Genomic DNA, 72,089 nt, shown 5'->3' on the forward strand with positions numbered 1-72,089 from the left:
TTGTCAAGAAAGTGGCTTTGGCCCCAGCTGGTTTGACTCAGTGGATAGAGCATTGGCTTGAGGACTGAAAGGTCTTGGGTTCAATTTCGGTCAAGGGCACATGCCCGGGTTGCGGGCTTGATCCCCAGTAGGGGGTGTGCAGGAGGCAGCCGATCAATGATTCTTTCTCATCATTGATGTTTCCATCTCTCTCTCCCTCTCCCTTCCTCTCTGGAATCAATAAAAATATATTTTAAAAAAGAAAGTGGCTTTGAAAAAGAAAAGGAGTAGAAGAGGGTTACAGAGAGAATAAGATGTGCAAAGACATTGAAATGGGAAAGTTTGTGTGTTTAGCAACTGAGGGGTTTAGTTATGAAGAACATAGATAATAAAAGCCTCTTAGTTTGCATTTTACCCTGTAGGAGATGGATAGCTCTTGAAATGTTTTCTGTCACTAAATCTAAATCTAACTTTAATGCAATTATTGCTGGATACCCTTACCATCTTCCATAAAATGTCTTTGGACCTCATGTTTGAGAAGGAAATACTGTAAAATCCACAATATTCTATGAAATGTCTTTCAATAGCAAATTGGCACTTTAAGAAGAAGCCCTCTTTTTATAAAATACAATTTAGATTTGTCTGCAAATGAAGTTTCCTCATTTGTAAAGTAGGGATAATAATAGCACCTACCTCAGAATTAAATTCAATATAAACCATGGATACCTAATACAGAGTAATCGTGTCAACTAATTTTAGTTATTATGATTGTGATCTTTATTGACTCCTCCTGGTGTATCATCTTTCTCATTGAGGAAACAACATTTCACTAAGTCAATTAAGTATTTTTTATTGAAAACTAAAGTTAAATCTTTAGTTTTAAGACTAGTGGCATCTTTGGGCTGTATCGGTGTAAATGTAAAAAATACTAGATGAATTGCCCAGATAAAACTTCCTTGTATATTATTGATTGCAAAAGCTTCAAGAACAATGTAAAGATTTTTGTGCAACATAGAAGGTGTAAGTTATTGTCTGCAGTTACTAATTCAACACTTAATAGTTTATTAGTGGTAATAAAGCTACTTAGGTGGTAGAGACGTTTTTCCAGTTCCCTCAGGCTCAAAGAGGAGGGAAAACACTCGGAAAATACCTTTTCACAGCTGACAGTAACATCTTAGATAGCTAGGGAGCTCAGACAATCACTTGGCGGGAAAATAATAAATACAGACTAAATTCGCACAATCTGTTTCTGTTTAGTTTACAAACTGCGATCGAGACTGTCAGCTTTCGTGCCTTGTGGGACTTGAAGTCCAGAGGGAAGAAGTGCTCAGGGCTATTGAAGCTTGGCAGGCAGCAGCCCCTGCAGGTCTGAGCTGTAAGGACTACAACTCCCAACAGAAGCTGCGGGGCCGCGCTGTAATTACGGGCAACCAACCGTACCTGAGCAGGACAAGCCCCGCCCCCCGGCTCTGAGGGCTGCCTCCACCAATGGCAGAGCTCCCAGCGCTGAGCCTCTGGGTTAGGTTGTGCGGCTCTGGCTGGAGGCGGGGCGGAGCCCAGAGGTTCAGAACTAGCTTGGCCGCTGGGTGGGTCGGGGCGTTCGGCGCGTCCTACATTGAAGAAGCAGTGGCCGGGCTGGGCGCCGGGAGTGGAAAGCGACGGCGCGGCTGGAAAATGCCAGTCCATTCCCGCGGGGATAAGAAGGAGACCAACCATCATGATGAGATGGAGGTGGACTATGCCGAAAACGAGGGGAGCAGCTCCGAGGACGAGGACACGGAGAGCTCGTCGGTCTCCGAGGATGGGGATAGCTCAGGTGTGCACGCCGGCGGGGCTGGGACCGAGTCCCCGCGCCGGGCTCGCGACAGGCCGCTCCCCGCACGCCGGGCAGCTGCGTCCTGCTGGGAGAGCGGGGCGGGGAGAGAGGGAAGGGGCGGAGACTGGCTCCCGGCCCTCCGCTGCACCCGGGCGGTCTCGGGGCGCTGTCTGGCTCCAGGCGGGTCCCGGTTGGCGGGGCGGGGCGGGGCAGGACGCGGGCCTGAGCTTGCCCAGCCGGACGCCGCGCCGTCTGCTCTTGGCCCTAGGACCCCGGGCAGTGCCCCCAGGCGATCCACTCTCCGAGGCCGGGAATGTCCCGCAGCACGTCTGGGAGGCTCTGGAAATCGCTCTTCTCCCCAAACCACAGACCTTTTTACTTATTTGTCATCCCTGCGAGCCTTCTCAACATGGGTGGATTGTCCGGGCCGAGCTTAGATTTGTACCGGATCTTGGATGGTTTAGAATAGAATGTAACCTCAGAGTTCACGTCAACCTGTCATTCCTCGCTTGACATCAATCAGTGCTCTTGCGGGGAGGGGAGGGGATCGTGTATGTGTGTGTGAGAGAGACTTGGGAATTGTTCTGTTTACAGCATCTCTGAAGTTTTCAAGACCGAGAAGAGCCCAACATCAAGGGGTGATTGGGAATCATGCGAATAAATTGGCTGATTTGTGGCAACTTTGAAATTCTCCAAATCTTTTCTTCCCTGCAACCTTTTCTAACTTTGGGCTGTTTTGAGTGTTTTTGTTTTGGGGGTTGTGTGTGGGGGGGCGGGGGGATGGGAGGGGGGAGAGCAGATTAACACTACAAATCAATTTTGCAAACTTTTACGAATTAAAAACATAAATGGAATTTGTGATACCTGAATTTTTCCCCTTCTATCCATATGATGGGGATGAGACTTTTTTTTTTCTTAGCCTGATTTTGGCCATGTAAAGCAAGGGTTGATGACAAGTTGATGACATTGTGTTACAACACTGACATTCTCTAGGTTTCCCTTTCAAAGCAAATCCCTATGGAAGTATGTAATTTCAATAAGTAAAACAGCCATCCAAAATAAGTATTTATGAGTGACTTAATTGTGGAGCACTTAGTGTGAGCTGTAAATAAATAGTTATGACCTGTTCTCTATTAAAGAGCAGCCATAAGTCACCAGTTGATTAAATTGCCAAATGAATGCTTATAAACAATGCTGTTGGAATTCAGAGGTGGAGGCAGTCTTTTCAAAATAGGATGAGCAGCAAAGGTTAGTTGAAGAAGGTGGGACCGCCTTCTTTATCATGAAGAATGGGTAGAATTTGGATTGGGGTGGTAATGGTCAGGTGTTTCTGTAGGAGGAGGAATTTAAGAAAAAGTATAAAGGCCAGAGCTTAAGGTTTATTCAAAAGAATGAGGAAACCAGTTCGATTGGGAGAAGGATTTGAGCTAGGAAAGGAAAAGGAAGGTATAGATGTCAAAGATAATTTTTATTTATTTATTTTATTTTATTTTTTACATGTTAAATACATTATTTATGAAAAACAACTACATATCCAAAATAATTTAGTGAGAAGAATGGCATGCTCTACATTTTTCAAATCTCTTTCATGTCTGGCTTAATAGAAGTCAGCTATATTCTATTTGCTTCTTCATTCAACATGCTTTTTAGGTTGAAGTATATGAAGAAAATTCAGTCTCACAAGTAGTTGGAAAGATAAAGGAGTATATAATAGCCTTTTCCAAAAATTGTGAATATTTTTTTAAACTATACATCACCAAGTGATAAATTTCCTTAAAGGTTAGTTTCAGTGTGGAACTCTGTTCCTATTAGTCCAATGGAAGTTATATTTTTTTTTCGGCTCTAGAATTCATACTCACCACCTCCTGGTCTCCTCTAATCACTTGCTCCTCATCTAACCTTGTTCCCAACCTTAGACCTAGGACTTCACTCAGCTTGTGCACCTCCAATAAGGGGATCCTTTTTTCCCCCTTTCTCTACCTGCTAAGCAGCTTCTCAAGTCTCTCAAAGATATTTTTAAAAGCACAAAACAGGATTGATGAGTGCAAAGAAACTGGTTGTAGGATGAATAGAAGAGTAAAGGTGATGGTGGTATATTTAAGTTAGAGTGCCCAACTGACAGGTGGGAATGTGGCTTTGGAACCTGCCTGGGATGGGAGGCATGCTTTAGATGTCATCTGGCAAGCTGTGAAAGTAGGAGAGATTGCAAAAGTGAGGAACACAGAGAAAGAACATCTAGGCTGTGAATACATTTCCTAGATCTGTAAAACATTTTATTTTCAAGTGTTCTTTTTTTTTTGAATGGGAGTTAGGATCTCACAAAGTGACATCTATTGCTTAAAATTCTCCCTCTCTAATTTTTATGTTAACTCTTCTGACTTTTTACTATTTTTTTATTCTATCCCAGAAAATAATGAAAACCTTTATTATTTGTGAGGAATGTAATAATAATTTGAGCTATAAGTCAAACTTTAAAGAAAAAATTTTTTTTTATTGATTTCAGAGAGGAAGGGAGAGGGAGAGAAAGATAGAAACATCAGTGATGAAAGAATCATCGATCAGCGGCCTCCTGCACGCCACCCAATGGAGATCAAGCCCACAACCCAGTCATATGCCTCTACTGCGAATTGAAGTGACCTCTTGGTTTCTGGGTCAATGCTCAACCACTGAGCCACACCCGACTGGGCATAAGTCAAACTTTTTTAAGTGCAAAGAAATTGTAAAAATAAATTTTGCAGTTTTACTACTTGTAAAAGCATATCTTTTCTACTATTGGCTTACATGTTCAACTTCCACAGTTTTATTCTTCTTAAACCTTGATACTGAGCAGGTCCTAAGGCTACAGGAGAAACTCTGCTCTGCAGAGATATTGGGGACTGAGTCATCCTGAGGGACCAAGGTTTGAAGATCTGAGTAGGAAGCTATTAGAAGCCAGACATAATTTAAATGGTTTAGGAAAGTTTTTAAAAAAAGAATCATATACTTCCTTGCTATGTGAAAATAACAGTACATAATTTAGCTCTTGCTCATAGTTTGACTTTCATTTGATGAATATCAATATGCAGATCATTTTATACAGACTGATGGTTACCAGAGGGAGTGTGGGGAATTGGGTAAAAAAGGTGAAGGGAGTAAGAAGTACAAATTGGTAGTTACTGAATAATCATGGGGATGTAAAGTAAGGCATAGGGAACATATTCAATAATATTGAATTAACTATGTATGGCGCCAGGTGGGTATTGGAAATATTAGGGGAACACTTTGTAAAGTATATGCTGTACACTATGCTGTTTACCTGAAACTGATAGAACATTGAAGGTTAAAAAAATGATGTAGATTAATTTTACACTTCAGTTATTTTGATGTGTTGATTATATATGATGTAAAAATAGAAAATATGGAATCTAGGACAGACCTGGTAATTAGTGTCTTTCTTAAAATGTTTGCTTGTTTTTCTCCTCATTTCCCTCTTTCTCACCGACTGACAGTACTTTGGGGAGAGGGAACAAGGCGGGTATAAGAACAGCAGATGAACCCTGATGGGGTAGCTCAGTTGGTTAGAGTGTCGTCCCGATATGCCAAGGTTTCTGGTTTGATCCCTGGTCAGGGTGCATACAAGGATCAACCAATGAATACACAATAAGTGGAGCAACAAATCGATGTTGCTCTGTCTTCCCCTTCTTCTCTCTCTCTCTTTTATTTTTCAATAAGAAAAATTAAAAAGGAGATAAAGATATCCTGTGGTTAACAAAATGAGATTAGTTTTCTTTTTCATATGATTGGCAAATCAGCCATATGAGCAGTTCTAGAAGAATTCCAAAAGTGTTTGTGAGCAATATTAACCTTTAAAGGATGTAATCATTTTGGTGCTTCAGTTCCGGCGGGTTGGTGGAAAACAAACCAAAAGTAGGTTATTTACTTTATAGTCATAGCTTAATGTCAGCTCTTTAAAATGATTTAAAAATGAATAAGAAAAGAAGGCCTAGAGGCTGCTATAGTTTTAACTCCCATCTGTATTGTAGGTTAAAACCTATAGTGGAAATTATTTTGGACAAATGTTGTTTTTGTTTTTCTCTTAAGGCTTAATAGAGGCCTTGTATATCTAACTTCATATTAAAGTTTTTTTTCTTTTTTAACCATTTGAATTAACATTTAGATATATTTGGAGCATAAAACTAATATTATTAAATTACATTAATTGATTTTTGAGAGTACATTTGTTAAAACTAGGGACAGTAAAACAAGGAAGGGCTTAGAATAGAAGAGGCAACAGGAGAGAGTCTGGGCAGGGCTTCTTAGGCTCAATGAGAAGTCAGAAAAGGAGGCCTTAGAGGAAGGTTCAGGGGGTTAGGAGCTGCTGCTGCCTATTGCTCTCCTGGTTGCAAGCGTCATGGGGACGCTTAGAGTTTAGGAGTTTCATGCCTGGGGGGGAACGTGATGGGGAAGGGAAAGGTGTGGGCTTGCTCCAGCGGGGAGAGCAGAATGTGCCTAATTTTATTTTTGTTATTAACAGAAATGGATGATGAAGATTGTGAAAGAAGAAGAATGGAATGTTTAGATGAAATGTCCAATCTTGAAAAACAGTTTACAGATCTCAAGGATCAGTAAGTAGCGGCTTTAGAAGGTCATTGTCACCGAATCTCAACCATGTCACATGTATAATAGCACAGGAGAAATTTTATTCACTCTAAACTGTTTTTTTCTTTGTGTGTTGTGGGACTGACTGATCTGAAAGAGGCTTCTGTTATTGTTTGCTTAAGACTTTATTAACTAAACCGAAGGTTTTGAGGCAGGTTTTTTGGGCGGAGTAATAAGATTTCTATGTGGATGTTGGGTCTAATCTGCTTTATTCATTCCTTTGTTAAATAATTGGGTAAAGGTAGCATTTTAAAAATTTGAGTATAAGAGAGAGTATTTCCAAAGATGGCAGAGTGATTTTTGTTTATATCTTAACGTTGGATAGTACATACATGATTTTACATGCATATTTAGTTTGCTTCTGGCAGTAACTCTGTAAGGTTGGAAGATAGTCTTATCTCCATTTTGCTTGTGAGAAAATTAATGGTCAGAGAGGTTAAGTGATTTGCCCATACTTCATCAGAGAGTGATAAATTAAGCCAGGCTTTCTGCCTCCTAGTGATATCATATTCCTTTCACTAAGACACATTACTTTGGAGGAAATGTAGTGGAGTAGAAAGAGCACAGGGTTCACATCCAGGCTTTCTCAACCAATTAGAACAGTATAATAATAGCTTCTTTGTTATTGAATGAGCAATGTATACAATTCTTAGCCATTTGCTTGGTGTGTAGTAGGTGCTTATTAGATACACCCCACTCCCCTTTATAATACCAAACTCTTATGTAAAATTGGTAACACGAGAATAGGCTACACTGATTTGAAAGAACAAAATAGATGAAGATACAGATTTTTAAAAAACTCTTAAAGGTGAGCTTTCACTTTAGATGTTGCTGGCAATGTCATGGGGCGGGCATAGCTATGTATTACGAATTGTAAATGAAAGAGAAATTTCTGAGAATATAGGTACCTTCCGTGTGTGAAGACACTTTGGTATATGAATTCTTTGTAATTTTGCTGCTTATTCTTTTTCCCCCAACCATTTCCCTAGAGAAGCCCAAAGAAGAGATGAAAACTCATTTAATATCTGGAATTGACCGGCTAAAATGGGACAGATTTGTTTACCATAGGAATCCGGCTATTTATGCAATTTCTGGTCTTAACTTTAATTGGTAGTAGAGATGAATATGTAGATAATATTCCATGCTAGTGTAACGCATTATTATGAGCAATTCAAAATCATCCAAAGTTTAAAATTTTGGCTTTAAAAAACATGGTATCATTTTCTTATTCTAAATATTTACATTATTGATATTAAATTAAAATGAGTTTAGATCACCAGAGAATCCATTATTTGGGAAACATGAAGAGTTCATCCATGATCATTCTGGTAAAAAGGAAACAAATTTGTGTTTTTCTTTTTTTTCTTCTTTTTTTTAATATATTTTATTGATTTTTTACAGAGAAGAAGGGAGAGGGATAGAAAGTCAGAAACATCGATGAGAGAGATCGATCAGCTGCCTCCTGCACACCCCCTACTGGGGATGTGCCCGCAACCAACGTACATGCCCTTGACTGGAATCGAACCTGGGACCCTTGAGTCCGCAGGCCGATGCTCTATCCACTGAGCCAAACCGGTTCGGCATGTATTTTTCTATTTTAGCACAAGTAATCAATGAATGAATAATTCTCATACAATTAATTAAGATATACCTGTTAGGTTTTTAAAGTTTATTTTATAGTTATCCAAGAAATGAAAATTATTGTAAAGCTCTAGTATAATATATTACACTAGTGGCCCGGTGCACAAATTTGTGTACATTGAAAGGAAATTAATTAAAAGAAATATTTTAATATCGCTATTTGCCCTTTCTCTGTAATAGAAGTGTCAACCAAATTCACGATTGACAATGACAGGTTGAAACACACATGTGAGATTGGCACCAGTGAGAGCTTTATATGTATCGTGCATGTGCGAGTCAACTTAGGCTTTTATATATATACTAGAGGCCCGGTGCACAAAAATTTGTGCACTCGGGGGGAGGGGGCCCCCTCAGCCCGGCCTGTGCCCTCTTGCAGTCTGGGACCCCTCGGGAGATAACGACCTGCTGGCTTAGGCCTGCTCCTGGGTGGCAGAGGGCAGGCCCAATCCCTAGGTGCAGCCCCTGGTCGGTCTTAGAGCAGGACCGATTGGGGAGTTGGGGCGCCGCCCCCTGTCATGCACAGAGCAGGGTGGATTGGGAGGTTGCGATGCCACCCTCAGTCACACTCAGGGTAGAACCGATTGGAGGGTTGGGGCACCGCCCCCTGTCACACTCAAGGCAGGGTTGATGGGGAGGTTGCGGTGCCACCCCGTCACGCACAGAGCAGGGCCAATCAGGGGGTTGGGGCGCTGCCCCCGTCACACACAGAGCAGGGCCCACCAGGGGGTTGGGGCACCACCCTCTATCACCCGCAGAGCAGGGCCGATCAGGGGGTTGGGGCGCCGCCACTCTAACACTCAGGGCAGGGCCGATGGGGAGGTTATGGCTCTACCCAATCACACACAGAGCAGGGCCCGTGGGGGGAGGGGGTTGGGGAGCTCCCCCCTATCAGGCACAGAGTAGGGCTGCTCAGGGGGTTGGGGCCCCGCCCCCTGTCACACACAGAGCCGCAGGGCGATCAGGGGGTTTGGGCGCTGCCCCCTGTCATGCTGATCCCGATGCCGGGAGGCATATTACCCTTTTACTATATAGGGTAGAGGCCTGGTGCATGGGTGGGGCCAGCTGGTTTGCCCTGAAGGGTGTCCTGGATCAGGGTGGGGGTCCCCACTGGGGTGCCTGGCCAGTCTGGGTGAGGGGCTGAGGACTGTTTTCAGGCTGGGGGTGACTGAAGTTCCCAACCGCTCCTTTTTTTCTTTTTTTTTTTATTCTGGGCCAGCTTTACCTTGAGGCTTGGCTCCAGCTCTTAGGCCTCCGTGGCTGAAAGTAGGTTTCTGGCCTTTGCTTACAATGTTGTGAATCTGCTGTCTGAAGTCCGGTGGTATTTGTTACAATGTTTCTTAAACTGCCCGCTCAGAGGCCTGCAGCCGCAGGCGGGGAACCTTGGTTTCCTCCAACGATCCTCCATCACTGAAGCAAGCAAGCCTCATGTTAGTTTCAAGCTGCCTGGCTGCCGGCCGCCATCTTGGCTGACAGTTAATTTGCATATCTCGCTGATTAGCCAATGAAAAGGGTTGCGGTCGTACGCCAATTACCATGTTTCTCTTTTATTAGTGTAGACTAGGTGCCCAGTGCATGAATTCTTGCACCTTGAAAGGAACTGTGGGCCACGAGGCCATGGTGGGCACAGGGGCGGGTCTTGGCCCATCCTCTGCGCCCCCACCCAGGCCCTCCCGCCGTGGCCCCTGGTCCCCTGTCTGCCAACAGCCCTGCTCCTGCTGCCGCCGCTCCCATGCACTGATGGCATCAGCCCCGCTTACACCCGCTGATGGCATCAGCCCCGCTTACACCCGCTGATGGCATGGAGCGATTGGGGCCGGCACCAGCAGCATGTGCCATCAGCAGGTGCGAGTGGTGGCTGCTGCCCTGATCACCCCTCAGGAGCAAGGGGAGGTGGAAAAGCCCTCGGGCAATCAGGGCAGGTGCTGGGCGCTGGCAGCGGGTGTGAGCGCTGGGTGGGACCGCGGCACACTGGAGCAAAGAATTTTCAGTAAACACCAGAGGCTCGCCCTGATGACAGTGACTGGTGCCCCGCCTTGGTCTGGTGCCCCCGCTCACCTGTTCCACCAACCTGCCGTGGCCAATGCCCGCCATGTTCCATGCGCTCCCCTTGGTGGTTAGCGAACGTCATAGCGACTGTTGTTCAATTGTCCTGCTGTTTGGTCTATTTGCATATTAGCCTTTTATTATATAGGATATACTAGAGGCCCGGTGCACGAAATTCATGCACTGGGCGGGGGGGGGGTGTTGTCCCTCAGCCCAGCCTGCACCCTCTTTAATCTGAGACACCTAGGGGGATGTCCAACTGCCGGTTTAGGCCTGATCCCACAGGGATCCCTCTCACAATCCAGGACTGCTGGCACTCAATCACTTGCCTGCCTAATTGCTCCTAACCACTTCTGCCTGCCAGCCTGATCATCCCCTAACTTCCCTCCCCTGCCAACCTGGTCACCCCGAACTCCCCTCCCCTGCAGGGCTGGTTCCCCCCCAACTACCCTCCCCTGCAGGCCTGGTTCCTCCCAACTGCCCTCCCCTGCCAGCCATCTTGTGTGTGGAGTGATGGTCAATTTGCATATTACCTCTTTATTAGATAGGATTAGAGGCCCGATGCATGAAAATTCATGCAAGAGTAGGCCTTCCTTCCCCCAGCTGCCGGCACTAGCTTCCCTCTGGCACCCAGGACCCAGCTGGCTTCCCTCCAGCCCCAGCTTTGTCAGGTAGGACGTCCAGAATGACGTCTGGTCTAATTAGCATATTACCCTTTTATTATTATAGATAGAATAAACTTGCTTAATTAGACTTGCTCTCTGATTTAGCTAAACTTTTTCCAGCCCAGTGAAGCACCCCAACTTCCTTTTCAGGTAATTGTCAGCAACACAGCAGTAAGTATCAACACAAAGCAGATTATTATTGTAGATCATGCAGGGAGAACAAAGGGTAAAATATTGAACTGCAGCAGTGTTTGACTATATTCTGCGCAGGGAGAAAACCTGAAGTCATTTTCAAGGTCCACCATTTCTTTCTTCTTTTCAGTTGAGTCAAGTTTCTAAGCTTTCTAAATCTCCATTTTCCAGCTAATGAAAAGAAAATAGGATTCTATCAAGTCTCCAATCTACCTACTCCAGGACTTCTGTGAGGATCAAATGAGATGAGGCACAGGGAAACACTTCACAGACATTTGGTTAAAGTGTAAATCTTTCCACCTGTCTATAAAGCAAGTGTATTCCTGGGCTGAAGAAACTGCAAGGAGGCTAGTTGCTAGGGAGAAGGACACCATTACCTGGATGGACACTTAGCATATTAGCCTTTTATACATATAGATAGGAAAACTTTGCAGCTAGTAAGTCATTAAACCTAATCTTGTTCACCTTGGGGCTGGCAGTTGCCTTGATTTTTGCTTTCTCATGTCTCACTATATCCAACAGCCAGTTACCCCTACCAGCTTCATTCAACTCTGAAAGTTTTAAAAATAGACCCATTATCACCATTTAATAGGATTCTTTCTCAAAGACTTGGTATCTAGAATATGTTATAGGAAAAAAATTAATCTTTGTGTCTGGTTTATACTTCCTCTTTTGTCTTGTCCCATTTGCCTTGTTTGTTATTTTTATCCTGTGTATCTCTGTAAGCTGTCTCAAATCCTCTTTAGAATGGTGGGAAATAAACTAATATGATAATAATAATATAATAATGATAGTAATAATAGTAATATAATTATCCTGCTTCTCCAGTTCTAGTACTACCGGGCAGAATAGCACTCCTTTCATAAGGCAGAAAGTTCACCATTTGTAGTTTGTGTAGTGGTGGAAGGTAAGTTCTTCCACCTCCTTAAAAAGGTAGAAGAACTTACACCACCCAAATTTCCATTCATTTCAATATTCATTGTCCAACAAACATGAATTAAACATCTACTCTGTGACTGGTATTGTTGCTGCTGAGGGACTCATGATCCTTGACTTCGATGAGTTTATACTTGAATTTTAAGATTGTAGAAATTGTACTGATTTTGAGGAATCTATTTTTTAGAAGGGTAGTTAATTGAATATTGCTAATTCACATACCTCTTCATTCAGGATGCTGTACATCTATTCAGGATACCTTATCAATGTTTTGTGTAAGTTTGGTGTTTTTAGGTGGAGTCATCCTTTGTATCACATTTTTATCATTTTGCCTAAAGTTGTACAGTGAATCCTCACTTAACATCATCAATAGGTTCTTTGACCTTAAGCAAAATAACATATAACAAAACCAATTTAAACATAGGCTAATTAATATAAACAAGAGTTATGTTTCTATAGTACCTCATTAGTGTTATAACAAAATGACATTGAACGAAATTGTTATTTGAAGATCTGCTGTATTTATAATTTCAAAAAGTATTATCATGTTGTACTTTTCTGACATTATACATTTATTTATCATTGTATTTTGAGTTTAGAAAAATTTAACCCAGACATGATAATGTATTATTTTGGCAGTTAACTCAGATTATTTTTTCCCTTTTTGTTTATTCTAAAGAATACTTATTTCATTAACACACAAACTTGCTTTCTCTCTTCAGATTCATTATATAAATCTCTATGCTAATTATAATGATCGTCAACCAAAGGACTTGTATGCATGCATATAAGCATAAACGATGGACGCAGACAACAGGGGGTGAGGGTTAGGGCAAGACTAGGGGGAATGAGGGGACAATGGGGGAATAAAGACACATTTGTAATACCTTAATCAATAAAAAATTTAAAAAAATTATAATGATCAATTATAGACAATATTAACTGTCTTAATTGTATTGCTTTATATTTTCAAGAGGAAAAGCAGAATTTTATATGAAAGCCAGGTGCCATGTTTTCAAAAGCCAATGCTAGTTATACCTACAAGCTTAATCAGTGGTTTCTTTTGGAAGTTACTACATGCCATCCTGGTGACATATTATGGCATATTCTTCACCTATGATAAAAGTAATAACTGGCAAAAAAGATAATTCACAAAATGATTTAAAATTTTTAGTCTGCTTTGGAATTTTTAGGGATATCTTGAAAGTGCCTCAAAATTAGGATTAGAAGTGCCTTTCATAGAGAATGACAATGTACACATTTTCCTGTTAAAAGAGTTCTATCATGCCGAATTTATTTCCAAAAATAAACATTGAGTTATCTCACATACTCATCGTTGATAAGCTAAAGGTATTGGTATGATAGCTGGCAAATTAGAATATCTGTATGTGGACTCGAATTCGACAATAGGAATCCCCTGTCCCCTTTTCATTCCCTATCCATGGGACAACTCACTTTATTAAGCATCTTGAGTTGCAGTCCGGATGAACTGGGTGTGCCTGATCACAAGTTCTATAGTTTTTCTATTTCCTATAGTACTATTGGCTTTACCTTCATCACTCTCCTTCCTCTTTGTTCTCTTTTAAAATCAAGCAGGCTAAATATTTTACTCCTGACTCTTTTTCAGGAAAGGTGGAGAGAAGCCAGGGAACTATTTCTTTTGACGACTAGTAATGTCTCAAGTTGTTCAGAATGATTTCTTTGTTTCTTTTAAACTCAGTGCTTAAATGACCTTTCTGTTAGACTTAACTTATTGTTATGCAATTAAATAAATCCAAAAATCTAGAGTGCCAAAAAGTAGTTATTTCAGTTATGTTTTTTTGTATTGTGAATTAACCATTAAAGAGTAATATATCTATAAAAAAGATAGAAAAAAATTATTTTATGACTAAGTACATAAAGTCAAATAGTGTAATTGAGTTTTTAACTTGAGATCAATTCAAAAATACAGTTGGTAGGTTATTAGAATATGAATATTAGGAAGAGGTAATATATAGAAATGGTAAATTGTTAGCCTTTGTTGGGCTCTTTAAATTAATATCTTAATTTTTGCTTTGTTAAGACTTTATAAAGAACGATTAAGTCAGGTGGATGCAAAACTACAAGAAGTCATAGCTGGAAAAGCACCAGAATATTTGGAACCACTGGCAACTTTACAAGAAAATATGCAAATTCGTACAAAGGTAGCAGGTAGGAAAGTGAAACATCTTTTTCATATAGTAGAATACGAACTCTTCAGATTTAAAAGGTGTTTGTCAAGTGAGCATTTGTTGTTAATGGAATCACAAATATATTTACACTGTGGACCACAGTGTTTCACGGTCAATCACTGTCAATCAGCCCACAGTTATTTATTAAATGACTCTTGCTTTTCTCTGTTGCTGTGGGATATCAAAAAAACAAAACAAAAAGAAGGCCCTCAGGTTGCTTACAATGTTACAGTGTTGTTAAGATATTTCTGCAAGTGAAACAATTAGTAGTTTCATTAAGAGATACTGTTACTATCACAGTTTCATTTTCAATTAAAGTCCAATTTTAATACTCCTAGTAGTTTTCATCGTAAGAGTGACAAGGTTTTTTTTTTATTTATAAAAACATTAAAAAGTGTTTGATCAAGATACAGAGAACAGGGAATCGGCCATCAACCAGATAATTTAATGGTAATTTTGATTGTTAACTCTTTTGTGGATATGAATAAATGAAAATGTACTATAGTATTTGTATGATTAAAATTTCACTCTTCTGTTTGTAAGTGGGATCCTACCTCAGAATTGTGTCCTAGCACTCATCACAAGGATATATCCATTTAAAGGTCACTTGGTTTGTCATAGTCAAACTAAAAACTGAATTTTAATGAATGAAGATGCTGATTGTTTTCTTTTTTTCAGACACTAATTGATCCTCATGTACTTGTGATACCAAATGCATTATTGATAATAGTTTCTTTTTGTTATTTACTAAACCTATCTTAATCCAAATTTTATTCTTGAGTGCTTAATATTAAATATGTAAATATGTAGATGATACTCAACTTGCTTGCTGTCTGCATAATGGTTTAGCACACCCTTAAAAATAAGCATGTCTGTAATTTTCTTTGACATTCTGAAAGAACTGAGATTTACTGGATATTTAGGAAATATTCCTTGAGTCAGTTACTCAATTTTCTAGTCTGTGGCCTTTCTTTAGTTTTTTATTGTATGGAGAGTAGTGTGTATGAATGTGTTGCTAATGGCATAGTTCTGAATATCTGTCCCTTGCTTTTACTATACAAGAAAGACATTTCTAGGGCCAACTATGGCATGGAGTTTAGTATGTACATCTAGAGCTCTTTGCCATTTTTGCGATGGCATATTTGCATGGCCATGTTGCCTTGGTACCTCTAAGTTAAACTCTCTTGAGCATCCATCCTGTAGGTAAAGCCTGGTCAGAGCATTCAAACATCACAAATTTTGTTATATCAGTTTATACATTTAATCCTCTTGGAAGCTTTGGACTCTAAAAATACATAGTACTTAAGGTTACGGTTTTGATGGCTAGAGTATCCAGTTGTTTGAGCATATATGATTAATGAAACCAGAGCTTATTTACTCTGTTTCCATTATGAGTCCTCAGAGATTGTTTTTCATAGGAGAAGAGTTTTATTTTCATTTTGATCATTCTCTATCAAACATTTAGGAGTATTCTCTAGATTCTAAGAATGAGGTAAGAACTAAAATTTGCAGTGTAGTTTTTTTCTAGCTCTTCTTAAATATATATATATATATATTAATATATACATATTAATATATATATATATATGTTAATTGATTCAGAGAGGAAAGGAGAGGAGAGACAGAAACATCACTGATGAGAATCATTGATCGGCTGCCTCCTGCGCGCCTCCTATTGGGGATCGAGCTCGCAACCCAGGCATGAGCTCTGACCGGGAATGGAACCATGACTTCCTGGTTCATAAGTCGACGCTCATCCCTGAGCCACACTGGCTGTGCTCTTCCTAGTTCTTAAACTCTTAGTTTTCTACTCTTCTTTAATATATACCTTAGCTGAGCCTTTTAGTTTTAGATTTTAAAAGAATAAGTTAGAATCACTGGTCAATTTCTTCTTAATTCATCTTGGAAAATTCAGTTAGGACTATTTCTGTAGGAAAGTGATATTGAAACTTTGTTGTGAACATAATCAGAATAATTGTGTTTGGTTGCAGGAATCTATAGAGAGCTCTGCTTAGAATCTGTAAAGAACAAATATGAATGTGAAATTCAAGCTTCTCGCCAGCATTGTGAGGTACTGTTATTTTGCTTAATCTTTAAGCTAATTTCATTTTTTAAAGCCTTTTCTGAGTGTAGAAGTCTAAAAAGTAAATAAAATAAGATAAAAAATTTAAATAATACTTTAGTTCATCACTTGTGTGAATTTTAAAAAAAAATACAGTTGTACTGGAAGCTGTGTTGGAAATAAGACACAAAGGAAGGACCAGAGAAAAAAACTACTAGTAAGTGAGATAATTTTAGAAGTTTTATAGCTGTTACCTTAAAAAGACTTGGTAATGATTATGTCATCTAGCATTACTGAAAATACTGTAGTGTTATTTACAATAGCCAAGATCTGGAAACAGCCCAAGTGCCCATCAGTAGGTGAGTGGATGAAAAAGCTGTGGTACATTTATACAATGGAATATTATGCAGCTGTGAAAAAGGAAAGAACTTTTACCTTTTGCAACAATATGGATGGACCTGGAGAATATTATGCTAAGTGAAGCCACTTAGAGAAAGACAAATACCATATGATCTCACTTATATGTGGGATCTAATGAATGAAATAAACTGACGAACCAGAGGCATACATACGTGGAACAGATAGACAGCTGTCAGAAGCGAGAGAGGTACGGGGACTGGATGAAAGAAGGTGAAGGGATTAGCCAAAGAACATAGATACATAGCCCATAGACACAATAGCGAGGTGATGGCCAAAGGGAAGTGGGGGTGGGGACTGGGTGGAGGTGGGCAAAGTGGGGTGGGGGGATGGATGGGGACATCTGTAATAGTGTCAACAATAACAGTAAAGTTAAAAAAAATTAGTGTAATGTTCAAGTTAAGACTCAAATATGCATATTCAGTAGTACAGTTAGAATGTTGGGCTATGATATCAATTTCTGACTCTCTAAATCTGTTTTCACATCTTTGGGCATAAATCTCTATTTATGGCAAAAAAATAGATGTACTTCTCTATAGGTTCTGATTATTTTGAATAGCATTTTTAAAAGAGTGCTAATTTTACAGATAACTTTTAATAAAACTTAGGTAAGATTTCAAGTGTACTATTGGAAATAAGACAAGTTCTATAATGATTCTTATCTTACTTTAAACATACCAAATCTTTATAAATCATTAAAATACTAAAAGTAGATAAGTATGAAAATGGTGGGTCTTCTTGTTTTATTTTTCTAATTACAACTGAAATGAAGCATCTTTTTTTAAAAATTTATTTTTATTGATTTCAGAGAAGAAGGGAGAGGGAGAGAGAGATAGAAACCTTAATGATTCTCTCTCATCAATTGGCTGCCTCCTACACACCTCACACTGGGGATCGATCCCATAACCCCGGCATGTGCCCTGACCGGAAATTGAACAGTGGCCTCCTGGTTCATAGGTTGATGCTCAACCACTGAGCCACGCCGGCCAGGCCTGAAACATCTTTTTGATGTTTGCTGGCTGTTTGGATTTTTTTCCCCTAAGAAGCGCCTGTGTATGTCTTTTAACTTAATGTTGGGCTGTTAGCCTTTCCCTCATTGATTTTAGAGGTTCTTCATATATTCTGGTTACAAATGCCTTGCTGGTTAAATGTTTTGCAAATATTTTTACCCAGGCAGTGAGATTTCTTTGAACTCTCTTTGATGACTTGATGAACAAAAGTTTTACATTTTAATGTAGCCAAAGTTATCATCTTTCCTTTATGATATGTGCTTTTTGTGTCTTCCCTACTTTGAGCTGAAAAGATGTATCTTCCTTTAAAATTTGGAAATTTGCTTTTTTAAAAAATATATTTTATTGATTTTTTACAGAGAGGAAGGGAGAGGAATAGAGAGTCAGAAACATCCATGAGAGAGAAACATGGATCAGCCGCCTCCTGCACAACCCTTACTGGGGATGTGCCCGCAACCAAGGCACATGCCCTTGACTGGAATCAAACCTGGGACCCTTCAGTCCTCAGGCCGACGCTCTATCCACTGAGCCAAACCGGTTAGGGCGAAAATTTGCTTTTTAACATTTAAATCGATAAACTACCTTTAATTACTTTTGTGTATGGTATAATGTATGGATCTAATGCATGGATTGGTAATTTCAACACTCCTCCATACTCCATTGTTTACCCACCAAATGTAATTATAACTCTTTTTTATTTCAAATGTCCATGTATGTGATGGCTGGTTTCTAGCTTTTTTCATTTGTTCTGTTGGTCTCTTTGGCTGTTTCTGCACCAGTATGACAATTCTGTTTTTACGGCTTTCAATCTAGTAAGCCTTGAAAACTCAATAATTTTTTTTTTGAAAACTCAATAATTTTACCTTGTTCTTTTTGTTCTCACAATTGTTATTGTTAAAACATTTTTTAAATTGAATTTATTGGGGTGACGCTGGTTAATAAGATTATACAGGTTTCAGGTGCACAATTTTACAACACATCATCTATACATTGTATTGTGTGTTCACCACCCCAAGCCAAGTCCCCATCCATCACCATTTATACCCGCTATACTCTCCTCCACCTCTTCCCACCCCACACCCACAATCAACACACTGTTGTCTGTGCCCATGAGTTTTTTCTCTTTCTTCCCCCCCCCCCCCCCCCCGGCCCAATCTATCAACTCCCTCACGCAGCCACCCAGCCCACACTGACAGCTGTCAGCCTGCTCTCTATGAATTGGTCTTTATTTTGCTTGTTAGTTCATTTTGTTCATTAGATTCCACATATGAGTGAAATCACATGGTACTTGTCTTCCTCTCTGTCTGGATTATTTCACTTAGCCTAATCTCTCTATGTCCATCCATGCTGTTGAAAAAGGTAAGATTTCTGTCTTTTTTTATGGGAAAAGTATCCATTGTACTAATGTACCACAGCTTTTTTATTTACTCACCTACTGATGGACACTTGGGCTGCTTCCATATCTTGGCTATTGTAAATGTCACTGCAGTGAACATAGGAGTGCATATATTATTTCAAAATTAGGGTTTCGGTTTTCTTCAGGTAAATTCCTAGAAGTGGAATCACTGGGTCATAAGGCAGATTCATTTTTAATTTTTTGAGGTAACTCCATACTGCTTTTCACAGTAGCTGCACCAGTATGCATTCCCATCAATAGTGCATGAGGGTTCCCTTTTTTCCACATCCTCGTCAGCACTTGTTTGTTGATTTATTGATGATAGTCATTCTGGCAGGTGTAAGATGATATCTCATTGTGGTTTTAGATTTAAAAAAAATTTTTTTTTTATTGATTTTAGAGAAAGAGGAAGGGAGAGGGACAGAAAGAGAGAGAAATGCCAATGAGAGAGAAACGTCAATCGGCTGCCTCCGGCACGCTCCTCCACTGAGGACTGAGCCTGGAATTTGGGCATGTGCCCTGACCTGGAATCGAACCTGTGACCTCTTGGTGTGTGGGTGGGTGCTCAACCACTGACCCACACCAGCTGGGCTCATTGTGGTTTTAATTTGCATCTCTCTGATGATTAGTGACATTAAGCATCTTTTTGTATGTCTATTGGCCATCTGTATGTCCACTTTGGAGAAGTGTCTATTCAGGTCCTTTGCCCATATTTCATTTGGATTGTGTGGTGTGTGTTTTTTGGTGTTGAGCTGTAAAAATTTTTTGTTGTTTAGTAACATCTTTTTAAAAGTTACTTTTTATTTTCTGCTGCTGTATAGAAAAGTAATTTTGTATATTGATATTATATCCAACCTTATTTATTTCTCATTTTAATTCTAATAATTTTATTACAGATTTTTAGGTTTTCCATGTAGATTATGTCATTTGTGAATAATGCCAGTTTGTTTCTGTCACTCTGATCTTCCTCTTAACTTATTTGTCTTATTGACAATGATAGGCCCTCCAGTACAACATGGAGTAGAACTGGTAAAAGCAGATCCTTGTTGTGTTCTTGATTTTAAGGGAATGCTTTTAACAGTTTTATAATAAATATATTTACTATTGGGTTTTGGTTAATACTATTTTTATTAAGTTAAGGAAATTTACTTTTATTTCTTGTTTTCTACGAATTTTTACCATGAATAATTGTTAATTTTTATTAAATGCTTTGTCTGCATCTATTGAATTAGTCATGTTTTTTTGCTCTTAATATATTAATGTGGTGGCTTACATTATTAATGGATTTTCTAATGTAAAACTATACTTGGATTCCTGGAATTACTATTTTTCTTGTGTATGGCCAGATTCATTTGCTAATGTTTTGTTTTAGAAGCTTTATTTCTGTGTTTATAAGTTAGATTTAATTTTTAATTCTCATACTGTTTTTAATTTGATTTTAAGATTTATAAAATGAGTTAAGAATATTCTATATTTTTCTCTTCTATATTTAAGATTGCAGTCATTAGTTTCATGAGTGCTTAGTACACCTTGCCTTTATGATATATTTTTTAACAATCTCATAAAAAAGATGCAAGAAAGTACAAAAGAATGAGTTTACAACATGATGCCCATCACCCCTGAATATGTAACATATACTTCAGACAAATGAGGGACATTTTCTTATACAACCACACTACAATCATTAAAATCAGAAAATGTACATTAATATGTTACTATCATCTAATCTTCAGCCTCCATTTAAGTATTAGTAGTTGTCCCGGTAGCACCTTCAGAGCAAAGAGATTCAGTTCAGAATCACATGTCTTTGTCATTGCATTTAGTTGTTACGTCTTTTTAGTTTCCTTCAATGTGGAATACCTCAGTCTGTCTTTGACTTTTGTAAATTTTCCATTTTTGAAATTTTTAGGCTAGTTATTTGCAGAATGTTAATTTTGAATTGTCCTGCTATTTCTTCATGATTAGAATCAAGTTTTGCATCTTCGGTAGGAATATCACAGCAGTGATACTGTGTTTTTCTTATTGAATTCTATTAAGCAGTGCACAGTTTTGATATATTCCATTATTGGTGATGTACACTTTGATCACTTGATTTATTTGGTGTCTTCTAGGTTTCTCTAAACTTACTTTTTTTCTCATTGTGATTAGTAAGTATACAGGGGAGAAGTTCTTTGCAGCTATACAAATATCTCATTCCTCATAATGCTTTCAATTTATTTACTTATGTAAGTCTGGACTCACTGTTCCTTACTCATTCTTTTTAGTCTGCTTCATCTTTCAATTACGGAGGAAAGTATACCAGAATTTCTCTCTGTGGTGGTAGATTTGTTAATACCTCTTTGTATTTCCTTTCTTTTTGTTCCAATTTTTTTCTGAATTTCCTAAGAAAACACAAATGCATACTATAAATTTTAAAAAAGTAAAGTCATTCACCATGTGAAATTTGAAGGCCCAAAATACTAATGATGAGATGTTCCACAGTGCACATCCACTATCTCAGCTTCCTTAGATCAAAACAATTTGAAACTGAATGCTCATGATTCCAGCTGAAACTTACCTCCCATGGAATTTTTTTCTTTTTTTTAATTGTCATAAGAACACTTAACATGAGATCTGCCCTCTTAACACATTTTAAGTGTGCAATACAGTGTTGTTAACTATAGGCATACTTTATCATTATGTATACCTGAAATTTTATACCCGTTGAATAGCAGTTTCCTATTTCCTCTTCCCCGTACCCCCTGGCAACCACCATTCTACTCTCTGCTTCTGTGTGTTTGACTTGTTTATATACCTCATGTATGTATCATGAAATATTTGTCCCTATGTAACTGGCTTATTTTACTTAGCATAGTACTCTAAAGTTTCATTCATGTTATAGCATATGACAGGATTTACTTAATTTTTTAGACTGAATAATGTTTCACTGTATGTATATATCACATTTTCTTTATCCATTCATCTTTCAATATACATTTAGGTTGTTTATCACATATTGGCTATTATGAATGGTGCTGTAATGAACACGGGAGTGCAATTATCTCTTTGAGACCCTGATATAAATTCTTTTGGGCATATACTCAGAAGGGATTGCTAGATCATGTGCTAGTTCTCTTTTTAAAAATTTTTAAATTGATTGATTGATTGCAGAGAAAGAGAGAGAGAGCGAGAGACACTCAATTTATTGTTCCACTCATGTATGCATTCATTGGTTGATTCTTGTATGTGCCCTGACCGGGGATCAAACATGCAAAAACTTTGCATATAAGGATGACACTCTAACCAACTGACTTACCCAGCCAGGGCAGTAGTTCTGTTTTTCATTTTTTGAGAAACCTCCATACCATTTTTCATAGTGACCACATCATTTTATATTGCCACGAACTGTGCACAGGGTTCCAATTTCTCTATATCCTCACCAATACTTATCTGTTTTTTGATAATAGCCATCATAATAGGTAAGAAGTGCTATCACATTGTGAATTGCATTTTTTTGATGATTAGTGACATTGAGTACTTCTTCACATACCTATTGGCCATTATATATCTTTAGAGAAATGTCTACTCAAGTTCTTTGCTCATTTTTTAATTGAGTTCCTTAAAGTTTGGGTATTAGCCCCTTATCAGATATGTTATTTGCAAATATTTTCTCCTATTCTGTAGGTTGCCTTTTCACTTTAATTGTTCCTTTGCTGTGCAGAAGCTTTTTAGTTTGACATACCCACACTTATCTATTTCTGCTTTTGTTGCCTGTGCTTTTGGTGTCATATCCAAAAAAAATCATTACCAAGGCCAATGTCATAAGCTTATTCCCTATAAGCTTTTTCTTCTGGTTTTACAGTTTCAGGCCTTACATTTAAACCTTTAATCCATTTTGAGTTGATTCTTGTGTATGGTGTAAGATAAGAGTCAAATTTTACTCTTTTGCATATTTCTGCCAAGTTTTCCCAACACTGTTGAAGAGACTATCCCAGCGGTTCTCAACCTGTGGGTCGCAACCCCTTTGGGGATCGAATGACCCTTCCACAGGTGTCACCTAAATACATCCTGCATATCAGATATTTACATTACGATTCATAACAGTAGCAAAATTACAGTTATGAAGTAGCAACGAAAATAATTTTATGGTTGGGGGTCACCACAGCGTGAGAAACTGTATTAAAGGGTTGCGGCATTAGGAAGGTTGAGAACCACTGGACTATCCTTTTCCTATTATGTATTTTTGGCACCCTTGTTGAAGATCAGTTGACCATATATACATACTAGAGGCCCAGTGCACGAAATTTGTGCATGGTGGTGGGGGTGGGTTCCTCAGCCTGGCCTGTGCCCTCTCCAATCTGGGACCACTGGCTCTTAACCACTCACCAGCCTGCCTGCCTGATCACCCCTAACCGCCTCTGCCTGCCTGCCTGATTGCCCCTAACCCCTCTGACTGCTGGTCTGATCGCCCCTAACTGCCCTGCCCTCCCCATCCGGACCAGTCGCCCCTAACTGCCCTCTCCTGCTGGCCTGATCGCCCCTAACTGCCTCTGCCTTGGCCCCCGCCACTGTGGCTTTGTCCGGAAGGAGGACCAGATGACCGGAAAATGTCCGGTCTATCTGGTCTAATTAGCATATTACCCTTTTATTAGTATAGATATGCATGGGTTTATCTCTGGGCTCTCTATTCCACTGGTCTATATGTCTATCTTCATGCCAGTATCATATCTTAATTGTTATAACTTTGTAATATATTTTGAAATTAGGAAATGTGAGGCCTTCAGTTTTTTTCCTTTTTTTTAAATAAATCTTTATTGTTCAGATTATTACAGACGTTCCTCCTTTTTCCCACCATAGCTCCCCTCCACCTGGTTCCCACCCCACACCCTTACCGCCACCCCTCCCATCCTCGTCCATAGGTATAAAATTTTTGTCCAATCTCTTCCTGTACTCCCCACACCCCCTTCCCCCTGAGAATTGTCAGTCCACTCCTTTTCTATGCCCCTGATTCTATTCTATTCACCAGTTTATTCTGTTCATCAGATTTTTTATTCACTTGATTTTTTAAAGTACATTTTCTTGATTTTTTTACAGAGAGGAAGGGAGAGGGATAGAGAGTTAGAAACATCGATGAGAGAGAAACATCGATCAGCTGCCTCCTGCACACTCCCTACTGGGGATGTGCCTGCAACCAAGGTATTTGCCCTTGACCAGAATCGAATCTGGGACCCTTGAGTCCGCAGGCTGAAGCTCTATCCACTGAGGCAAACTGGTTAGGGCTCACTTGATTTTTTATTTCACTTGTTGATAGATATGTATTTGTTGTCACTTTGTTGTTCATAATTTTTATCTTTACCTTTTTCTTCTTCCTCCTCTTCTTAAAGGATACCCTTCAGCATTTCATATAATACTGGTTTGGCGATGATGAACTCCTTTAGCTTTTTCTTATCTGTGAAGCTTTTTATCTGACCTTCAATTCTAAATGATAGCTTTGCTGGATAGAGGAATCTTGGTTGTAGGTTCTTGCTATTCATCACTTTGAATATTTCTTGCCACTCCCTTCTGGCCTGCATAGTTTCTGTTGAGAAATCAGCTGACAGTCGTATGGGTACTCCCTTGTAGGTAACCGACTTTTTCTCTTGCTGCTTTTAATATTCTCTCTTTGTCTTTTGCCCTTGGCATTTTAATTATGATGTGTCTTGGTGTGGTCCTCTTTGGATTCCTCTTGTTTGGGGTTCTCTGCGCTTCCTGGAGTTGTAAGTCTATTTCTTTCACCAGGTAGGGGAAGTTTTCTGTCATTATTTCTTCAAATAGGTTTTTAATATCTTGCTCTCTCTCTTCTTCTGGCACCCCCATAATTCAGATGTTGGTATGCTTGAAGTTGTCCCAGAGGCTCCTTACACTATCTTCGTATTTTTGGATTCTTTTTTTTTTTTTTTTGCTTTTCCATTTGAGTGTTTTTTTGCTTCTTCGTATTTCAAATCTTTGACTTGATTGTTGGGATCCTCTAGTCTGCTATTGGATCTCTGTATAGTATTCTTAATTTCAGTCAATGTATGCTTAATTTTTAGTTGGTCCTTTTTCATATCCTTGAGGATCTCATTATATTTCTTGGAGGTTTCTAGAAAATTCTTGAAAAACCTTATAAGTGTGGTTTGAACTCTATATCCAGTCGTTTGATTTCCTCCATTTCTGTCATTTGTGACTTGTTTCTTTGTCTCTGTATTTTGACTGCTTCCCTGTGTTGATAGAGTGGCCTTGTGTGGTAGGTGTCCTATAGGGCCCAGTGGCTCAGCCTCCCCAATTACCTGAGGTGGACACTCTTGGTGCACCCCTTTGTGGGCTGGGTTCACAGACCTATTGTAGTTAAGCCTTGATTGCTGTTGGTATTACTGGGAGGAATTGACCTCCAGGCCAGTTGGTTGTGAGGACCGGCTGTGCCTACAATGGAAGAGCTGCTGTGCTGGAGACACCCTTATGCGGCAGGATTTGCTTCAGTGGAGCTTTGGTGCTCATTGTCTGCACCTTGAGTATGTCACTTATGGATGTGAAGAGTTGTAATCTGGCATGGTCTCACACTGACCACTGGGTACACTGGCTCTTGGATCTCCAAGGAGGTGGTAAGTCAACCACTGCCTGAGGCTACCCAGCAGGAGCTACAGAGAGATCTTCAGATTCCTCCTCTTTGTTTGGGGTTTGAAAGTGCCCAGATGAGGCTCAACTGTGAAGCAAGGCAGGCTGCTGCTGCTGAGCCTTGGGCCTTCTTTTGAAAGCTTTGGAACTCTCTGACCCAGCTGCAGTTTGTTAGTTTTTATGCTGCGAAAGGATGGGCCATTCATATGCAAAAGCCGCTGTGCACAGCTTGGGTGGGATTGTAAATTGGGTGGGGTGGGGTCTCTGGGAATCACCAGGGCGGAGCAAACAGCAGTGGCTGCCAGTCAGCCCTGCATCAGAGAGGTCCCCACGTCTCTGCGTTCCGCACCCCCACACAGGAACAATGATTGCTGTGAGTACCTCTGAGAGAAAGCCACTCTCGTATTCTGGCCCGATGCCAGACAGTCTAGTTTCTCCCTATATGAGTCTGGGTCCCCAGAGTCTCACCTGGAACTGGAGTTCAGAGCAAGCGGGAGCTTGTATCTCCCTCCTGATTGAAAAAAAACAACAGCACACCCAGTTGCCAGTCCATTTGGTGCTTGCCTCCGCACCTCCTACCAGTCTCAGTGCACTTTTTTCTTTCCCCCTGGTTGTACAACTTCCACTTAGCCAGTGTAGAACTTCCACTCATCCAGTGGTTTGGATGATTGATGTTTTGTCTTTTAGTTGTAGTTTTGATGTAGTTGTGAGAGGCAGCAAGTACAGGTGTTTACCTATGCCGCCATCTTGGTTCTTCTCTTTTCCTTTTTCTTAAGATCGTTTTAGTATTCGGGGGTCCTTTGTGGTTCCATATGAATTTTAGGATTTTTTTCTTAAATGCCATTGGGATTTTTAAAAAATATATATGTTTTTTATTGATTTCAGAGAGGAAGGGAGAGGGATAGCGAGAGATATAGAAACATCAATGATGAGAGAGAATCATCAATTGGCTGCCTCCTGCACGCCTCACACTAGGGATCGAGTCTACAACCCACGTTTGTGCCCTGACCTGGAATTGAACCATGACCTTCTGATTCATAGGTCGACACTCAACCATTGAACCACACTGGCTGGGTGGGATTTTGATAGAGATTGCATTTAATTTATAAATCACTTTAGATAATATGAACATTGTAACAATATTAAGTCTTTCAATCTGTGTACAAGGGATATCTTTTCATTTATATGTTTTCTTTAATTTTTTTCATTATTGTTTTATAGTTTACAGTGTACAGTTCTTTCTTTAGTTAATTAAGTATTTTGTTCTTTTTGATGCTATTGTAATTTCTCCTTTTATTTCTATCAGTTTTTTATATATGTTATATATGTATATATACTAGTACATATTATATTATCAGAATCATACATTTTTAGAATTTTTTTATATCTGTTAGTAAACGTTACATTTTATTCTTCTGCTTTCTCTGTAACAATTATTTTTCTTTAAAGACTATTTTGTCTGATAATTAAAACAGCTACCCTATTTGTATTTGGCCTGGCATTTGCCTGAGGGAAGATTTGTCTATCCTTTTTTCACAACAACATTTCTCCAGCCTTCTATTTTAGGTGTATTATTTATAAATAGCATATAATTTGATTTATAATAAATCTATTTTAATCTGTCTTTTTAAAAATAAATTTTTATTTATTTCAGAGAGGAAGGGAGAGAGAGAGAGAGAGAGAGAGAGAGAGAGAGAGAAACATCAATGATGACAGAGAATCATTGATCAGCTGCCTCCTGCATATCCCCCACTGGGGATTGAGCCCGCAACCGGGCACATGCCCTGATCTGGAATTGAACCGTGACCTCCTGGTTCATAGGTTGATGCTCAACCACTGAGCCACATCAGCTGGGCATGTACAACTATTTTTTTAAACCTTGGAATTAATAATTGTTTAATTTATTGTTTGTTAGTTTTCTCTGTATTTATCAATTCTTCCCTGAGACTCCAGTAGATCTGTGAAGGTTTTTCTAATGCCATTTTCCATGTGATTGAATTCATTAGATAATCCATGAGTGCCATTTTCTTCTGGTGTCCTCCCTCCAGGGAGCCGTCCTTCTAGCCTTCAGTCCCCTGTGCTCCCACTCCATCCTGCTCCATCCTTCAGAGTTTACCAGCTGCTAGAAGTATTTGCTCCTTTTAAGAATGTTATTCAACTTTCAGTTATGAGCATAATGTGATAAGGAGGACCTCCTGCTTTCCAGGCTTGAATATATTTTCCCCTGGACTACCTATCCAGATTCTACTTCATTTCTTTTAAGATTTGAAGTAGAAAGTACTCAGACCTTTCCAAATATTGCTCCTTACTCACATTGTTTTCTTTACAAAGAGCACACTTGCGTATAGTGTATATAGTACATACCTGGGGTTCTATCTTAGTTTAGTTACCATATTCAGAGATCATGGCATGCGATTGTGCCCATCCCTTTGTTTGATAACTGCAGGTGTTTGTTGATTTATTTTGTACGTTTCATTAGGTCTTGGGGAAGAGACAGTTTGTGATATGTTCATTTGTAATGTTACCCTAGAAGTCTCTCCCTGCTTTTTGAATTCTGAATTTTTAGTGTCTGCAGAGCAATAATATGGATATCAATAATTCATGTAGCCAATACTCTCTTATTGGATTTTATTTTTTCCTAATTTTTGCATTGCAAGTATGCCATCATTTGCATCCTTTTACATACAACTTTGTTTGAGATTGTTATTTCCTTAGGATGGAATCTCAAAGTGTAATTATTAGGTCAAAGTATACAATCATTAAGCCCCTTAATACTTGTTTTTAAATTGCTATCCCAAGTAATTGGATCAGTTTGTATACTAGTATCAGTCAACATTGTGGGTTATAATTGAAAATAAAACTTTGCTACGAGACAAATAATATCACATAGTGCACATTTTAATTTCTATTTGTGTTTTTTCTCTCTCATTTTGGCCTCTTTTGGCAGTGGGGATAGGCAGTATTTATGTTGTCTTGCTGAGTTATCCATGCTTGTTTAATGCCATCTTATGGTTATTGAGCCTTAAACATGTTAGTTTTTTATTGCCTTTTTATTTTCATTTGCTTTTAAATTTGATTTTTATGTGATTAAATGTATTAGTCTTTTCCTGTATGGTCTCTCCTAACTTTTGTGTTTTGAAAGGCTTCCTTTATCCCAACATCAAATAAAGAGTCACTATCTTTCATTTAGTTCTTTTAGATTTCATTTTGTAAATTTAACTCTGTAGTCCATTTATTTTCATGTATAATGTGAGACATAGAATCCTGAGTTTTTTCTGTATGTAGTTAAACTCATTTCTGTTGTTACGTATTATCAGGTTTCCAGATGATTTGAAAAGTCACATTAATCATATACTAAAATTTCCCTGAATTAGGGTCTGTTCTGAGCTTCTGTTTTTGTTTTTTTGTTAATCCTCACTGGAGGATGTTTTCCCATTGATTTTTAGAGAGAGTAGAAGGGAGAGGCAGAAAGAGGAAGAGAGAAAGAGAGAGAGAAACATGGATGTGAGAGAGATATGTCAATTGTTTGCCTCCCATATGAGCTCCCACTTGGGGCCTTGATCGAACCTGCAACCCAGGTAGATGCCCTTGACCGGCGATCAAGCCCGAGACCTTTCGGTGCATGGGCCGACAGTCTGTCCACTGAGCTACACTGGCTAGGGCTGTTCTCTGAGCTTTTTTTTTTTTTTTTTTAAATATATTTTGTTGATTTTTTACAGAGAGGAAGGGAGAGGGATAGAGAGTTAGAAACATTGATGAGAGAGAAACATCGACCAGCTGCCTCCTGTACACTCCCTGTTGGGGATATGCCTGCGACCAAGGTACATGCCCTTGACTGGAATCAAACCTGGGACCTTTCAGTTCGCAGGCCGACGCTCTATCCATTGAGCCAAACCAGTTAGGGCTAAGTAGTGCCTTTATTATTTTTAAATTGCATCTTTATTGTTCAGATTATTACAGTTGTTCTTCTTTTTTCCTCCCATAGCTCCCCTCCACCCCGTTCCCACCCCCCCCTCTGCCCTTACCTCCCCGCCCCCCCCCCGCTGTCCTCATTCATAGGTGTACGATTTTTGTCCAGTCTCTTCCCGCACCCCCACACCCCTTTCCCCCACGAGAATAGTCAGTCCACTCCCTTCCTATGCCCCTGATTCTATTATATTCACCAGTTTATTCTGTTCATCAGAATATTTATTCACTTGATTTTTAGATTCACTTGTTGATAGATGTGTATTTGTTGTTCAAAATTTGTATCTTTACCTTTTTCTTCTTCCTCCTCTTCTTAAAGGATACCTTTCAGCATTTCATATAATACTGGTTTGGTGGTGATGAACTCCTTTAGCTTTTTCTTATCTGTGAAGCTTTTTATCTGACCTTCAATTCTAAATGATAGCTTTGCTGGATAGAGGAATCTTGGTTGTAGGTTCTTGCTATTCATCACTTTGAATATTTCTTGCCACTCCCTTCTGGCCTGCATAGTTTCTGTTGAGAAATCAGCTGACAGTCGTATGGGTACTCCCTTGTAGGTAACCGACTTTTTTCTCTTGCTGCTTTTAATATTCTCTCTTTGTCTTTTGCCCTTGGCATTTTAATTATGATGTCTCTTGGTGTGGTCCTCTTTGGATTCCTCTTGTTTGGGGTTCTCTGTGCTTCCTGGACTTGTAAGTCTATTTCTTTCACCAGGTAGGGGAAGTTTTCTGTCATTATTTCTTCAAATATGTTTTCAATATCTTGCTCCCTCTCTTCTGCTGGCACCCCCAGAATTTGGATATTGGTATGCTTGAAGTTGTCCCAGAGGCTCCTTACACTATCTTCATATTTTTGGATTCTTTTTTCTTTTTGTTTTTCCGGTTGGGTGTTTTTTTGCTTCTTCGTATTTCAAATCTTTGACTTGATTATTGGGATCCTCTAGTCTGCTGTTGGAACTCTGTATAATATTCTTTATTTCAGTCAGTGTATGCTTAATTTCTAGTTGGTACTTTTTCATAACCTCGAGGGTCTCACTAGATTTCTTGAGGGTCTCACTAAATTTCCCGCTGGTTTCTAGAAAATTCTTGAAAAACCTTATAAGGGTGGTTTGAACTCTATATCCAGTCGTTTGATTTCCTCCATTTCTGTCATTTGTGACCTGTTTCTTTGTCTCTGTATTTTGACTGCTTCCCTGTGTTGATAGAGTGGCCTTGTGTGGTAGGTGTCCTATAGGGCCCAGTGGCTCAGCCTCCCCAATTACCTGAGGTGGACACTCTTGGTGCACCCCTTTGTGGGCTTTGTGCACAGTCTTGTAGTTAAGCCTTGATTGTTGTCGGTATCACTGGGAGGAATTGACCTCCAGGCCAATTGGCTGTGAGAATCAGCTGTGTCTGCAGTGGGAGAACTTCTGTGCTGGAGACACCCTTCTGGGGCAAGACTTGCTTCAGTGGGGCTTTGGTGCTCACTGAGTCTGCCCCCTGAGTGTGTCCCTTATGAATCTGAGGAGTTGTAATCTGGATGGTCCCCCTCTGACCAGTGGGTACACTGGCTCTTGGATCTCTAAGGAGGTGCTAATTCAGCCTCTGCCTGAGGCTACCCAGCAGGAGCTATGGAGAGATCTGCAGATTCCTCTTCTTTGTTTGGGGTTTGGAGGTGCCCAGATGAGGCCAGCTGTGAAGCAGTGCAAGCTGCTGTGGGGCCTTGCGCCTTCTTTTGGAAGTTCTGGGTCTCCCTGACCCAGCTGCAGTTTGTTAGGTAATTTTCAGATTGCAAAGGGCCAGGCCTTTCATATGCAAAAGCCTCTGTGCACAGTTTGGGTGGGGCGGGGTCTCAGGGTATCAACAGGGTGGAGCAAGCAGCTATGGCTGCTCCTCAGTCCTACCCTAAGAGGCCCCGCGTCTCAGTGTCCAGGTCATCGCTGCAAGCACCTCTGAGAGAAAGCCGCCCTCAAGTTCCGACAGATGCCAGACAGTCCAATTTCTCCCCATATGAGTCTGGGTCCCCAGAGACTCGCCTGGTACCGGAGTTCAGAGCAGTCGGGAGCTTGGGACTCCCTCCCGATTGAAAAAGACAACCATGTCCTCAGTTGCCAGCCCTTTCCACGTGCGCCTCCATACATCTGCACTTTACTTCCGCACCTCCTGTGAGTCTCAGTGTGCTTTTCTCTTTCCTTCTAGTTGTAGAATTTCCACTCAGCCAACCTTCCTGTGTTTCTGGATGATGTCTGTTTTGTCTTTTAGTTGTATTTTTGAAGTGGTTGTGAAAGGCAGCAATTTCCGCTGTTTACCTATGCTGCAATCTTGGTTTCCTCTCCCCTAAGTAGTGCCTTTAAAACCTAAATTACCACCTTAATCAGTTTGGCTCAGTGGATAGAGCATCGGCCTGCGGAATCAAGGGTCCCAGGTTCGATTCCAGTCAAGGGCATGTACCTTGGTTGCAGGCAAATCCCCAGTGGGAAGTGTGCAGGGGCAGCTGATCGATGTTTCTCTCTCCTCGATGTTTCTAACTCTCTATCCCTCTCCCTTCCTCTCTGTAAAAAATCAATAAAATATATTTTTTAAAAAAAGCTAAATTATCTGTTGAACATAGAAGTCTCTATGGGCACCTAAGCAATTCGAGTTTGGATGCCTCTTCCTTTTCCAGATGTCCTCTAGCTGCTCTATTATGACTTTCTTTTATCCTCAAGGAAGCCCTTTGAGACTCTTACCAGGTTCGGGTTAAGGGAGGGAACAATAAAGAAATAAGAACGAGAATAGGATCATAAGTTTTAAAACACACATATAATATCTTTAGAGATGCTTCCAAAGCTTCAAATGTTCAGTCGCATTGTCCCTTTTTTTTTCATTGTCAAAAATGATTAGTGGATTTATTTTAGACTTCCTGCTTGGCCAAGGGCAAAGTTATCAGGAGAAAGAAGAGAACATACCTGTTAAACTCTCATAGTCTTAACAAAAGCCCTACCACTTCAGCTCTATAGTTAGAGTCATCTTTAGTTAGAGAATCTGGATCTATGTATAGCTGTCACATACACGGTGGTGGGGTCTGGTCTCCCTTTTTCTCTGACACATAGTATTTCCCAATTCTTGTAGCACAATTTAGATAAGGCTGGAATATTTCATAAGACTTTACCAACGGCCAGGGAACAAGTAAAAGGAAGTAAACAGAGTAGCCTGCCATGAAATAATTTTTCATATGAGATCTAGTTTTTGTCATCTTCAGCTTTGCTGTCCTACTAACTCCTGCTTTGCCTCAAATTCACAAAAGTCATCTTTTCCCTACCACTCAGGAGAATCTTCAAACGTGTGTAGACTCTAAATTTCAAACTTGAAAGCAAGGACTTTATGATTGACACTGGCAATGCTGTCTACCTGGGTGTGGCCTATGCCTTCCACAAGAAATCATAGCCAACTATATTCCAATCGCTTCTACAAAATAATCATCTAGTTATATCCCAACTAGAGGCCTGGTGCACACAAATTTGTGCATTCGTGGGGTCCCTCAGCCCTGCCTGTGCCCTCTCGCAGTCTGGGACCCCTCGGGGGATGTCCACCTGCTGGCTTAGGCCTGCTCCCCGGGGGATCAGGCCTAAGCTGGCAGTCAGACATCTCTCTGGCAGCCCAGGAGCCCTTGGGGGATGTCCACTTGCCAGCAGGGACCAGGCCTAAGCTGCAGTCGGACATCCTTAGCGCTGCTGAGGAGGCAGGAGAGGCTCCCGCCATCACTGCATTGCTGGCAGCCATCAGCCGGGCTTGTAGATGAGCAGAGCTCCCCCTGTGGGAGCGCACTGACCACCAGGGGGCAGCTCCTGCATTAAGCGTCTGCCCACTGGTGGTCAGTGTGTGTCATAGTGACCAGTCATTCCCAGTCATTCTGCTGTTAGGGTCAATTTGCATATTACCCTTTTATTATATGCCTGGTGCATGGGTGGGGGCTGGCTGGTTTGGCCTGAAGGGTGTCCCGGATCAGGGTGGGGGTCCTGCTGGGGTGCCTGGCCAGCCTGGGTGAGTGGCTGATGGCTATTTGCAGGCTGGCCACAGCCCCTTCAGGGTAGGGGTCCCCCCTGGGGTGCCTGACCAGCTTGGGTGAGGGGGTTTGTAGGCTGGTCAAGCCCCCCAGCAGGGACCTTCACCCCTTGAGGGTGTGGCCAGCCTGGGTGAGGGGCTGATGGCACTTTGCAGGATGGCCAAGACCCCCAGCTGGGACCCTCACCCCATGAGGGTGTGGCCAGACTGGGTGAGGGGGTGATGGCTGTTTGCAGGCTGGCCACAGACCCCAGCCACCCAAGCTCCCAGTGGAGGCTGGCTGGAAGCAGGTATCTGGGATTTATTTATCTCCTATAATTGAAACTTGGTTGCCTTTAGCGGAGGCCACAGCCGGCCAAGGCAGGTGGGAAGCTTGGCTTCCTCCATCGCTGGGGCAACCAAGCCTCCTACTTGCTCCAGCTCTGTGGCTCCCGCCGCCATCTTGGTTGGGTTAATTTGCATATAGCTGCTCTGATTGGCTGGTGGGCATGGCTTGGGCATTGCAAAGGTATAGTCAATTTGCATGTTTCTCTTTTATTATTAGATAGCCTAATATCCTTACTAGCAATAAGCACGTGGTGAGTGGCTTAGGAATCTGTCCTAAGTACTTTATATAATGAATGTAAAGGTATGCTCATTATGGCTTTTCAAATAAGGGGTACAGTGCTATATAAAACAACAATGGACTAGAACTAGTAGACCTGGGTTCTAGTCTGATTTGCCAGTAAACATCCTTGCCTCTTGTACCAAGTCACTCAATCCTTCCATAGATAGTTTTGTTGCGAGATTTGGATATAGTTAGTCTATAATTTTATGATTTTGACTATAATTGAATTATTATAAAATTTATACTTGAATCTTTCTCTTTGTGGTATATTAATCTATTTTAATATTATGCTGAGATATTAGTGAGGAATAAAGGCCCAATTATTGTTCCAATGAGGAAATATGATCCATTTTATAAAGTTATACTTTATTGGACAGGTTCTTCATTATGGTAACAGGTGGGACCTGCTTATGTTTAAGATGAGACATGGAGCTTATTATGAGTTTCTTATAAAGTAAATAACTTCTTTAATTATCAGATACAAATTTAGTTGTCCTTAAGCAATTTAATTGCATGTAGTTAAATCTGTATTTAGATTCTGCAATTTCTGGTTTTATTTCTTTCATATTTTGACTTTTCATCTTTAAAATACTTAAGTTGGAATAAAAAAGCAAACAAAAGCATCATTCCTAATGTGTAATCTTTTTTTTTTTTTTTAGAGTGAAAAGCTTTTGTTATATGATACAGTCCAGAGTGAGCTAGAGGAGAAGATCAGAAGGCTTGAAGAGGACAGGCACAGCATTGATATTACCTCAGGTAATGGGAATGATGTGACTGTGATGTTTAATTTAGGTGACACTGAACCTTTGACTTATTATAATGTCTCACTAGAGCAGCGGTTCTCAACCTGTGGATCGCGACCCCTTTGGCAGTCGAACGACCCTTTCACAGGGATCGCCTAAGATCATCCTGCATATCAGATATTTACATTACGATTCATAACAGTAACAACATTACAGTTATGAAGTAGCAATGAAAATAATTTTATGGTTGGGTCACAACATGAGGAACTGTATTTAAAGGGCCAGAAGGTTGAAAACAACTGCACTAGAGGCCTGATGCACAAAATTCGTGCAAGGAGCTCAGCCCTTGCAGCCGCAATAGCTTGCCTCTCCTAATATAAATGTTATGTAAAAGAAGTCTTCTAATGAGAGGGGAGAAGGGGAAACTTGTAAACAATTGGTAAGATTGTGATTGTTGCTTTGATTTGAACTCAGACTTCAGAAAGATGTAGAAAATGGAGCACATGAAAAGGGACAAAATAGAAGTCTGACAGGAACTATAAGAATAAGAATAATATACTATAAGAATGGTAAGAATATAATTTTTTTATAAATTTACTTACTGATTTTTTTTTAGAGAGAGAGAGAGGAAGGGAGAAAGGGAAACACAGATAGAGAAACATTGATTTTGTTGTTCTGCTTATTTATGCAATCATTGGTTGCTTCTGTATATGCCCTGACCAGGAATCGAACCCACAAGTTTGGTATATTGGGATGACACCCTAACCAACTAAGCTACCTGGCCAGGACAAGAATATTATTATTTTATGAGAATTGTATTGAAAGATAATGGGAGTAGGCTTTGAAGGCAGCTGTAATATATATATATATATATATATATATATATATATATATATATATATATATATATATATATATATATATTCCCTCTAAGTTTTGAAACATTGTCATGTGGAAGAAGGAATAAAAACCTCTCACCACACAAACTAGAACAAATGGTCTAGAAGTTACAAGGAGGCAGATTTGTGTCTCAGATGAAGGAAAAACTTGCTAATAATTATATCAGTCCAATGTGAAATTGGCTTTTTCAGGGGTATTGTGGAAAGGCTTTCTCCACTAAATGGATTACTTACTGGGTTGTCCTACAGTTCTTGCATATGCATTGTTTTATTTTTCTACAAATTCTGTTTCTTTGTATAGAGTAGACATAGTGGAGTCAGACAAGCTGAGCTTAATGCCACTGCTCCATTACCTCTAGTCAAAGGTGACCAGGGGTGACAGTCACTTTAGCTTTTCTAATTGGTCTTTTTGTCTGTAAAACTGAAGCAATGAGAATACCTCCCTCAGAGGTAGCTTTGAGGATTAGTTGAGACAATTCATGTATATTTAACAAAGTGCCTGATATATGTTGACCAGTTATTAGTTATTAAGTGTCAAGTTGATTTTTGCTTCAATAAAAGCAGAGAAAACTTCATAAATATATAGATGCTCATGAAATTCTCGTAGTCACATATCTACACACATATACATAACCGCCAATGAAATTTTGCTACCTTGAAATTATAGTCTCTTTTTCCTCCTTTGGTCTCCAGGAATCAGCTAATACTTAATTTTTATTTACTTGCCAGAGCTGTGGAATGACGAGCTTCAGTCAAGAAAAAAAAGGAAGGATCCTTTCAGTCCTGACAAAAAGAAGCCAGTTGTTGTTTCAGATATCCTTTTCCGAATTTCTTGGTTTTTTGTTTTTTTTCGTTTTTAATATATTTTATTGATTTTTTACAGAGAGGAAGGGAGAGAGATAGAGAGTTAGAAACATCGATGAGAGAGAAACATCGATCAGCTGCCTCCTGCACATCTCCTACTGGGGATGTGCCCGCAACCCAGGTACATGCCGTTGACCAGAATCGAACCTGGGACCTTTCAGTCCGCAGGCCGACGCTCTATCCACTGAGCCAAACCGGTTTCAGCGGGTTTTGTTGTTGTTATGGTTGTTGCCTTATGTATATTTTTGCACTGTACACACCTTTATAACTTTTATTAGTATACATTGCCTTTATTTGCAAGATCTGTAATAAGCAAAAGATAATTTATAAAACTGATTAAAGGCATAAGAATATACCAGTAATTTAGATTAAGAGGGACAGGGGAGGGATAGAAATTTAGTTATAATCTCAGCTTCAAAAGTTAATATGGCTTTTTGAAGTTCACAGGAGCTTTGATGTGAAATAGCTGTTTAGGATATAGCACAATTACATAATTCTTGTGTGCTTTTTAACATTTTTTAATGTTTCTCAACGTGGAGTGTCTTTAAATTAATTTGTGCATACAATCTTGGCATTCCTTAGGGTACCATATCCTTTTCCCCTGACTTTTCCCCCATTTCAAAACAGTGACTAGGTTGGTGCTATATCTGACAAGGATATATGTAGAATTGAGAGAATATGGTTAATAACATCTGAAGTATTATTATATATTTATCCTGGTACTAAGGTTTTTGAAGAATAATTGAAGTCAGAAATCAGCACGCCAAGGGATTATATCCAGAAATCATTATTCTATTCTTTGAAAAACAACAGTTTGAAAGTATAATTCACAATGTGAAATTCTTACAGTTAAAATGTCCTTGACTTTTCAACGTCCATATATAGTTTATATGCTACAAGACCTTGATATTCTTGAAGACTGGACAACAATTCGGAAGGTATGATTAACAAGCAATGGAATACAAGTATATTTTTATAGTTTACTTTTTAAGATTCTGTGGTTTTTCACTAGTACATTAAAATATGCTTATTATAAATATACTTTACCACAGTTTCTCTAAGGCAATTAACACTAATACAGATAACAGTGAATATTTCTCAAAATACTCCTTCAGTTTGTTTTTTTCTTGTAATCCTATCTAATAAAGAGGGAATATGCTAATTACGCTCATACCGTCACAAAGATGGTGGCGCCCACAGCCAATAAGGAGGGAATATGCTAATTGACTGTCATGCCCTCAAAAATGGTGACAACTACAGCCACAAGATGGCTGGCAGGGGAGGGCAGTTGTGGGCAATCAGGCCAGCAGGGGAGGACAGTTAGGGGCGACCAGGCCAGCAGGGGAGGGCAGTTGGGGGTGATGGGTCAGCAAAGAGGGCAGTTGGGGACGATCAGGCCAGCAGGGGAGCAGTTAGGCGTCAATCAGGCTGGCAGGGGAGTGGTTAGGGGACAGTCAGGCAGGCAGGCAGGCAAGCAGTTGGGAGCCAGCAGTCCCAGATTGTGAGAGGGATATCCCCCAAGGGGTCTCAGATTGGAGAGGGTGCAGGCTGGGCTGAGGGACCCCTCCCCACTAGTGCACGAATTTCATGCACCAGGCCTCTAGTAATGTCATTAATAATGTATGCAAAAGTACAGAAAAGCATTTATTTAGGTTGCCCCAAAGTAATAATAAATAACCATTTTGTGCCCAGTTCTTAGCCTGGTCCTGGCTCACAGAAGGCACTCAATAAATATTTATTGAATGAATGAAAATGAAAATTTTAACCTTTATTATATGTTTTGCATTTTGTCATCAGAGATTCAAGAATTCTAGGATTTTCTGTGCTTGTTTGAAAGTGGAGTTTTTGTTTTCTTTAATAATTTTTCTATTTTTACAAACTTTTTAGTTGAAAATGAGAGATTATTTCAGGTATTAATAATACTTCCCAGAGAAAAGATCATATATATATTTAAAAACTTAAAAAAAATTTTTTTTTAGAGCGAGAAAGAGAAAGAGAAACATTGATGTGAGAGAGAAACTTTGATTGGTTGCCTCCTGCATGCACCATGACGAGGGATTGAACCCTCAACCAGGGTTTGTGCCCTGGCCAGGAATCAAACCTGCCATGTGACCACACTCCAAACAACTGAGCCATACCAAGCAGGGCTAAAACTTTATTTACTGATTTTTAGAGAGAGACATCAATATGTTGTTCCACTTATTTTGCATTCATTGGTTGATTCTTGTATGTGCCCTGACCGGGATTCGAACCTGCAAACCTTGGCGTATTGGACCATGGTCTAACCAACTGAGCTACCTGGCCAGGGCTCATATATATTCTTTATGGTCTTAGACCAGCTGTGGGCAAACTACGGCCCGCGGGCCGGATCCGGCCTTGTCTTAGACATTAACAACTTATTAGAAGAGCTGAAGATTATATTTCACTGTGCTTGTTATTGAGCTTATCTATCAGTAGTCACTGTATATACCAAAATACACTTTGTGGACTCAGATAACGTCTTTCTTCCTTTTTTTTCTCAATTAGGCGATGGCTACACTGGGTCCACACAGAGTGAAGACAGAACGTAAGTCATTTAGCCTGAGCTCAGGAATCTTTATGGAGACTGTTGAATCAGGGTTAAGTCAGCTACATACAAAAGAGCTTCCCCTGTCAGTGGTTTCATTTCATCAGTGCACACTATACCTGAAATTATGAGAAATTCTCTGGAGTCTTTGCCTCATATAAAAGTTTCAAGATTTCTGAATGAAATGTATTTCTTCTTTCAGTGTTTCAGCTACATTACTATTGATAATAGTGGATTGTAATTTTAAAAGTATTTAGTCTTTTTTTTATGGGCCCAATAATTCTATAAGGGAGGTGTTTGGAGTCCACGGGAATCTTCTGGAATTGTGGGCAACAGTTCTTCTGTACCTGCATTTTCTGGGAGAGAAATTAGAGTGCTAGCAGTGTAATCCATCAGAAAAATTTACACACCACTAAGATTTACACATCTGCTATACCTTAGTAAAGTTTATATCCAATTATACTTTTTTGACTTCTTTAAAAGTCTGAAAATCACTGCCGAGTTGAGGTCTGAGTCCAGCAACCACAAGAAATGAGTTCCAACCACAACCATCTGCCAAGAAGAGGACCCAGGGCCTCCAGCCCTGACCAGCACCTCCAGTGCAGCCTTGTGAGGCCCTGAGCAGAGGACCAGCTCACCTGTCTGCACCCGGGGAAATGTTTAAATTGTCAGTTTTTATTATGATTCCTTAGGACTCAGGCAATGCCTAGTAGTTTCTCTTCATTTTCAACTTTCAAATCTAAGTCCAGTTGGCTCTCTGAATCAGGATGTTTTACCAAGCAAAGGAGAAAATAGAGGAATATGTGACACCCAGGAAGCAGGAGATTCAGCATACATGAGTCAGAGGACATTCTCATGGTTGTGAATCTTTGCAGGATCCCAGAGTGTCACTTTGCAACAAGCCCTGATCATAGCTAGCCTTTTGTAGATTCCTTCAGGAGAGATGTTTTCAAGAAAAAAACAACAACACACACACACAAATAAATACAGATTACCTCACATGTTTGAGTGTATAACAAAATGATTCACGTATTTCTTATGGAGAGTCTGGACATGAATTAGTGATAGATACATTATAAAAAATTCAGCAATCAGCATATCATACCAATACCCCAAGAAACAGTGTTTTAAACTCCAGGGGAAAAATAAATTGTTAAGGAAAAAAAAATGCTATTATGTTAATTGTACATTGTTTACCACATTTACATTTAAAGTCATATTAATAAAACACAAAATACTGAAAAGAAAAATCACTGCCCAAGTAGTGATGGACATTATTGTCTAGGATAACTTTTTTCGTGCCTTCTTTCACTATATATGAAATTTCTAATTCTTCTAAGAACAGTGAAGCTAGATTTTTAAAATACATGTTTTAAATACTAAAAATTACATTACAACAGATAAAACCTATAATAATAAAAGCATAATATGCTAATTAGACCGGATGTCCTTCTGGATGTCCTTCTGGACGAAGCCGGGGCTTTGAGGGAAGCCCGGGTCCCAGGTGCTGGCAGCGGGGGGAAGGAAGGCCTACTCTTGCACGAATTTCATGCATCAGGCCTCTAGTAATCTATTAGAGCTCAAATTCTATTTTATATTTAACCCAACGATTAATCTTTAAACTTTATTATTAGGTCACGAAATTGTGGCAATACTGTACTAAAATGCTTTCCTTAGAAATTAATTGGCAGGGTAACTATCTAAATCTCTAGGTTGTTTACATTTTGAGTCATGAATTCCTTTGAGGATCTTACTATACTATTGCTTAGGTCTCCTCCCCATTTCTGTTGTCTGTTGCATTGTGCCCTGTTTGTTTTCTTCATGGCACTTACCACAATTAGTAATTTTTTATTTATTGTTTACATGTTTATCTGTCTCCTGACAGGATTGTAAGCTCTACAAAGGTCAGAATCATATTTCTTTCAGTCACAGTGCTCAGAAAACATTTTGTTGAATGAATGAATGAACAAACGAATGAATGAGTGAGTGAATGAATACTTATTGAACACCTTCTGCATCTCAGGCACTACTTGAGGCTCTGGGAATACAACGATACAAGAGAAGGGCCCCCAGGAATTTGTTGGGGGAGGAAGAATAATATATATGAAAAGATATAATTAACAAGATAATGACAGATTGTAATAATTGCTATGAAGGAAATATAACGTTGTGATGAAGATTAATTGAGGAGTTAGGGTGGCTGGAGAAGACTTTTCTGAGGTGGTGACATTTGAATGATAAAGAGGTGTCTGCTTCATAGTGTACTCTTGACAATGTTCTTTTATAAAGAACATTTTTTCTCCGCATGAGTGTACCTGATTAATGCCAAATCATTTCTAGGACATAAAAAAAAAGGAAGTTCTACTTAGGACATTTCCCTTTTAGGATCAAAGGCCTGGGAACTCTTGGAATATCTATTAAACCCTGTTTCTTTGGAATTGTCAGCTGCTGGGGAGAAAATATGAAAAATATAATTTTCAATGGAAACATGGCAATTGATATTTTAACTCCTATTTAAAATTGGCCTTAGTAATTGATAGTGTCCTGCTTTTCCTTCTGGCACTTGCTTAGTTAATAGATGATTTAGTGTACATTATTTAGCTTTGTTTAGTACTTATATTGAAAATTTTGTGAATTACATTTAAAAAGTAAGAAATTAAATTTTCTTATTTCTATTAGATTTAGGTTTGTTATATAAGAAACATTTTTAATGTTTTTTTACATACCGTATATGCATGGATTGGTGTTAATTCTTAATGTCCTGCACTTTTGTTCTGACAGTGTCTTATTAATATAACAGTTTTTGAACTGATCCCTTTAGCACCTGTGAAACTTGAAAAACATCTGCATAGTGCTAGATCTGAAGAGGGAAGATTGTATTATGATGGTGAATGGTATATACGTGGACAAACAATATGTATTGACAAAAAAGATGAATGTCCTACAAGGTAAAACACCTTTATCATTTCAGTGTTTACAACATTGTTGTTAATAAATATTTGCTGCCTCCATAGTATATTCATAATTAGTTGCCTGTGGATCCTTTCTTTCTCTTAATATATCATTTGATTAACATGTGTGTATGCATGTTAATCTTTATATAACAGAGTTGCATAGTAAATTCATGAACACACGCATTAGCACAATGGAAATCTTGGAATTATTTAGCTAGGTAAGAGATCCTATTTGTTAATTCTTACAGTAGATGACCTTTAAATCAGAGAATTGTGAATTTGACAGTGTGCTTCCACAGTGTGTGGGTCTATCAATCCTCCCCTTTCTTTTTGGTGTGTGACAGTATTTTGGATAGGAAGAATTTGGATCAATTAAAGTAGGAAAGGAATGGAAAATGCATGAAAACTTTGAGTAACAGTAATTAAAGTATAACTTGAAAACTGAAAATAGTCTTTTAAAATACTTAATCTGTCTAGGCTTAAATAAAGTTTATATAATTACTTATATAGCCTTCTAAGTTTTATCTGGTTGTGACCTTTGAAAAATATTAATGCTAATTACTGCTTTAATTCTTTCAGTAGTTAAAGATATAATTCTCAGAGTAGTAACCATTAACATTAGAAAATATCTTTCTAGATTTCAGTGGTAAGTAAAGTATAGAATATTCAACTTGCATTTAGTATAGAATGTTCATTTTCCAAATACAGTGGTTTTAATTGGATTGTAATTTCATCTTTAAATTTTTAGGATACCAGGAGCATTATGTATAGAAACTTCTCTCAGAAGCTCATTAAGCTGATTACTAGGTTATAGATGATACCCCTGGATTCTTGCCTTTCTCTTATTACTTTGGAAACGTTTACTATTACTTAGTATAAATGTGGTTTAAAAAGATGAAATAGCAAAGGAGACAAACAAAAATCTATTTTTAAAAAGATTTCTATATTGAGATGAGTAGTGTCCAAAAAATCTGTACAATTACCATAGAGGCTCGACACTGGGAATTAGGGATTAGTATTTGAAAGATTTTCTACAGCTAAGACTGAGATGAGTTGGAGGTGTAATATCATATAAGTAGTGGTTTTTAGCTCCACTCTGTTTTTTGAGGGATGTGGAGGGGTAAGGTGGGGATTGAGTAGGGACAATGTATATTTATTTAATAATTCAATAATAAATCTTACCAAGTATTAGAAAAGGAAAGGAAATGATCTATTAGGTGTTGCTAGATGTGCTATTTTTGACAACATGACCAGATGATTGTCAGTATTCTGGTAAAAGGCAATTGTGTACCTGAATCTACTCTTGTCATCCAGTTATTTCGATTTTATAGCTAGTACTCGGAAACGAGTAGAGGAAGAATGTTGTGATTCATTCATTCATTCCTTTTTTCCCCCCAATCCTTTTTAGTGCCGTAATTACAACAATTAACCATGATGAAGTTTGGTTTAAGAGGCCTGATGGAAGCAAATCTAAGCTTTACATTTCACAGCTACAGAAAGGAAAATATTCAATTAAACATTCATAATCATGATTTAAGTGTTATATAAATCTACCTTATTAGTGTTACCAAATGTGATGTGCCATGGGAGTAAAAATGTATTCAATGACTTTAATAGTCTTGCTGAATCATGAGAGACTGTGTATTTGTAGGTGGTATTCTAAGTAGACCTTATACTGATATGTTACTAAAAGAGAAAAAATGTTTAATTGTGATCATTACATTTATTTGCCTTTTAGGTCCAATGACCAATAGGTGTATATGGTAGGGGTTTCTTATTAAATGTTTTTATGCAAATCTGTGTTTAGTGAACTGTGTTGCTAAATGGCTAATTTTATCTGCATTTTTTAAAATTTTCCATATCTTTGTCATTCATTATGTGTTTGTAAATAAGCCTCATAAAACGTTTCTTATAAATGGTTTGTACTAGTATATTAGTGTTTAATCAGGATTGAAATTAATCATATTTATGTATGTATATATGGCATTATCAGCTTGTTTAGAACTGATGGCCTTACTTTACAATCTTTTTTACCCAAAATTAAGCTATTGGGTTTGACAGCTAAAAGGAGCACTTTTGTAGACTAGTAGCTTTCTTTCTCCTCTTCTTTGATTGTATGGTGGTGACCTATTTTTACAAATGATACTTAATGTTAATTAGTAAAATTAGTGTCAAGTAATAACATGCTTCTATGTGTATTTCTTGTGAGCCTTTAGAGAGCAGGTGTTTATGCTGCAGCATAAGTGGTGGACAGTAACTGACAGTATTGTGGTGCTTGCTGTGCATTCTGATCTTCAAATCAGATTTTTAGTAAGCATTTTCCAGAGGTAAAATTAGTTCCTTATCCTAATTTTATTCCTAGGGCAAAATAGACAGCTATAATTTCCTCGAATTCTCAAATTAGAAGTTTTATCTATACTTCTACTAAATTCTATACTTTAAGGGCACTTGGTGCAATTTAGAAAGTATTGGTCTCTCTTCTCTTAGCCACATTCAAAATTAACTTCTGAAACCTCAGGAACAGTACAAATAATCGAAACCCTCAATGTGGCAGCACAGTGGCTGTAGTGTATATTAGGGTACAACCAAATCAAGTATTCCTGTGGTCTTGTGCACTTTAATGTCTGCTATAGTGAGACTTAAGAGGATGAGGAAGAGATCTACTTATCAACACTTAGGGCAGGAATAGCTGCATTATTCCGTTTGTTTTCTTACTATTTTACCTCTGCAAACAGCTTCCTGTGTGGATCACTACTTCATAGTTGCCAAATGTTAAAGTATTTGACATCTGAAATTCATTATCAGTAAAGTTATGTACTTTGTTCTGTTTCTAATTAACTGGCAAATGTACATAATGTCGTAATCTGATAGTATTTGACAGTACTTATGTATACAATGTTTCATAAGCATTTTTAATAAGATTTGTATTTTTAAATTTAGTATATAATAAAAAGATGTGTTTGAGTGTCATTTGTAGTGTCTTGAATTACTTGTGTATAAGTTCTTTTGTTATTTATAATCTACTTCTAAGAAGGATTTGAACCAATTTACATTAATAGATGCAGAGTGTTGAACAAATGTTTTTGCTTCCCTAAAGCACAATTCAACCTCTATTGGGGCATATTTAGACACATAAGATAGCTAATTTATACTTAATTTTAAAATATGTGTATGTTTTACTTTTTAAAAAAGCATACTGTATAAGTTGTGAAATTCTAAATAGAAAGTTTTAATACTAATTAATTAATTTATTAGTTAATTTATTTATTTTGAGAGTATGTTTATTAAAGCTAGGGACAGTGAAACAAAGGAAGGGCTTAGGGTAAAAGAAGCAACAGAGCCTAGGCCAGTGATGGCGAACCTTTTGAGCTCAGCGTGTCAGCATTTTGAAAAACCCTAACTCTGGTGCCGTGTCACATATAGAAATTTTTTGATATTTGCAACCATAGTAAAACAAAGACTTATATTTTTTATATTTATTTTATATATTTAAATGCCATTTAACAAAAATCAACCAAGAAAATGAGTTCGTGTGTCACCTCTGACACGCGTGTCATAGGTTCGCCATCACTGGCCTAGGCAGTGCTCTGCTTTGGCTCTCTGGAAACGTTAGAGGAAAGAACTAAGCCATGCTGGGGTTGCTTTTAGCTGACTGGGAATTGAAAGAAAAGGGGGCCTTGGAGACAGGTTCTGGGGGTTAACTCGGGACCTGCTGGTGCTGCTTGTTGCTCTGCTGGTTGCAGGTCTCATAGGGACCCTTAGATTTGTTAGGAGAGAAAAGTAAAGATGCATGCCCGAGAGGAAAAAAAGGGATGGGCATGCTCTTGAGAGAGCCCACGCTGGGCCTTTCTCTGGAGGGTTCTTTTCTATTTTCTAAAGGCAGGAATTGTAGAGGAGGTCTTAGACGAGGATCTCAATAAAATTCCATCAGCTTTATGCTGATGCACCAAAACGATATTCCCCTGACTTGGTCCATCCTTGGGTGTGGTTGGCCCAAAGGCACTAATTGGATTTCTGATAACTGTCTTCCGGAGTAGGATGATGCACACTTTTCCTCCCTCTGGCTGGGGAGGAGAAGTTTGAATCATTTACTCTTTGGTTAGGAAAGATAGGGTTTTGCGATTTACTAGATGGCTATAACCTGCTTGGCTATTTAACTATCTGTCTCAGTTTCCCTAATTCCACTTGTCCTAATTTACCTGTCTCATTACTTCCTCTAAAACTTCCCTGAAATATTTTAGAGATGATGAGGGAGGACAGTCTGGCTTCAGTAACTGCTGCTGATGAAGGTCATGGTCCCTGCCTGTGTAGAGTATGGAAGTCTCTCCCTGCCTGATCTAAGGGCAACAAGGGAATGGGATCCAAGACTGGAACAGAGAAATTGTTAGCTGATTCTTCTAAAGGAGAGCTGGGCCAGAAGCATCATCCTCTTGGTATGGAATTGTTGCATCCTGGGGACTGATTACGAGACCTCCAGTACCAGGATTTGGGGCATGCGATGAAGCGTCAATTCAGTGATTCCTTAGAGTGTTATGCATCTTCGTGCAGTTTAAAGGTATGATTTGAAAGTTGATTTTTAGAAATCTGTAATTTAGAATAAGAGTTCTTTCCATGGATTTTTATAAATACATAACACATCTGCAAATGCATCAGGGTAAGGCAATGGCTGTTTCAAAATGACGAAAACTTAAAATGACATGGTTATAGAAATACAGGAAAATCCTTGTCCTTCTAACAGAGTGGAAAAAAACAACACCAATTTCCAACTCTGTATTAACTTACTTTTGATGTTTAAATTCACTGACCTAATTAAATTCATTATTCAGCTTAACTGTATAACTCTCCCTCAAAATTTCTCTTCACAAACCTACAACTTTCACAAACCTTCTATAGTTTTTATTTTAAAAACTATGATTTAACACATTTACTTTCAAAACTTTAATACATATATACCTATTTCATAATATTGATATTATTCAGGTAAACTTATGCAAACCTATGACTATAGAATATATTTTGGCAGTTTGCTGTTAGACTTCTAGTGAAAAGGTCTAGGGCAGCCGTGGGCAATCTACGGCCCGCGGGCTGCATCCAGCCCGTTTGAAATGAATAAAACTAAAAAAAAAAAAAAAAAAAAAAAAGACCATACCCTTTTATGTAATGATGTTTACTTTAAATTTATATTAGTTCACACAAACACTCCATCCATGCTTTTGTTCTGGCCCTCAGGTCCAGTTTAAGAACCCATTGTGGCCCTCGAGTCAAAAAGTTTGCCCACCCCTGGTCTAGGGGAATTGTTAGAATCTGTGAAGTGTGATGTAGCTGCTATTGCTAGTATGTTTAGGTCAGCCTCTGTCTTAGGATCAATTTAAGGGCCTTTCCTGTCACAGCTCCCAGTATTTCATGTTCAGTTCACCCCTTCCTGCTATCTCCCATTTAAAAATCCAGTCACAACTAACCCAATTTATTGCTAATAATTATTAACACCGTATTGGTATACTCCTCATCCTGTCCCTTTTCTCACTGTTCATTTTTGTAGGCTGGGCACTAAGTACTTTTTATTGCAGCCTACCTCCTATAAAAGTTGTTCTGAGATACATATTGTTACTCAGAACTCAAATACCACGGACAGCCGTGTACATACATCTCATTGATAGTTACTTAAAAAGAAGAACAGGGATGTTGGCTGTTATTTCTAAAATTTTCTCTTTGGACCCAGTAAATCCTATACACGAAAATGGGACTAAGATGAAGTTATAAGATAAGGAAAATGGATGTAGGATAAATGAATGTAGTAGTTAGGGCTTATGTAGTTTCTTGCCAAATTGGAATGTAAACTATTTGCTGAAGATAAGGAAATCTAAAATATTTTTGAAGAATTCAAAAGCTCAGAATCGGGGGAGAGAAAAAAGGCATGTTCCTTATATTGTCTTTTTGAATGAACTACAAGGATTGTGGCCCCTGTGGAATTACTGAGGCAGTTTCCCCTGTTGTTCACTGTGGCCCAGAGTCTCGCCCTTTACTTCATCGGCCCAGGAACTTGAACTTTATATGTATGTCCTGTTGTGAGCTGACTTGTGTCTCCACATTCATATGTTGAAGCCATCACCCCTGGGACCTTACAATGTGACTGTATTTGGAGATAGTACCTTTAGAGATGTGATTAAGTTAAAGTGAAGCTCTTGGGTTGGGGCCTAATCCAATCTGACTGATGTCCTTATGAAGAAGAGGAAATTTGGACACCAGAGGAAAGACCAGGCAAGGACACAGCAGGAAGGCAACTCTCCGCAGCCAAGGGAGAGGCCTCAGAAGAAACAAAGCTTCGGATGCCCTGATTCTGGACTGGTCGCCCCCCAACTGTGAGAAAACAAGTTCTGTCGGTTGGGCCATCCAGTCTGTGGTATTCTGTTATGGCAGCCCAAGCAACTAATACATGCCCCGAGGTCACAGCTCTGGGGAAGTTAGACTGACCAGCTCACAGGATTGAAATGACAGCTGAGTGTCCACTTACATTGGGAAGCGTAACTGAGAAGGAGGGCGCTCTTCAAGTCGCTAGTTGGCACATTCCTTCCTTCTAGGAAAATCAGTGTGAAAGCAAACTTGTCACCAGAATGTATCTTTATTTTGGAGAAACCAGAAGTCACCTGTCCTCTGGTGAGGGTACCCCCTTCCTGGTATTGTGCTGGACACACTGCTATAATCTTAATGTTCACTCTGTTTTTTCCTGGTGGCCTATTGATTGAGCTCTCGCCTCTGCTAATGTGCTGTGCAGGCCTGGCCCACAGCCCTCTGTAACTTCTTTCTAAACCATTTGCTTTGCTATTCTGGCTAGTGTATTGGACCAGTGTGGCTCCTGACTCATGGGCAGCCAGTGATAATAATACTTATAATTTGAGCGTTTGCCATGTGCCAGGAACCATATCTATATATAAAAAAGCCTAAGCGACCAAACAACGAAACAACCAGTTGACCAGTGGCTGCAACGTGCACTGACCACCAGGGAACAGATGCTCAATTCACAGGATCGGGCTCCCTCCTGTCTGGATCGGGCCTACAGGAATTGGGATTGGGCCTGCGGGGATCGGGCCAAAACTGGCTATCAGGCATCCCCGAGGGGTCCCAGATTTCGAGAGGGCACAGGCCAGGCCGAGGGACCCCACCGGTACACAAATCTGTGCACCAGGCCTCTAGTTTAATATATAAATGTCACTTAATATTGTTCATGTTTAAAACAATGAATACAAATGTAAGAATTCTGATATGTATGCTCTTTATAAATTTACTAGAGGCCCGGTGCACAAAAATTTGTGCACTCGGGGGGGGGGGGGAGAGGGGGACCCTCAGCGTGGCCTGTGCCCTCTTGCAGTCTGGGACCCCTCGGGAGATAACGACCTGCTGGCTTAGGCCTGCTCCTGGGTGGCAGAGGGCAGGCCCAATCCCTAGGTGCAGCCCCTGGTGGGCTCAGAGCAGGGCTGATTGGGGAGTTGGGGCACCGCCCCTGTCATGCACAGAGCAGGGCGGATCGGGAGGTTGTGATGCCACCCTCAGTCACGCTCAGGGTAGGGCCGATTGGAGGGTTGGGGCACCGCCCCCTGTCACACTCAAGGCAGGGTCGATGGGGAGGTTGCGGCGCCACCCCCTGTCACACACAGAGCAGGGCCAATCAGGGGGTTGGGGCGCTGCCCCCTGTCACGCACAGAGCAGGGCCCATCAGGGGTTTGGGGCTCCGTACCCTGTCACGCACAGAGCAGGGTCGATCAGGGGGTTGGGGCGCTGCCCCCTGTCACGCACAAGGCAGGGCCGATCAGGGGGTTGAGGAGCTCCCCCCTGTCACTCACAGAGTAGGGCCGATAGGGGAGTTGGGGCACCGCCCCCTGTCACACACAAAGCAGGGCGGATCAGGGGGTTGGGGCACCACACCCTGTCACACTCAGGGCAGGGCCGATGGGGAGGTTATGGCTCTACCCCGTCACACACAGAGCAAGGCCCGTGGGGTGGGGCGGGGGGGGGGTTGGGGCGCCGCACCCTGTCACATACAGAGCTGCAGGGCGATCAGGGGGTTGGGGAGCGCCCCACTATCAGGCACAGAGAAGGGCTGATCAGGAGGTTGGGGTGCCTTCCCCTGTCATGAACAGAGCAGGGCGGATAGGGAGGTTGTGGCCCCGCCCCCTGTCACACACACAGCCGCAGGGCAATCAGGGGGTTTGGGCGCTGCCCCATGTCACACTGATCCCAGTGCCAGGAGGCCTCGCGGCTCCGCTGATCCTGGTGCTGGGAGGCATATTACCCTTTTACTATATAGAATAGAGGCCTGGTGCACGGGTGGGGGCCGGCTGGTTTGACCTGAAGGGTGTCCTGGATCAGGGTGGGGGTCCCCACTGCGGTGCCTGGCCAGTCTGGGTGAGGGACTGAGGGCTATTTTCAGGCTGGTGAGTGACTGAAGCTCCCAACCACTCCTTTTTTTCTTTCTTTTTCTTTTTTTATTCTGGGCCAGCTTTAGCTCTGAGGCTTGGCTTCAGCTCTTAGGCCTCTGCTGCTGAAAGCAGGTATCTGGTTTGTTTGGGTTCTATAATCGAAACACTGTTTCAACTCCAGCTCTGAGATCCCGGCTGGTTGAAAGCAGGTTTCTGGGGTTTTGTTTAGCTTCTATATTTGTAACAATGTTTCAAACTGCAAGCTCAGAGGCCGGCAGCGGCAGGCTGGGAACGTTGGAGTCCTTCGTCACTGAAGCAAGCAAGCCTCATGTTCGCTTGAAGCTGCCTGGCTGCCGGCCGCCATCTTGGCTGACAGTTAATTTGCATATCGCCCTGATTAGCCAATTGGAATGGTAGCGGATGTATGGCTAATTACCATGTTTCTCTTTTATTAGATAGGATCATATACTAGAGCCCTGGTGCATGAATTCGTGCATGGGAGGGGTGCCTTGGCCTGGTCAGCAATAGAGGCCTATCATGGGGATGGTTGGCCAGGGGGAGGAACCCCAGGAGTTTGGCCAGCTGGCTCCCTGATCGGGGCCTATCAGGGCTGGCCAGCAGGGCGAGGGGCCGGGGGAGGCCAGCCAGGCCTGAGAGGGGGAGGGGTCACAGGAGGTTGGCTGTAGGAGCGCACTGACCACCAGGGGGAAGCTCCTGTGTTGAGTGTCTGTCCCCTGGTGGTCAGTGCGTGTTATAGCAACTGGTCAACCAGTCATTCGGTCATAACAGTCGTGTAGCTTTTATTTATATAGATTTATATAGATTAGGACTTCTGGCCATGATGTTTTTCTGAAGCTTTAAAGATCCTGTGAAATTCTTTGTGTTAACATTAGTTGTTTTTCTGCCAGGTAAATAGAATAGGGCATAGCAGGATCTATTATTTATACTAAAGGATATTATATGCACTCTGCTTTTTCTTTTCTTTAAAAAAAAAACACGCATCTTGTGATCTTTCCCTATAAGTCCCCAGAGATCTAGCTCATTATATATATAATGTTTTTATTGATTTTTAGAGAGAGAGGAAGGGAAAGGGAGAGAGAAACATTGATTCGTTGCCTCCCATATGCGCCCTCACAAGGGATTGAGTCCACAACCGGAGCATGTGCCCTGACTGGGAATCAAACCAGCGACCTTGTGGTGCATGGGACGACACTTGACCAACTGAACCACACCGGCCAGGGCAACCTCATTCTTTTTAATGACTGTGTGGTATTCATTTTTATGGACTAGCCACATGTAATTCCATGGTATGCAATACCAGCCCAACATTGATGGGCTATTTAGGTTCCTTTCCTCTCTCATTTCTTCCCTCCTTCTCTTCTTATCACACAAGGCTGAAGTGAATACTCTTATATATACATCTTTGACCATTGGAAAGAACATATTTGTAGCATAAATTTCAAGAAGAATTGCTTGGTCAAATGGTAGGGGAATTTTATATTTTATTAGATATTGCCAAATTTTCCTGCAAATAAATTGTACCACTAACAGCATATGAGGATGCCTATTTTTTCCTTATCATCAGAAAAGCTGATTCTGATTATTAATTTTCAGGGTCATTCTTTTACCTTCTCTTTAATTGTTCATTTTGCTTCAGGCTGCATGCTAAGTCCTCACCCAAATCCTTTGAGAAGTTTTCACTCACTTCTTTGATGTCAGCTACCACCTGTGGCCTGACAGTTGCAAATCTAAAGCTCTACTCTCACCCCAGTTACATATTTCAGGTTGTCTGCTCGGCATTTCCATCTGTTCCTCATACTTTAAAAAATTAACACACAGAAAACCAAAGATTAGCTCCTCTCTATATCTCTCTCCCAACCCCACCGTTTGTTCCCACCCTTGATTCATGGTGACCATCCATCCAAACTCAGACCTTGGAGAGTCTGTGGTAGGAGGTTAAATTCCTGGACCTCATGGACTTTGGAGCAAGACTAACTGGATATGAACTCTGCCACTTATCTGCTGTGTGACCTTGGGAAATTTCTTAATCTTTGTGTGCATCACTATCCCCATTTGAGAATGGAAAGAATAATACTTAATACTTCATAGGGCTGTGGTGAGGAATTAATGAATTGGTATATGCCATGTGCTTAGCACAGTGCCTGTTATATGATAAATCCTATGTAAGGGCTATTTATGTATTTTAACTCCTCACATCTATGTAATTACCAAGTCCTATAGATTTTAACTCTGTAATCAAACTTTTTTCTCCAGTCCCACTGATGCTGCCCTAGGTCAAGCCTCTAGTACATTTTACCAGGATGATTATAATGGCCTAGTCTCCTTGCTTCTTATCGTTTCCCTCCATAGCAAATGTTGTATCTCTAAAACTCAGCACTGATTTTTTTTTTTAACTTCCTGCTGAACTTCAATTCTTTCACCTGCCCAGCACTCCAGTTCCACTTTTTCCAGGAAATACTTTTCCCAACCACGTGGTTCCAATGGGGTTCCATTTCTCTCCTGCTCTACCAGTCCTGGTTATAGTTGTTTAGACTAGGTAGGCATGAAACACAGCTGTCCCAGTGAGAACCCTTCCCTGGGATCTTTCCAGCTATAACTGTGGAAAGATAGCCAGTCTCCCTTTCATATTGAAACTGGGAAGGCAAGAAAGTTTGGGAATTATAGGCAATTAAGTTTCTTGCCCTGTGGAGAAAGATGACAGAGAGCTGAAGAGAAGAGAGATGGAGAGGTAGTTTCTTGGCATTGAACTCCTGCTTCCAGCTTACTCATAGTCCACCTGTACACCAATCTTCCTCATGTGACATGGTCTTCTAGTAAATTACCCCTTTTCTGATATTTTATTGAATTTATGGGGTGACATTGATTTATAATATCATACAGGTTTCAAGTTCCCCTTTTCTACTTTTTAAAATCTGGGTTTCTGACTCTTGCAACATTTACTAGGGACATAGGACTTCATTGATTTCCATCTTAAAAACCATAATAAACTTTTATAATCACATCACACATTCAAGGAATAAAAAATAAAGGTCTTGGTAGAATTGTAGATGTACATGTGAAAAGGAGAAAAGCAGTCCCTGACAGCTAGGAACTGCCTGGCACTCGCTGCTTGTCCTCCTGTTCTCCTGTTGAACATAAACAACCTCATAAAACAGCAACATCAACAAGGCCGCTCTGTGACTGTGCTGGGAGTGAGACATAATCTTGCCTAAGTATGGATAAAACAAGGTCAGTCTACAAAGCACAAGAATACTAAGCCTCCCCCTTTTTTGACTAATATGAATTACTGCTACTTTTTTTACCAATACATTCCTTTTGCCCTATCAATAAGATTTACTAAGATACCTAATCATGGAATTGCCCCCACTTCCTGACAGTTATCTATCCAGAGCAAAGCCCTACTTCCTTGCGCATAACCCAAACCGCCCACTACAAGCCCAAATCCTGTAAGTCCATGGTGTGTGTTCTCTCTGTCTGCAATGAGCAGGAACCCAAATTGTTCAACTATACTTGTGTTCCCGGTGGCCTTTGGCTGGAGGGCATTGATACATGGAGCATTTAAACAGTTTTGCTTGAAGAGTTTTCCATTAGATTTGGACTAAAGTTACTTAAGTATATTCTGGACAATTTTCTGGGAGCTCCCAGTATGTAATCTTCTTTAATAATAAAAGCATAATATGCAAATCGACTGAACTGCTGAACAGTGGAACGACCATCCGGATGACTTTCCAGATGAAGCCGGGGCAGTAAGGGCCGAGGCAGTGGGGGCTGCAAAGGCCTACTCTTGCATGAATTTCATTACAGTTATAACTAGAGGCCCAATGCATGAAATTCATGCAAGGGGCTCGCCCCCACCGCTACGTAGGCTGCCTCTGCCTTGGCTCCCGCTGCCATGGCTTTGTCCGGAAGGTCGTCTGGTTTAATTAGCATATTATGCTTTTATTATTATAGATGATGGATAAAACACACAGTAGGCTTTGATTTTCAATCACATGTTATAGAAAAATCATGAAAGACAAAGTGCAAGTATTTCATGAAAGACATTTGTACTGCAATCTCAGTACTTTGCTCCCCAAACCAGAAAATAATGTGTTTCTGATACATTGAGCACAGGCTGTCTTCTGGAAATGTAAAAGCTGTAGTACCAACGTATTTTGATTAAAACCTGAAGGTGGCAGTAAATTCCTACAAGACTTAGATGCTTAGTTTAGAATTTGTATTTTTCCTTCTGTTTATTCAAAATCATATAGTGAGACTGCAGTTACATTTAATTGTAATGTGTACTAATTAAGAGATGCTTAGGAAGAAGACAAAATTCTAAACAAGGATTATATTGTTATTACTATTTGCTGACTGCAATGTAAAAGGCTTAGGAACATTCAACATACATGCTTTAGCGTTAATATAGAAAGAAAGTATGTAATTAAATAAAAAGAAATTTTTAATACAAGTCAAAGTGCTCTAAAGCATTAAATGGACAGTTTATATTTGTCTATTAAATTTATAACCCTGTTGTAGGCTTTTGTCCCTCACTTCCCCAATTTTATCCTCAAAATTTTATTTTACTTTTATCCTCAACATTTTAAAAACATTCTTGTATAGTTATGTTTTTACCCAATTATCTGCTTATAATCAATAGAATCTCTACATTATTAATCAGGAATATCCTAAGTGATAAATATAATACAAATAGCAAATTAATAAATACTAATTCATATTGGAAAGTGAATTAGTCTGTTGATCTTTTATATGAAGATCTAGAAGTAGATTATTTCATAGTTCCTTCTATAAGGAGCTAAACATTGTTACTGGTACATTGAATTATACCAAAAAGTAAACTGAGGTATAGTGACCTCAGTATATAGGCACAAGATTATTAGAGCTTTGAAAATTAGAAAGTATATAATTTTTATAATCTTTCTAGATACAGTTAAGATAAACAGGTACTGCCTGGCCAGCGTGGCTCAGTGGTTGAGTGTCGACCTATGAACAAGGAGATCACGGTTCTATTCCTGGTCAGGGCACAAGCCCAGGTTGTGAGCTCAATCTCCAGTGTTGGGTGTGCAGGAGGCAGCCAATCAATCATTCTCTCTTATCATTGATGTATCTTTCCCTCTCTGAAATCAATAAAAATATATTTAAAAAAAATAAACAGGTACTGTATGTGTAAATACACTAAGTTAATTTTGTTGAGCTAAATAAATGATGCTGGTATTTTAAATATCTTCCTATGACGATGCTGAATAATTATCAGTTTAGAAATTAAGATAGCTGATATGAATTTTTAAGATGTTATTTATCCCTCCACTTAATTTCATTTAACTCAATTTTTAAGGTTGTATTATAGTAATAAACTATTAATCACAATAAATGCAAATTTAATGTTCATAATTCCATAAATTTAATTTTTATTCTTTTTTTATGGCCATTTTTCTTAGTTAGAAATTATACATAGAGACGGAAAGGAGATAGTCATGGGTTTGTTTGATTTTGACCAAGGAATAATGTAAAATTAGAAGCATAGACATATGACATGTTTATTCCAAAAATATTGATACCATTTCATAATAAAATATTTCTAAAAATGTTATTTTTAATATAAAAATATTCTCAATAATTTTAAATGATGAATCCATTTTGTTTTTAAATAGAGTTTAGATTTGTTTGTAATAGTTGAAAACTTTTTTTGTTTTGTTAATCCTCATCTGATTATATATATTTTTTTGGTTTTGCAAAAATGAGACTTTTAATAACACTCTCGAGAGCGGGTGCCATTGTACAGGATCACAGGTGGGGCAAGGAACATAGCCTATTTATTTAGACCCTCCTCCAGTTCCTCATTGGCTAAGGACTATTTGGTCACCTATTTCCTAATAGGTCACTTAGGTCTTGCTGTCTCTCATTGGGTGATTTAAAAAAATGGGCTAGGGCCTTCTCCAGTTGCCTCCCCTCCCTTTATAGGAGAACCTTCCTAGGACCTGTGCAATCAGCCATGTGTACAGCTCTCATCCTCTCTCCCCACCCCCACATCCTGTTTGCTGTAGGGAAATTCAGCAGCCCCCTGGCCACAGGCTGTTTCTTTTCTGTGAAGATAAATCAGACAAATTCCCCCCTCTTTGTCTTACACTGATTCTATCTTCATTAGCTGTTCTAAAGCCTGTTGGTTTTCATCCACCAGAAACTCGTAGCTAGTGAGATTTCTGTCTGTGTGTCTGTAATGTAATTTTGGCTTTCTATTTCTTGGGGACTTTAGTTTGCTCTTCCCTGGTTTATGAATATAGGGACAAAGATTATATGGGGAAGTGGGGATTACAGGCTTGGGGAAGTAAACTATACAGGCTGGATTGGGACTCCATTGTTTGGGCTACAAGGTTAATGTTTCCATGATAATGGGCAGTTCTTGAATGGGAAGGAGCCACATTCCAAGGTTGACTCCCAGGTCTGGGAGGGTCGGCTTACGACTCCCAGCCTGGTTGATATGTCCTTTCTTTTAACAGAAAGGGCAATCATGGTTAGCAGCATAATTAATATTTCCCATAACCATAACTAGTCCCCAATGTTCTATTTTTCTCCATAACCCTGGGAGGAACAGTGAAGTGGGGGCACTCCTATTTTTATAAAGGAAAATAAAATAGCATTTTCACATTAAAGCCACAGAAGGCTGGTGAGTTATCCCGAGGATAATTTTTCCATTGATTTTTAGAGAGAGTTGAAGGGAGGGGGACGGGAGGGAAAAGGAAGGAAAGAGAGACAGAATGATATCGATGTGAGACACATTGATTGGTTGTCTCTTGCTTGCACACTGATGGGGCTGGGAATGAACCTGCAACACAGGTACATGCCCTTGACTGGAATGGAACCTGTGACCGTTCAGTGCTTGGGCCAATGCTCAAACCGTTGAGCCACACTGCCAAGGCTAGTTGAAAACTTTTTTAAAAGTCTTGTAACTGCAGATTCTGTATAATTTAGTGCTATTTTAACTTATGATAGTTGAATTCCTTTTTTCAGTTGGAAAAAGTAATAGTAAATATAAATAGAATTCCCTTATGTGTCATCACCAGCTTAAAACTTGTCTATCAATGCAGTCTGCATTATTTTGTATTGACTAGTGGTGGTTAATAATGGCTGCCAGCAGAGGGCGCTTCGAGGTTTATATATTAAAATTCCAAACATTGGTGGCCAAGAGTCCAGACTGGATTGTCTTCAAACTGTTTTCCTGAGTAAAGGCATTTCTAACATTTCTTTATTTCCTATGATTTCTTGTCTCATTTTACAAACTTCCAAACTGTGGCAAGGGATAAGAAGACCATCTAAAAAAAACAACAGTTTCCAGCTGACAACACAAAACAGGTGTGTAAGAGTTGCTCCTCTATGACCAAATCTGAGGGAGGCGGGAAACGTCCTGGATTTTTCCTCCCAGCCCCTTTCAAATTCCAGCACCACTGTCAGCAGTTCTCCCCTAGAGATGTGTATAAAACCCAGAGAGAAAAGCATGGAGTTTATCAGGGATGTAAAGGACAGCATAGGAAACAAACGCAATAATATTGAAATAACTATGTATGTTATCAGAGGGGTATTAGACTTACCGCGGTGATCACTTCATAAGTTGTTACACCTGAAACTAGTATAATATTGTATGTCAACTGTAGTTGAAAATTTAAAAAATAAAAAGAACATGCAGTTTAAAAACACTCCAATTTTTTTTTTTGTTTCTGTTTTCTTTTTTTTTTTCTTTTTTTTTATTGCTTAAAGTATTACAAAGGGTATTACATATGTATCCATTTTATCCCCCCGCCCTAGACAGTCCCCTAGCCTCCCCTATCACCCAGTGTCTTATGTCCATTGGTTATGCTTATATGCATGCATACAAGTCCTTTAGTTGATCTCTTACCCCACTACCTCCTGCCCCCCAACCCTCCCCGGCCTTCCCGCTTCAGTTTGACAATCTGTTTGAGGCAGCTCTGCCTCTGTATCTATTATTGTTCAAAAGTTTATGATGGTCTCTATTGTCCATGAATGAGTGAGATCATGTGGTATTTTTCCTTTATTGACTGGCTTATTTCACTTAGCATAATGCTCTCCAGTTCCATCCATGCCGTTGCAAATGGTAAGAGTTCCTTCCTTTTTACAGCAGCATAGTATTCCATCGTGTAGATGTACCACAGTTTTCTAATCCATTCATCTACTGATGGGCACTTAGGCTGTTTCCAAATCTTAGCTATGGTGAATTGTGCTGCTATGAACATAGGGGTGCATATATCCTTTCTGATTGGTGAAAAACACTCCAATTTAGTCATAAGGAAGTAAACACCAAATGGGAAAGAGGAAGCCCAAGCAGGGACCGGTGCCAAGGTCGCCTCTAGATGACTGAGGACAGTGATTTTCATAGTTTTTGACAGGAACACGTCTTAATACATACGCGTGTATGCACAACACAAATACCACATGCATACACGTCTTCAACAAAATATCTTGAAACAGCATTTATCTTCATAATGTAAGAAAGAGGTATATATAATTTTTAAATACTTAAATATAGAAACTAAATTCTAACAGGGATTTTTAAGAAACATGACAAACTTGATTTGGAAATGTATATGGAAGAACAAAAGGCCAAAATTAGCCAAAACACTTCCAAAGACAAATAAGGTAAGGAGGTACCTCCTTACCAGATATTCAAATTTTAATAAAGATTTAGTAATTAAAATAGTGAGGTATTCCTATGATTTCACTCATATGTAGAATCTAAACAGCAAAATAAGTGAACAAACAAAACAGAAACAGACTCAGACAGAACAGCTGATGATTGCCAGAGGGGAGGGGTTTGAAGAGCTGGGTGAAAAAGTGAAGGGATTAAGAATCACAAATTGGTAGTTACAAAATAGTTATAGGGATGGAAACTACAAAATAGTCATAGGGAATATAGTCAACAATACTGTATTGGGGGGAACATTTTGTAAAATATGTAATTGTCTAATCACTATACTGTACACCTGAAACTAATACAAAATAATATTAAATGTAAACTATAATTGAGAAGTAAAATTCAAAAAAGTAAACAGTGAGATACTGGCATAGGAATAGATGAGCTTCATGGAACAGAATAGAGAACTCAGAAGCACACTCATCATACTTGTGTGATGCTTGATATATGACAGGGAGGACCGTAGGTCACTGAGGAAAGAGTGGACTTTTCAATAGTGATTTTGGAAAAATAGTTACCCATATGGGGAAATATGGAAATTGGACTTCTACCTTTATATAAATATGAGTTTCAGTTGGAGAATTTTGGAGAGATGATGATGACAAGAAAAAGTGGATGTATAATTAAAATGATGTATAATTCTAGCTGCTGTTGTTCCAGAACATGGGAGGTTTGCAGATCAGCTCTCCTGTTTGAGACTTGCCAGAGACGCAGTGTCCTTGTCTACCACAGCACCTCCAGCACCACAGGATTTGCTGGATGGTGGCCATATGGCAGGGCTGCTTGTAGCACAGCCTAAATCTGCTTTTGCTCCTCTGGATGACTTCCAAAACTGGCAGTGTTTGGAGTTATCTGACCTATGGCTTGGATTCCCAAACATGCACATTGTCTTAAAAATCTGAAAAGAGCTGCTATCCACTGTGCCTCTTTCTTAGTGGTGTGAGGTGCATAGTGTGATAAACCGTTCTTTACTTTGGATGGTACGTCTCAGCATGCCCAGGCCCCCAGTCTCACTCAGTTTGATGCTTCACTAATGGGGCAGGTCCTGGAATCATTGCAGGGTCTTTTACTTTTTGATGCACATGTCTCTTATTAGAGCATTTAGAGTACTTGCCCCTCTCCATCATCTTTCCAACACCCCAACTTTATTAACAAGATGCCATCAATATAATGGATCTGCACAATGTTCTGTGGAATGTCCAGATAGTAAAAGTCTTTTTGGCCTTGCTGGAGTCGCTCAGTTGAGTGTCATCCTGTGCACCAAAAGGTTGCAGGTTTGGTCCTCAGGCAGGGCATGTACGAAAGGTAACCAATCGATGTTTCTCTCTCTCTCTCTCTTTCTCTCTCTCTCTCTCTCTCTCTCTCTCTCTCTCCCTTCCTCCTTCCCTCCCTCTCTCTCTTCCTCTCTCTAAGCATGTCCTCAGGTGAGGAGTAAAAAAAAAATGTCTTTTTACAAAGAGCAGGAGAATTAATATAGCCCTGGGTCAAGACCATGAATGTGTATTGATGGTGCAAATAAATGTGAATTAATTCTGATTCTTTTTCCTGGTAAGGATTAAAAATTTTGCATTTTCTAGATTAATGACTGCATACCATATGCCAGAATTTGTCAATCTGTTACATAAACAGCACATTAAAATCATAGCACAGCAACCCTGGCTAGGTGGCTCAGTGGTTGGAACATCATCCCATACACCAAAAGGTTGTGGGTTCAGTTTCTGGTCAGGGAACATGCCTAGGTTGGGGGTTCAATCCCCAGTCGGGGTGTGTATTGGAGGCTGTCGATAGATGTTTCTCTCTCTCCCTTCATCTCTCTAGAATCAATAAACAAACATATCCTTGAGTGAGGATAAAAAATAAAGTCAAAATCAAAGCACAGAAGCTATGATTGAGACGATCACTTTATTAAGTTAGTAGCAGCCCACAGTTCTGCCATTTTATAGACTGGACCAGTATATCTTTTACCTTTACAAAAATGATTATTTTATTTATTTATTATTTTATATATATATTGCTTTTAGAGAGGAAGGGAGAGGGAGAGATAGAAACAACAATGATGAGATAATCATTGATCCGCTGCCTCCTGCACACCCCCTTGGGGATCGAGCCTGCAACCTGAGCATGTGCCCCTGACCAGAATCGAACCTGGTACCCTTCAGTCTGCAGGCCTACATTCTATCCACTGAGCCAAACCAGCTAGGGCAGAAGAGACTTTTATGAAGAATTGGCTCATGCGATTATGGAAGCTGTGAAGTCCCATGATCTACCATCTGCGAACTAAAGACCCAGGAAAGCCAGTCATGTAGTTCTAGTCCAAGTCTAAAGGCCTGAGAACCTGGGGAGCAGATTCTCAAGGGCAGGAGAAGACCCATGTCACAGCTCCCAGTTCCAACATGTAGGCAAGAAGTAAAAAGATGCAAATTTCTCCTTCCTTTGTCTCTTTGTCCTATTTAGGCTCTCAAAAGATTAGATGAGGACCACTCACCATTGGCCTACTTTTTTGAGTTCACTGAATCAAATGTTGATCTCACCTGGAAACATCCTCACAGACACCTCCAAATAATGTTTAATCTGGGCACCCCTTACTCCCAAAGAGGGACTTGGCACATACAATTAATCATCACAGGCAAATATCAATCTTTTCTTTCCTTCTTTGACAATATTTCAATTGTTTCTGAGTGACCTTTTATTTTTTTATGGATCTTTTTTTAAAACACTTTATTTTCTTGTTTAAAGTATTACACATAGTAGCACATATGACTCCTTTTCTTCCCCATTGAACTTCTCCCGGTCTGAGTGACTTTTTAAACCTTTACATTTTTAAGCTTTTATTTTTAGAAATATATTATTAGAAATTGATATCTGTTAGTTTATTTGGGTTTTGCACATTTGTCCAAACCATATTTTAAAAAAATATTACTAGGTCTTGCACATAATTTTTTAAAAAGTTAAGTAGTTCAAAAAAGTCTAAGATTGCTTATTTATTACTGTATATGCTGTACTTAATATGATTACTCTTTATATCTCCAGATCCAGCACTTGAACTTCAACACATCTTTACAATTTTTTACTTTATCCATTTTCTCTTCTAATAGTAAAACCATATAACCCTAGCTAGTTGGCTTGATTGGATTGAGTGTGGTTCTGTACACTGAAGGGTGATGGGTTTGATTTCCAGTCAAGGCACATGCCCAGGTTGTGATCCCTGGTCAGGTGTGTGCAGGAGGCAACCAATCGATGTTTCTTTCTCACATCAAAGTGTTTCTCTCTCTAAAAAAAATCAATAGGTTATGCCCAGATTTCAAGATTCCCAAGAGCCCACCAGGGAGCCAGCGAGTCCGATGAAAAAGCAAAGAGTCCTTCATTTCGAACTAGTTCAGCTCCCCGACCACACTCACCGATGCAATGGCAAGCCCAGTGGCAGAGAGAGCAAAGCCTGGTGGGACTGTGGGTTTTATAGGGGGTGGAGTGAGGGCAGGAAGAGGGGACTGTGGGTCCCGCAGATTGGCCAGGCGCGAGTTGGTGTCTCATTACACAGGATGTGGTCATAGTGATGGCGTGCACTTCCCTTGATTATCATTGGTTAGTCCAGAGAAATCCTGGGTGTGGCTAGCAGAGGCTTCTTCTGAGAAGAAGCCCCGCCGAGCACATGGCTCTGCCCAAAAATGGAGGGCCCAGGGTAAGATGGAGGGAATAGTCCTCGCCCTTTCAAATAAAATAAAAAAGTTAATAGTAAAACCATCTATTTTAAGAAAAATTTGTACCAGTTCTATTATAGTGTTTTAATTGTCCTACTAGAAAAATGTCACATTTTCTAACATCTTTTCTAAAAAGAACACTGAAAGTTTGTAACAAAACTAATTTGAAAGTCTTAAAAATCATAGCACTTTTGCTAATGGAGGCATGCTTTCATAGTACTCTTCATAACTATGAATTATCTACACTAATAAAAGAGAAAAATGGTAATTGGCATACGACGATACCCTTTTCATTGGCTAATCAGGGCTATATGCAAATTAACTGCCAACTATGATTGGCAGTTAACTGCCAACTAAGATTGGCGGTTAACTGCCAACTAAGATTGGCAGTTAACTGCCAACAAGATGGCGGTTAATTTGCATATGTAGGCACAATGCAGGGAGGCGAAAGGGAAAGCAGGAAGAAGCCCCCTGCCACTGACAGTGATCGGAAACCCAGGGGGGAGCTAAGAGCTGGGGGGCCGGGCAAAGGCGGCCCTGGGGCCGCCTTTGCCCTGCCCCCCAGCGATGATCAGAGAATCAGGCGCCTTTGCCGCCTTGGCCAGTGAAAGCACAAAGTAGGGGTGGAGCCAGCGATGGGAGCTGGGCACGGTCGGAGCTGGCAGTCCCGGGAGCTAGGAGTCCCTTGCCTGGGCCTAAAGCGGAGCCCACGATCACGGGGCCGCTGCAGCTGCGGGTCCCCGCTGCCCGAGCCGGATGCCGCAGCCAGAGACGTTAGGCCTGGCCAGGGGTGGAGCCTGCAACCGCGGGGAGCTGGGGGTCCCCTGCCCAGGCCTGACACCTCTGCTGGAGGCCTCAGGCCTGGTCAAGGGGCCGATCCGGTGATTGGTGATTGGAGGGTGATGAGGGTCAACTCCTCTGGCCGAGGCATCAGGCCTGGGCAGGGGGCTGAGCCGGGGATTGGGGGGATATGATGGTCCCCTTGCCCAGGCCTGAAGCCTGGGTCAGAGGCGTCAGGCTTGGGCGGGGGGTGGAGCAAGCGATCAGAGGGAGATGGGGGTCCCCTGCCCAGGCATGATTCCTGGGCCAGAGGCCTCAGGCCTGGGCGGGGGCCAGAGCCAGTGATCAGGGGGAGATAGGGGTCCCCTGTCCAAGCCTGACACCTCTGGCGGAGGCGTCAGGCCTGGGCAAGGGGCCGATCAGGTGATCGGAGGATGATGGGGGTCTTCGCCTCTGGCTGAGGCATCAGGCCTGGGCAAGGGGCAGAGCCAGCAATCGGAGGGGTCTGGGGGTCCCCTGCCCAGGCCTGATGCCTGGGCCAGAGGCATCAGGCCTGGGCTGGGGGCAGAACCAGTGATGGGGGGAAATGAGGGTCCCCTGCCTAGGCCTGACACCTCTGTCAGAGGCGTCAGGCCTGGGCAAGGGGCCGATCCTGCGATTGGAGGGTGATGGGGGTCAACGCCTGAGGGCTCCCAGTATGTGAGAGGGGGCAGGCTGGGCTGAGGTACACTCCCCCCCCCCCACACCCAGTGCACGAATTTCGTGCACCGGGCCCCTAGTGTTAGTATAAAATGAAACTATAAAATATTCAACATTAATTCTCCCATTAAAGTGAAAAGATTGATCATCACATTCTCTCTTCCTCCTTCCTTCTTTTTTTTCTTCTTCTTAATTGTTTTCCAACAGCTTTTCTTAATTTCATGTAAAGCCTTCAGTGCCATTCTGAGTGGTGTACAGATAGAAAAGATGTTTGAATTAGCACAGAGCCAAAATTGAACCAATACTCATGTTTCATATAGGGTGTTGGGAACCATTACCCTAACTGTGCAATGAATTATTGTAACATCAGAATTCCCTACTTTTAAAAAATATATATATTTTTATTGATTTTAGAGAGGAAGGGAGAGGGATAGAGAGATAGAAACATCAATGATGAGAGAGAATCATTGCTAGGCTGCCTCCTGCATGTCCCCTACTGGGGATCAAGCCCGCAACCCAGGCATGCGCCTTGCCAGAATTGAACCCGGGACCCTTCAGTCCCCAGGCCAACTCTCTATCTGCTGAGCCAAATCGGCTAGGGCATAATTGCCTACTTTTAATTTAAAAAGACATCCAGGCTAAACATAAGTTCTTAGACCTTCAATGTCAGTATTTTAATTTGACTTTCTCTTTGTACTCTCCAAAGGAAAACAGCATCAGTATCAAACTGCATTGTGGTCTTTTGTCCATAGTCTTTTGAATTTCAGTGTCTCCTCCCTGATTTATCTTTATTTTTTTCATAATATACATGATCTTTTGGTTGTAATTCTCTTTGATTTTCTCTGCTTTCTTTCTTTTTTTTTAATTAAATCTTTATTGTTCAGATTATTACATTTGTTCCTCTTTTTTTTTCCCCCCATAACTCCCCTCCTCCCAGTTCCCGCTCCACCCTCCGCCCTCACTCCCCACCCACTGTCCTCATCCATAGGTGCACGATGTCTCTTCCCACATCTCCCACACCCCTTTCCCCCCCAAGAATAGTCAGTCCATTCCCTTTCTATGTCCCTGATTCTATTATAATCAACAGTTCATTCTGTTCATCAGATTATTAATTCACTTGATTCTTAGATTCACTTGTTGATAGATGCATATTTGTTGTTCATAATGTGTATCTTTACCTTTTTCTTCCTCTTCCTCTTCTTAAAGGATACCTTTCAGCATTTCACATAATCCTGGTTTGGTGGTGATGAACTCCTTTAGCTTTTCCTTATCTGTGAAGCTCTTTATCTGACCTTCAATTCTGAATGATAGCTTTGCTGGGTAAAGTAATCTTGGTTGTAGGTTCTTGGTATTCATCACTTTGAATATTTCTTGCCACTCCCTTCTGGCCTGCAAAGTTTCTGTTGAGAAATCAGCTGACAGTCGTATGGGTATTCCCTTGTAGGTAACTGAGTTTCTTTCTCTTGCTGTTTTTAAGATTCTCTCTTTATCTTTTGCTCTTGGCATTTTAATTATGATGTGTCTTGGTGTGGTCCTCTTTGGATTCCTTTTGTTTGGGGTTCTCTGCGCTTCTTGGACCTGTAAGTCCATTTCTTTCACCAGGTGGGGGAAGTTTTCTGTCATTATTTCTTCAAATAGGTTTTCAATATCTTGCTCTCTCTCATCTTCTGGCACCCCTATAATTCTGATGTTGGTACGCTTGAAGCTGTCCCAGAGGCTCCTTACACTATCCTCACATTTTTGGATTCTTTTTTCATTTTGCTTTTCCGGTTGGATGTTTTTTGCTTCCTCGCATTTCAAATCATTGACTTGATTCTTGCACTCCTCTGGTCTGCTGTCGGGCATCTGTATAATATTCGTTATTTCAGTCCGTGTATGCTTAATTTCTCGTTGGTTCCCCAATATAAGATCGAGGGTCTTATTAGTTTTGGTGTAGATCTCATTAAGTTTATCGGCAGCTTCTAAACAGTTCTTGAGAGACCTTAAAAGTGTGGTTCTGAACTCTATTTCTTCCATTGACAATTTTGTCCTGTTTCTTTGTCTCCACATTTTGTTATGCTTCCTTGGTGTACCCCCTAGTGGTCTTTGTTCGAAGTCTTATAGTTAAATCTTGATTGTTGTAGCTAATTCCAGGGAGGGTTTGACCTCCAGGCCAAGTGGCTATGAGAATCAGCTGTGTCAGCAGTGAGAGAACTTCTGTCCTCTAGGGAGGTGCTAATCTAGCCTTTGCCTGAGGCTATCCGGCAAATGCCTCTGTGCAGGGCTTGGGCGGGGCGGGTCGCACAGGATCAACAGGGTGGGCCGGAGAGAGCAGTTATGGCGGCTCTCAGTCCTGTCCCCAGGGGCTCTGCCTCTCTGAGTCCCAGCACCCACTGCAAAGCTCGGAGAGAAAGCTGCACTCGCTCTGACCGAAGCCAGACAGTCCCGCTTCTCCCGTTTGAGTCTGGGTCCCTAAAGACTCGCCCGGATCTGGTGCTCAGAGACTCCCTCCCGATTGAGAACAACAACCGCGCCCTCCGCCGCCAGCCCGCTCCGCGCACTCCGCACCTCAGAATTTGACTTCACCACTGCGCCTCCTCTGAGTGTCCGTGTGCGTTTCTCTTTCCTCCTAGTTGTAGGACTTCCACTCAGCCAGCGTTCTTGTGGTTCTGGGTGATGTCCGTTCCGTGTTTTAGTTTCACTTTTTTTTTTTTTTTTTTTTTTATTTAGTTTCACTTTTGAAGTAGTTGTTCAAAGCAGCAAACTCCGGCGTTAACCTATGCCGCCATCTTGGTTCTTTTTCTCTGCTTTCTATTTAGTTCATCTTTTTCATAAGAACACCTCAATATATTAAGTTTTCCTACCCTTATCCTAGCCTTGAGATAGATTATATGACAGTCATCTAGTGACAACTACTTTTTATACAGCTCTTTGTGCCCAAAGCTACCTTTGCTTATCAGTATCTGCAAGAGAAATCAAAGAGAAAACTGTCCTTGTTCTTCTAAGGTAGTTTTAAGGCTTTCGTTGTTAGCATCAGTTTTGTTCCACCTAACTTACTTTTTCCCTTCCATTTTTCTATTTTATGTAGATGTTCACTTGCCTTGATTATCAAGACCTGGTTACCCCTACACTTATCCAGTATAACTTTGATCGCCTTATTTCTAGGTCCTTGACTTCTTGGCAGTTGATATCTCAGATTTCCTTAGCTAAATCGATCTGTTCCCCAACCTAAGGCTTACTCAAGTGAAGAGTCTGTGGGCTCCCTAATGCCTGATTCCCAGACTCTGGCTTATTTTTGATCATCCAACCAAATGACCAGCTTTTGGACCCTTGACTTATTTCTGATCTTCACCTTTCCTCACACAGTCACATGTGGCAATTTTGTGAAATGTAAACTCCTTCTTGCCACATGTGGATCTAGGATCCTATCAAATCCTCTCTAGGCCTACATCTACCTTTGGGTAATTCGACTTTCCCCATCCAATTGATAATGAAACCCTGTCAATTTTGTGTCCTAAAAATTTCTAAAGTGTATTTCCTCAGCATTACTACAGGACTACATCAGTTACAAAAATACGGAAACACAATTCAAGCTAGCTATGCAAAAAAGGGAGTTTATTCTTTCCGTTACTAGAAAAGTCGAGAGATTTTGAAGATTTGAAGTCTGAGTAGGCTTCAGAGTCAATGAGGTCCTTATATGCAAACAGTGTCATCAGGAACCTGCTGTGCAGCCTTCACTCTTGGGCAAGCAGAGTTTTTTATGGTGGGAAAGACCTCACTCCGTAGCTCCACGCTTACACAGTGCTGACAGCACGTAACGTTTAGGTAAGGAAACTGAGGCACAAGGGTGTGAAGGACACTTATTTGGCAGGATTTGAGATTTTTATCTTGTACTATTGATTAGATAAGTGAACCAATACATCATTAGAAGTTATATTACAAGAAAAAAAACACTCCTTTTATTTATTTTATTTTAGAATATATTTTATTGATTTTTTACAGAGAGGAAGGGAGAGGAATAGAGAGTTAGAAACACCGATGAGAGAGAAACATCGATCAGCTGTCTCCTGCACACTCCCTACTGGGGATGTGCCCGCAACCAAGGTACATGCCCTTGACCGGAATCGAACCTGGGACCTTTGAGTCCACAGGCCAACGTTCTATCCACTGAGCCAAACTGGTTTAGGGCAAAACACACTCCTTTTAATTAGACAGCAGGTGGGAAGAGTATGGTCAACAGTATCAAATACTGTCTAGGGGACAAGCAGGCAAAGAACTATAAAGTGTTGATTGAAGTGAACATGGAGGTCAGTGATGAATCTGACAAGGGGAATTTTGTTGAAACTCATAGCCAGAATGTGGTGGATTATGAAATGGAGAGATGAAACAATGAAGAAGAGCAGAAAGAGAGGGAGCTCATAGGAAGGGAGATGTTGGAAGACTAATGGGAAGGAGCCAGTAGAAAGATGCAGTTTGAAAATATAGGACAAAGTAAGGTACTTGTGAAGTCATAATATTGGCCACTTATTTCTCTGAAACATGAGGGAGAAAAAGAAGGTTGATATATAGGTAAGGTTTGTTTGTTGTTCTAGTGGCAGGAATTTGAGGAATCCTTCTGATGGCTTTTGTTTCTTCATGAAAATAGAAGTCTGATTCCCTCAGATTGCCTCCTGAGTGATTTGGCAGGGTTGGGAGAGGGTTTGCATGTGTGTTGTAGAATTCAGAAGTTAGAAGAATAGAGAAGATTTTATTTATGTTAGAGAAATGTGAAGAAAACGGAAGACACACGACTAGAAGAACATAATTCTGAGTTTCTTTTCAGTGCTATGAGCCCATTTGAGGTTGATAACCATTAACTATAGTAGATTCATCTCCTTGACTGTGATTTTTCTCCAGCCAACCTCAGAGGATAGTTGGAGAAAATACAGAGTGGGTTTTAGCCAGGGTTAGAAGGACAATGGAATTTAAGATGTAGTTCACTATGGATATAAGCTCGAGAAGATGGCGGCGATATAGGCAGACGCGTCCCAGGTTGTGTCCCGGAGCAAATGGAGTGAGCAGCTGAAACTAGTAACACCTACCCCGAATTGGCGAAATTGCTCAGCTGGTGAGACGGTTTGCAGCTGGGAAGGGCAGAACTCCCCTGGAAAGGTAAAAAAAAAACCCAGGGATTTGGGCAGGAAAGTTTGCCAGACCTCTGAGCCCAGAGGGTCAGAGGGAGACCACATGGCAGACAGCCACGTCCCCTGGGACAGGCACAGCCCCTGACGGGGGAAAGGAGATCTGCGGGATTCCTGGCGCTGCCAGGGGATTTGAGAACTGGGTTCTGTGACCACGGAGGACTGAGCCTAAAGGGGGCAGCCTGAAGAGCTGACCTGACCATGCAGTGCCAGTAAGAGAGGAGCTTACAGAACCTAAGCCTTCCCCGTTTCCGCGGCCGGCGTTTGTTTGTTTGTTCTCACCGAATCCTGTTCATGGGACATTTCGGATACAGACACTCACCTGTGCTGAAGAGAGGGAGAGGGTGCGGAGGAGTGGAATCTGGGGAGAGACTGAGGAGAGAAGGGGGGCCAGGAGAGGTGGCAGCGAATTGAGTGTTGAGTGCTGAGACACCCCTTAGCCCAGGACTGGGGCAGCCATTTTCTCCGGAGAGTGAGACTCCTCCCCCCAGCCCCCAGGCAAGGAGCACAGCCACACCCAGATTCCACCCTGAACAAGATCAAGGATTAAAATCATCTGATCAGTCCCTGGGAGTTAACAGGGTCTGGCCTATAGAAGGATTTTCAATGCCATATAGCCTCAGAGGCCAACCCCAGAACACTGCCACCCAGAGGCTGAGCCACAAACTGACTCTTTGCTAAACACAAAATAAGGTAGTCTGAGAAACAAATAAGGCCTGCTTTGAAATAAGGACTGTGGTTTACAACACAGAGGAACAGTGTATCACAGGGAAACTCAACACTCTCCTGAATACCTGGCAGGACTAAAGGCGAGCCAGACTGAAGAATAGAAGAACCGAAGGACCTTCACTACTGCAATTTTTTTTTTCTTTTTTCACCTTTTAACTAAGAAACCAATTTTTTCAAAAAAAAAAAAAAAAAAGCCATTTTTTTTCTTTTTTCTTTTTTTTTCTCCTTTTTTTCCTTCTTTTTTTTCTTCTTTTTCCTAATTTTACCCTTTTAATTACTACCTTCTTATTTTTAACCAGCATTATTACTGCTACCATTTTACCATCTTTTTTTTTCTTTTTCTTTTTTTATTGCTTAAAGTATTACAAAGGGTATTACATATGTATCCATTTTATCCCCCCGCCCTAGACAGTCCCCTAGCCTCCCCTATCACCCAGTGTCTTATGTCCATTGGTTATGCTTATATGCATGCATACAAGTCCTTTAGTTGATCTCTTACCCCCCTACCTCCTGCCCCCCAACCCTCCCCGGCCTTCCCGCTGCAGTTTGACAATCTGTTTGAGGCAGCTCTGCCTCTGTATCTATTATTGTTCAAAAGTTTATAATGGTCTCTATTGTCCATGAATGAGTGAGATCATGTGGTATTTTTCCTTTATTGACTGGCTTATTTCACTTAGCATAATGCTCTCCAGTTCCATCCATGCCGTTGCAAATGGTAAGAGTTCCTTCCTTTTTACAGCAGCATAGTATTCCATCGTGTAGATGTACCACAGTTTTCTAATCCATTCATCTACTGATGGGCACTTAGGCTGTTTCCAGATCTTAGCTATGGTGAATTGTGCTGCTATGAACATAGGGGTGCATATATCCTTTCTGATTGGTGTTTCTGGTTTCTTGGGATATATTCCTAGAAGTGGGATCACAGGGTCAAATGGGAGTTCCATTTTCAGTTTTTTAAGGAAACTCCATACTGTCTTCCATAGTGGCTGCACCAGTCTGCATTCCCACCAGCAGTGCACAAGTGTTCCTTTTTCTCCACATCCTCTCCAGCACTTGTCGTTTGTTGATTTGTTGATGATAGCCAGTCTGACAGGTGTGAGATGGTACCTCATTGCTGTTTTGATTTGCATCTCTCGGATGATTAGTGACTTTGAGCATGTTTTCATATGTCTCTTGGCTTTCTGAATGTCCTCTTTTGAAAGGTGTCTATTTAGGTCCTTTGCCCATTTTTTGATTGGATTGTTTATCTTCCTTTTGTTAAGTTGTATGAGTTCCCTATAAATTTTGGAGATTAGGCCCTTATCAGATATGTCATTGGCAAATATGTTTTCCCACACAGTGGGTTTTCTCGTTGTTTTGTTGATGGTTTCTTTTGCTGTGCAGAAGCTTTTTATTTTGATGTAGTCCCATTTGTTCATTTTCTCTTTAGTTTCAAGTGCCCTAGGAGCTGTATCAGTGAAGAAATTGCTTCGGCATATGTCTGAGATTTTGTTGCCTTTGGATTCTTCTAGAATTTTTATGGTTTCCTGTCGTACACTTAAGTCCTTTATCCATTTTGAGTTTATTTTTGTGTATGGTGTAAGTTGGTGGTCTAGTTTCATTTTCTTGCATATATCTGTCCAATTTTCCCAACACCATTTATTGAAG

General features: G+C 40.4%; 1 protein-coding gene across 2 annotated transcripts; it reads left to right on the forward strand.

Moving 5' to 3' along the window:
* Nucleotides 1–1,515: 1,515 nt before the first annotated feature.
* BRMS1L (BRMS1 like transcriptional repressor) lies at nucleotides 1,516–45,208 on the forward strand. Of its 2 annotated transcripts, none has more exons than XM_059710698.1 (10): nucleotides 1,516–1,795; nucleotides 6,309–6,399; nucleotides 13,973–14,100; nucleotides 16,112–16,191; nucleotides 34,872–34,968; nucleotides 36,584–36,667; nucleotides 37,592–37,656; nucleotides 39,245–39,284; nucleotides 42,085–42,232; nucleotides 43,647–45,208. In XM_059710698.1, exons 1-10 carry the CDS (start codon nucleotides 1,654–1,656, stop codon nucleotides 43,762–43,764), a joined length of 993 nt encoding a protein of 330 aa, XP_059566681.1. In that variant the 5' UTR covers nucleotides 1,516–1,653; the 3' UTR covers nucleotides 43,765–45,208. The 2 variants fall into 2 exon arrangements, with proteins under 2 accessions (XP_059566681.1, XP_059566689.1); XM_059710706.1 differs by having other exon boundaries at nucleotides 42,106–42,232.
* The last annotated feature ends 26,881 nt before the right edge of the window (nucleotides 45,209–72,089 follow it).

The sequence above is a fragment of the Myotis daubentonii genome, chromosome 1 (assembly GCF_963259705.1).
Source record: "Myotis daubentonii chromosome 1, mMyoDau2.1, whole genome shotgun sequence".
NCBI classification, from domain to species: Eukaryota; Metazoa; Chordata; class Mammalia; order Chiroptera; family Vespertilionidae; genus Myotis; species Myotis daubentonii.

Coding starts and splice junctions, on each gene's coding strand:
- BRMS1L (XM_059710698.1), top strand. CDS start 1,654: ATGCCAGTCCATTCCCGCGGGGATAAGAAGGAGACCAACCATCATGAT. Junction 16,192..34,871: donor CTTCTCGCCAGCATTGTGAG/GTACTGTTATTT, acceptor TTTTTTTTTTAG/AGTGAAAAGCTTTTGTTATA. Junction 36,668..37,591: donor GAAGCCAGTTGTTGTTTCAG/ATATCCTTTTCC, acceptor TGACTTTTCAAC/GTCCATATATAGTTTATATG.